The sequence below is a fragment of the Notechis scutatus genome, chromosome 1, assembly GCF_049901735.1.
Source record: "Notechis scutatus isolate UNSWTSFEM ecotype Mainland chromosome 1, rNotScu1.2, whole genome shotgun sequence".
Taxonomy (NCBI): Eukaryota; Metazoa; Chordata; class Lepidosauria; order Squamata; family Elapidae; genus Notechis; species Notechis scutatus.
The window spans coordinates 187,330,427-187,402,515 of record NC_142009.1 but is presented as its reverse complement, the minus strand read 5'-3'; the positions used below and the strand labels follow the sequence as shown (position 1 = coordinate 187,402,515).

The 72,089-nt window shown below is 36.4% G+C and overlaps 1 protein-coding gene across 3 annotated transcripts; it reads left to right on the top strand.

Moving 5' to 3' along the window:
• Positions 1–14,872: 14,872 nt before the first annotated feature.
• On the top strand, positions 14,873–59,364 carry MTX2 (metaxin 2). Of its 3 annotated transcripts, none has more exons than XM_026677667.2 (10): positions 14,873–15,032; positions 36,103–36,150; positions 37,143–37,189; positions 49,535–49,607; positions 53,164–53,240; positions 55,797–55,889; positions 56,253–56,291; positions 56,674–56,799; positions 57,704–57,780; positions 58,876–59,364. In XM_026677667.2, the coding sequence occupies exons 1-10, from the start codon at positions 14,993–14,995 to the stop codon at positions 59,033–59,035; spliced, it is 780 nt and encodes a 259-aa protein (XP_026533452.1). In that variant the 5' UTR covers positions 14,873–14,992; the 3' UTR covers positions 59,036–59,364. The 3 variants fall into 3 exon arrangements, with proteins under 3 accessions (XP_026533452.1, XP_087805805.1, XP_087805803.1); XM_087949677.1 differs by lacking the exon at positions 14,873–15,032 and adding an exon at positions 15,033–15,327; XM_087949679.1 differs by lacking the exons at positions 36,103–36,150; positions 37,143–37,189 and having other exon boundaries at positions 14,901–15,032.
• Positions 59,365–72,089: the final 12,725 nt, after the last annotated feature.

Genomic DNA, 72,089 nt, shown 5'->3' with positions numbered 1-72,089 from the left:
CATCTCTATTATCCCCATGTTATAGTTTGGAGAGCTAGAGAACAATCGTCTGTCCAGGGCCTCCTAATGAACAGAAGCTGAGCCTTGTGGCATACTTATCTTTACTAAGACCCTAAGTTTTCCAGAATAAACAGATATACATGCTGACTTTGTAGGATACTGCTCAGTATCTATCAAAATGGCGAAGTCCCATAGTTGAGACTTATTTGCAATTGAAAACCAAGCCCTGAAACTTTTCACTCTGAGAAGAGATAAGGGAAGAGACACATTTTTTTTATGATGAACATTTCTTATTCAGGGCAATTTTCTTCCCATGTGAAAGAGGCAATTAAATGAGGCCTTATTTCCTGAGGAACAACTTGAAGAGTGTAAGTGTTAGCTACTGCTCCTTTGCATTATTCTGTCAGCAAGGGGGCCCAGAGGAATGAGATAATGCAACTCATATGCCAATTCCTGAATAATTAAATAAAAATGTCTGTAATATATATGGGCATACACATGAGACAAATAAATGATAGATAAGGTCTAGCATCTATTCATACAACATTACGCACAGCAGTTGGGTGCCACATATGTTCAGTGGATGCCAAACAATTGGAAACAGGTTGTAGGTTACACTGAAAGGAATTAAGGCATGGCTCAGTATTCTCCCTGGAATTAGGACAGAGGGAAAAAGATTTTCACCTTCATTCTTCACACTCGCTTTAATGCCCATGGCTATTCATCTGTAATATTTAATTGTTTGATGTTATCACTCTTGCCCCCAATATTATTCTTGGAAGCTCTCTAAATCTTAAGATATATTTTATTTGAGTATTTCAAAATTATATAGAATCATAGATACTTCAGAGAAGAACACGCACAATGTGATCACTGGGGATGTTTACAGCTGCTAGACAATTTAGTAAAAACAATTTAGCAATTAGATTAAGGGCAGCATTGTATAAATAATAAGCACTTTCATAAGTGTATTCCATTAATTGTGATAGAATAAGCCAAGCACTGCTTTCTCCCCCCCCCCACTTTTTATTAGCAATCTCATTGCTTAACATTTTAAATAAGGCCACCTCAAAAGAAAACTGTGCTTTCTTATACATTCAAGATGCAACAACATGAACCTCTTCTCCCAACCAATGGAATTGACCGCAAAATACCCTGCAAGAACTGTAGACAAATTATTCTTTTCACTTTGATAGAAGAGGTAAATTATTACATGACTATTATACACACACACACACACACACACACACACACGGGGCATACAGAACTGCTCCCCAGGCAACTCTCAGGTCAGGTTTGGCCCTCGGCCCTCAAAGAGACTGTATCTGTGTTCTATAGCAGGGCTCCCTAACCCCTGGGCTCCAGTCCACTACTGGACTGTGGCCTATTTGGAATTGGGCCATGCGAGTGGCTGGCTGGAATGTGCGTGCACGCACGAATGTGCAGCTCAATTTGTGCAAGTGGCAGGCTGGCTGGCACTCACGTATGTGCGTCCTGGCCTGCTGTTCATGCCAGTTGAGCTGCACGTGTGGGTGCTGGCCTGACTCTTGCATGGGCCAATTCCCCTCTCCCCACCCCACAACCAGGCCACCAAGCCACAATGGTTGGGGACCGCTGTTCTACAGTACATATTAAACACCTAAATACCTAAACATTCAAAGCTATTTGTGGATTAAAAGAACATGAATATTTAGTTCTCTCAAAAGAATATAATGGAGTGAGTTTCCAAAAGTTGGAAAAATATTGATACTAATAGAAGCAATCAAAGTGAGATATCTAGAATAAAATCCCTTTTCTCTAGGGAAATAACTTTTAAATGAATGCAAAGAACTGAAATTAATCATTTTGCTGTTACCTTAGAGAGGCAAGTGGGTAAATGGGAGGATATATACTATCAGACAGTCACAATTTAGCTAGTAGGCTGGATTTCTCCACTATTTTATTGTGGCACATCTCACCTCTCCAAGGATTGGAATAGAAAATGTCAGACATGCCAACACAAACTGATCTACTTTTCTGTTAAAGTGACCACATTAACTGATTATCATGCAGGAAAAAATATGTTTATTGATTCCAGCAAAGCATTTGACACCTACTAAAAATGATGGTAACATATGAGTTGGACTACTGAACAATCATACTCAGTGTCAAGCCTGAAGAAAGAGTGCAATGGAGTACCATAAGGCTCAGTTCTAGGCCCTCTGCTGTTCTACATATTTATAAATGACTTGGATGAAGGGCTAAAATCTTTGATTATCAGCTTTGCTAACAATATAAAGATAGAGTGATAACAAACTTCTGAGAGGACAACTTCAAGATTCAGGAGGATCTCGGCAAGCTGGAACAACGGGCAGAAACCAACAAAATGATATTCAAATTTGGAATATCAAATGAGTATACAGATAGCAATGGCACTGATGACATTACCTACTTGGGTGTTAAAATGTCTGCAAGCAAACAAACAACCTCAGAGGGCACCAAGGACTTCATAGTTCAACCCTAAGCTACAGATATTCTTCTCTATTGGAATATGAGTATAAGATAAGGGAGATTACATGAGTCAGCAGCATGTGTAAAAATGCTGTGATTGATTGTTGAAATCCAATAGAAACATGACTTTGCATTTTCTTACATATAATTTTTGATGTTAATGTTTACATTTGGGGTTGTTATTTTTGTGGGGTCTATTTTTTATTTGATGATTTTGATTGTTTGCTACTCAAAGCTTTGGGGAATCTGGGTGTCCTGGTGGATCTCAATATAGACATGAAACATTGATGGGATACAGCTGCAGATGTTCTAACGTAAAAATTAAGAGAAGTCATAATGCTTTTCTAATCTGCATTGGTCAGATATACCTAGAATATTGTATTTCATTCTGGGCACTGCGTTTTAGGAGGAATATTGATGAATAGGAACATGTCCAAAGGAGAACAATCATGACTATAAGGGGTCTGAAAGGGAAAGCTATGAAAAATGGTAGAAGATGATGTGTAAATTTAGCCTCAAAAGAGAATCCTGCAGAGAGACCCAACTGCTGCCTTTAAATATTTGAAATTTTTCATGGAGAAGATGTGGCAGAATTAGCTAGAGCTGTTAGTTTATTTAATTTATACAATTGCTCAAATTACAAAACAACTCTGGATGGTTTACAACTGCAGTAGCTATAAGCATAAAGAGAAAGGGAGTAAAAATAAAATGCGATAAACACCCAGAACAGAAAAACAGGAAAAGCAGAATAACTGAGACCAGTCATTACATATTCCATTCAAGACCTTTCTGTCCGAATGGGCTCATCTTAAGCTCTGGCCCAATGCTTGGGGGGAAAACCAGGTTATAAAAGGTCATCTGAAGACTGGGAAATATGTTGTTCCATAGGGTAAGCACTGCAACAGAGAAGGCATGTTTCATGGGTCATACATGGTAGATGACATTGCTTTCTACAAAGAACGTGAAGTATGCCCAGCATGGAATTACAGTAATACATGGGTGACCATATTCACAGCAGCGGTCTTGACAAACACGTTTAAGGTCTGTCCAGATAAATATGCTAGATTATATATTAATCAATTCTAAGTTTAATAAATTAAAACAGATGCCTAAAATATTCTTCAGAGCACCCTTGGGAATGTTCCTTCAGTCTCTCCTTTCCTGAGATTGGGTTACCCAAAACAAAATCTCTGAATAGCTATCTAGACTGGAAAAAATGCTATTTTTTCTGTTCCTATCATTTCACATAATCCTAACAAAGGCCTATGTATGATCTATGTATGATCAGCTGCATTTTTTTGCCTTCCTACAGTAGCGTTCAAACTATCTGTTCTATTGCTTCATATCTTGTTGCTAAAAAAAAGTGCTTCAGAATTTATGGATAGATACAACCCCACTCCTTCATTTCAATTGGCAACACATTTCTTGATTAAACCATGGTTTAGAGCATGCTGACTGTGGAACACTGGGTGTTGAAGTCCACAAGTTTCAAAGTTGCCAAGTTTGGAGAACACTGGACTATAGCCCCAAGAACTATTCTTTGTAACCCAACACGGCACACCATGCACGTGGATTAAACCAATTAAATATGTCCTCCCTCCCTGTGTGAAGGGTGGTTACAGAAAACTCCAGAGCTAACAAAAATGGTCTGACCAAAGCAGGGGACTCATAATTTCCTTCAATTCCAGGTCACGTCAACGCTGCCTGAAGATCAAAAACAGGTGTACAGGGTGATAAATTTAGGCTGTAACTAGCTGAGTCAGGTCCAAGTTGCCATACAGGTCATAAACTCCAAAATTGTCTCTAATTGGCCCTTTCTGAACAGAGTTTTGGAGGCGGCTCAAGAGTTTGTGGACTCCAGTGTCATTAGTTTGGAGAACTCAAGAGTTGTTGCAGAAGATCAGACAAAAGACAATGAGCTTTGAAAAAGATGGAAGTAGATTTCAGTTTGGTATCAGGAAAAATGTCCTAATGATAAGAACTTTCAACGGGTTCAGAAGTGGCGGATTCTCCTTTATGAGATATACTTAAACAGAGGCTGGATGGCCATCTGTCAGGGATGCTGTAGCATTTCTGCACTAGACAGGAAGTTGAACCCCACTGTCCATTCCAACCCTCAGAGTGCATGTATGCTTCAGTATGTGGTTCTGCAAATTGAGTCTTCATGAGATGAGTTGAAATTTGGAATTTGCGATTTCAGATGAAAAATGGGTAAAATCAAGTCCTTAACAGTCAAGGGTAAATATTTGCAGGAAAGACATTAGGGTTGGGAAGTTGGAAGCTGGAAACCGAACCCAACCCAACCCACCAACCCAACTCAAACCAACTCGAACCAAGCCAAGCCAAGCCAAGCACAGCCAAGCCAAGCACAGCCAAACCAAACCAAACCAAACCAAACCAAACCAAACCAAACCAAACCAAACCAAACCAAACCAAACCAAACAAACCCAACCTAACCCAACCCAACCTAACCCAACCAAGCCTGATAAAAAGAAGAAGGCAAGTTTACTTCTTATTATTGTCTGGGCTGCACTAAAATGAAGCCCTCTACAATTAATCTGCATCCAGATAGAGGACCTGGACCCATTGCCAGCCAATCTCAAAAATGTCTTTTCTTTCCCTAGGAGTAAAAATTCAAAATAAACAAATACAATCCTTTCTTGACACTCAAACCTTGCCGCTTGAGATAACTGCTCCACTCTGCCCAGTGATAGGTCTGTTGAAAAGGAAAAGGTATTTTTGACATCTTTTACATTTCTTCCCAGCTACAATAAGCCCCCTTTTGTTCCAAGTTGGTGGCAACACACAAGATAATTCTCTTAGAGGGAGGAAGGTATAATGCAAGGTCTATAAATGTATTAAAGTCTCTCTCCCTCATTCTCTCTGCGTGATAGAAAGATAATTTAACATTTGACTGCTGATATATGGAAAACTGCTTATTTTCCCCATTATATCACAGAACTTAATATCTATGGAGATTCTCAGTCAACCAGGTCAAAGGGGCTTTTTCAAGAGGCAACTGGACTTTCTTGTTTTTCTTTGAAGATCTTTCAATTTTCACCCAGGAAGCTTCTTCATTCTTCATTCTGAAGAAGCTTCTTGGATGAGAAGCAAAAAGTCTTCGAAGAAAGTCCAGTTGCCTCTTGAAAAAGCACCTTTGAGACCCAGGAGTTTTACACAACAAGATGAAGCAGGCCATAGTCTTCTCCCAAAACTACTAAGGATGCAGTGTTGGATTAGAAACTTTGTTACTATTTTGGACATAAGGTCTGTATCCTGAAATCCTCTCATTTACAAAAATAAGTTTCTGCCAACGTTTGTACTGGTAGACCAGAGCTAGAGATAACAATCAAAAAGTAAGAGTCATCCTGATACATAAGATGGAGGATAGGAAGTAGCAGAGATAATGATATAACAAGGGGTGGGGGGTGGGGTGGCTAGAAGCCCTAGTCTCTTTTGATACATGCTTTAATTTCTCCAGGGTAGTCTAGCACACAAATCACAAACCTCTACTTAGCATTATGCCTGAGTACTCTATAATGTAACATTGATTACAGAAATATCATTGCCTTAAAGATGCTTAAGTAATAAAATGGCAAAAGGATCTTTGTAGGGAGAAATAATTGCAAGATGATTGACATGTTTTCTTTTAATGCAGTCTATTACTTGAGTCCATCTCCTCCTCTGGTGAAAATTGGTGTCTGCTTCCAAGGAAGGAAGCCAACTGACCCGAGAGGAGAGTGCTCCGTTATAACCCTTTTCAGAAATGATTGTCCTATGAATGAATCTTCCTCATAGAATTTGCTACGATGACAATTTGGCTCTAATCTTCCCTTCCATTCTTATAAATGTTGGATGCTATCTTTATCTCAATCTACCTTCTCCAATCTGGTATCCATCAAGTATGCTGTGAAGCAATGGATGGAAACGAATCAAGGAGAGAAGCAACCTTGAGCTAAGGAGAAATTTCCTGACAGTTAGAACAATTAATCTGTGGAACAACTTGCCTCCAGAAGTTGTAAATGCTCCAACACTGGAAGTTTTTAAACAGATGTTGGATAACCATTTGTCTGAAGTGGTATAGGGTTTCCTGCCTAAGGAGGGGGTTGGACTAGAAGACCTCCAAGGTTCCTTCCAACTCTGTTATTCTTTTCTATTCCATTCTCATAGTTATGGTGCCTACATATTATCAAGCACACCAAACTGGGGAAAGCTGAGCTAAAACATGAACCTGATGTCAGCTTTACTTTATTTTAGAAATTTAGAATTTTATAGATCATTTTCTGATCCGAAAAAAAGAAATCTTAAACAAACCTCTTAATCATTATAAGACATGAATCTTCCAATCTCTTTCAAGGCTTTTTATTTGAAAATGAGAATTCATCCAATTTTTAACCTGTGCTACATAACTCATTTTCTTGTTATGTCTACCAGAATTCCCAGAAAATATCTTGACTAAAGATTATTGGAGTTGTTTACAAATAGATGTAAATATATCTAAAGTACTAGCATAACTACTTGTAATGCTAGGCAATAAGCACTCTGGAGCAGGGGTCTCCAACCTTGGCAACTTTAAGCCTAGCGGATTTCAACTCCCAGAATTCTGGGAGTTGAAGTCCTTCAGGCATAAAGTTGCCAAGGTTGGAGACCCCCTGCTCTGGAGACCCCTGTCCTTGTGCCAAAGATTATGTCTCCCATTTCTTATTATGTTTGTGGAAAGGACACATTGCATCTTCTCATCATTAGAAACTGATAACAACTTCCTAAATCAACTGCTCTCTTACTTTTCTCTCTTCCTCCTCCTTCCTCTCTGCACTATGGAATTAGCATGTGTCTATGTTTGCAACCTCTGTCACACTGTAATCTAACACCACTGTATTATGGTTAGATAGGGCTGCTATATTTCCATGTTCACTTTTTAAACAGCTTATCTGCTGGGAGAGGCAGGATTTATACTTGGTGAGGCCCTAAATTATATAAATCTTGGAGGCCCCTTGTTAAAAAGTTACACCAAATAGTCTCACTAAGGTGTATACCAAAACAGGGCCTTGGGTCACCATAAAAAAACCTGAAGACATAAATATGCCTTTTGATGATTTAATAGGAAGATCTTTAAAGTGAAAAAATACAAATTACTTTCAAATGCATTTTCTGATTACATATTTATCATTTGGCTGGCTTCATGTCTCTTATAGATTATAATATAGCATTATATTATAATAAAATATAGCATATCCTGGAAACAATACTTAATGCAATTTTTAAAATAATTTTAAGATTCAGTAATATATATAGAAAACGCTGACAAAATAAGATCACTTGTAATAATCAAACTTGTTGGCAAATTCAGAAAACTGGTATCAGATACAACTTAAAATATTTTCTTTATGAGTTGACACAAGAAAAAATAAAAGCTAAAAGTTGGGGGGAAAAATCTTTCTGAGGCTCTGCGGTTAAGGCCCTAAAACTGTAGCTTCTTTAGTTTATGCTTAAATTTGGCACTGGGAAGATGCAGCCATGAAGATCTGAGAAGGAAAATTCAATTACCTTCTTCTCTCTTCCTCTGTGCAAAGAAAGCACTAGTTCATATAATGAGATATGCACATAGCCATACATTTGTTATAAACATGGATAATTAAAATATAGCATATTTATTGGTTTCTTAAAAAACAAGGAAGCTAAGGATTACTAGCAAGCAAATGGCATATACAGTATATGAACAAAAATGAACCTGTGGAAGAGGCAAGGTCTGATATGACTCAAGGAGAAGAGGAAGAGGAAGACAGACCAAACCTTTGGAAAAAAGCAAGCAGTGGTTTCATATAGATGTTAAATAGTATAAGATAAGCATAAACGACCCAAAGTATCTCATAAGACAAAAACTGTTGTGTAAAACAAATTCCTCAAGCCATGAGTGGAATATGGTAGAGGGAGAGTGTGTCCACCACTTATACAATTGTGTGTGATATTATGAGAGAAATCCAAAAGTATGAAAGGGTGGAAATTGTGTTATAATGTCGTGAAGTCCATTGATCGTTTTGGCATTATTATGGTTAGAGGTGGATGCCTATCTTGGCTACTCCTTCTATTGAAGTGTTTGGTCAGAAAGAATAAGAGCTACTGCAAAACATTGTCCATGAAGCTGCATTGAGCAAGATGATTTAGAAGGATGCTATGTTGGAAGTTATTAAAACTCGTTAATAATTCAAATGAACCAACAAGGTTGTCCATCCCCATTCAGTTCCCAGCATAAAACATCTACCAGGCTGACCTTGACTGGTTCTCTTTCAAAGCCAGACAAAAATCTGAACTGGAATGAATCCAAAAAATCAATATTCTCCAATGTCACCTGTGTACATTCTATGACCTTTAAAAAAAAAAAAGATGTGCTGTATTAACCACAGAAAAGTTATATGATGGCTCCTCCCCTACATATTCCTTGTATGTCAGGCTATAATTCCCACCAACCTCAACTAACATTTCATTGGTTGTGGTAGCTGAGGGTAATGGCAGATGTAGTTCAATATTTCTAGAGAGTACCAGTTGTATTGGAAAAGATAATTCTGAAGATCCAATAATCATTTATACACATTGATCCAGTCAATCTTTTTATCTATTACTATTATTAATTGTAAACCCGATGCAAGATAGGTAAAAATAATATTTCAATATAACATTTTAAAGATGTGTATCAACTAGGTGCACATGTAAACATGCAATTTGGGGAAGCTGGAGTTGTATGTTCACAAAATTGTTTGCAAAAGGAAATATATTTAAATATATTGTATTTAAACAGCAAGAATATTGGGTAGTATTCAATAAGGCTGAGGAGGAAAATCTATGGCTGTTGAGCTTCTGTCTAGCTTCAACAGTCATACATAGACAACTTGTCTTATTACTAATGATTGGGGACCTGTAATTCAAATATCATCTAATAAATTCATAGTTCACTATCTATGTTTTATGACATACAGATGGATATATTAAATGCTCTTCATAATGGAGTTTGGAAGCCATTTTTATTTAACTTTGCTTATGATTGAAAGGCTCTGTCAACAGATATAAAGATTGAGATATTATACCCCAACTCTCTCTTTTTAAAAACAACTTTATACCCCTTCAAAAGGATTCATTCAGTAATTAGTTAATAATATTTAAATTTATTTTTCTGTTGTTCAATACTACCTACTACGCTTGCTGTTAGATTGATAGGTATAAAAGACTAGTTCAAATAACTTCAAATGAGATACACACAAATGCATATATCTTTTCTAATCTGCTTCTTGTGGTTTCTAGGGAATTTCAGCATATGGAATGAATTGTTTGTGCAAAAACTCCATTGATTAAAACCCCCAGAACCAGATTTTGATTTATGTGATAAGTTATTTATCTTTTTTTCTTGCTATGTATATTCATTTAATTCTTTTCCGCAGTAAAATATGACAATAAAATATTTGTTTCCTTCCTTTTGAACCATTTTAATGTACATTTGCTTTACAGAACTGAACATTTGTTTTGTTTTTCTATGGGAATCCTGGAAAAACCTATTTTTTAATGAAGTAAACAAGTCTGGTGCCTTCTGGGTGTGTGTGGAATTTCAGTTCTTGAGATTTTACAGATTTGGATGTCATCAGTTTGAAGAGGACTTTGCCAAACATTTTAAGTTTTTTGGGGTTTATGACAACATAAAAATCAGGGAACATGTATATGCACAGACATGTTTACTTACACACACTAAACAGGATCACTGGCTTAAAAACCCGATTAAACCAAACCGTTTTAAATGTCTATCCAAATATTGTGTTGTTACAATTCACAGGCTTCGTCATAGTTAAATATTCAGACCCCAAAGATGATTTGCCAAATTACTTTCAAGTATGTGTGTAGTGTTAGATAGTCCATGAAACTAACTAGTAATATGTCAAAATCCTAGTGAAACCTTTCTCCCTCAAAGCAGATTTAGAATAGATTGCAAGTTTTCTGGATGTTTAATTCCCTTATATCAAACTTAAAGCAAAACAGTGAAGATGCTTCCGTTTTCTATACTGGACCCAATCTCAACAATCATATGACTCATTGAGTCATTAGCTTCGTCCACTTCTTCAATCTCATCATTTTGGGCAATACGGAGAATCAGACTTAATTGTTATACAGTAACCTGCACTAATTTATCAGACATATCTATCTAGCTTCTTTTTCATGATAATGTTTAGTAGTAGTGTATCCATGAACTTTATAGAATTGAAAATACATTAGGGTATAATACCGTAATTCTGTTTGCCATATCTACATAATCCCTGATATAAAACAATTCAGTGTTGCCAAAAATGCCTGAGACTGAAATAAGGTGATACGTCACATTAATTAGGTATCTGCAATATCAACTCCATCTACAATTTGCAAGAAGCTGTTGCAGCTATAGAGCTCCATTCCCAGCTGATTCTTATCAAAGATTTAAATGACAAGAGCATTGAGCAGAAAAGACGCTGACAATCCTGATACAAGGTTTCTGTCACATGGAAAATGCGAATTATTTTCTTATGCCTTTGTCCATTATTGCAGAGTCAGTCGTAAGACATTATCAATGGAAGAAATGTCCTTTCTTTTTGTGGCTGATCTCAAAGGGCAAACATTTAATTCATGGGCCTGAAATCTTGAGAATTAGTTGGGAACTAAAGATTGGCCTTCAGGCTACAGACTATATAAATAGCAAATAGGCAGAAATTGCACTGGATGAAGTTAGTGCTATCTACAGAAAAGATTGTGAACAACAGAGCCTGCAGGGGCTCTGAAGGGGGAATAGGAACAGTTGAACTACAGGGCTGCTGTAAAGGATGTCTTATCACCCATAGCTTATAAAAAATCCTGCCAAAATACTGGTGGATGAGATTTGCCCCTTATTTTTCTAGAAGACAGACAGGGTATTTTTAACAGTCACTTGGAAACCAAACTAAAGTCCATTTATCCACTGGTATCTACAGTATAACCCATAGTCTTTCTTTGTAATACAGTACTTAGCTAAGAGAATACACTAGTTTGGAAACATCATCAGAATCAGTGCACACAATTCATTTTCTAATATCAGAAAGATTATGGATACCGATGGTGACTGAGGATATACTGGCATGTGATCAGCAACCCTAGTTGTGCAGGAAGTGTTGAATCAGTACATGATACAGCACACGATCCAGGTTTGAGTACAGTTATGGTAATATCTAATACCTAGAAATATTAAGAATTTTTTTTAAAGAGTACACAGACTAATTTTCTTGTCAAATTAAGCTTTCACTGGAGATTATGCATAAGGCTCAGAATGTCATGCTTGTACCATAACTGTATAATTAGCATGTTCAATATATGTTTTCTAACAAGGGTGGTCAACAGTCACTCATAAGTAATTTATTTCCCCCTTTCTAAAACGACTTCAAAAAAATGACATCTTGCGATGGGGAAATTTAAAAATTATTCTCATTCTGGGCAAAAGTTCATTTTGGGACCACTATATTTTGCAACCACAAGTTTCCAGCTATGTCACAATTATGAGATTGAATTTAGCTGCACAAGGCCAAAAATATTTGCTGGGACGAACTTTAGCAGTTGGCTTCAACCACAAAATCCAGTATTACATTTGTTTCTGGATGCTGAGTGAACTTTCAGGGTTTTTTTTGCTTGCATAGCTTGTTGTATGAATATTTTGTCAAATGTGTTTGCATATGCTGGACATCTTAATGAACAACAGAGCTAACAGATAAAAGGCTGAAGACAAGTGTAATAAAGTATATAGCTTACTTTATTCCAATTCTTGTTTTTTTTTTTAAAAAAAACACAGCTCAAAAAACAGTAACAAAAGGAGAAAATCTTTTATTTTATATATAATAAACAGCTATTATTTTCAAGGTCAAACACCATTCTTCATGGAGTCTACACAACCTGATGTGAAAACCCAATAACCTTTCATTAGACTGCTCTTCCCTCCCTGCTTCATTGAGAATTGCAAGATTAGGCCAGAGATAATGAGTAGCTCACTGTGGAAATACAGTAAGAAAGAGCCACACTGAAATTAGATCTAGACAATGCAGTAATGAAAAGCATTGACCAATATTGCAGTATTATAACTGATGGGGATATTTATCATAATTTTGTTCATTATGATGGATTGTTGGTTTGAGGATTAGCCACATAACTATCCAGCAAATGGAGGCAAGGCATATGTTTGAAGGTGATGACATTTACTATGTAAGTCATGACGGATGTAAAACTGTTAGTAACATGAACAGTGTTTGCTTCTCAAATATTGCTGACAGTTTAATTCTGCTTCTGCTACTAAAATGAAATATGAAGTAAGAAAACAAAAAGCCTGGAGACATTGAAATTGTTCAAATATATACTGTCAGCTTTGCTGTTAGTGCTGTTTAAAGTCATATCTATGAGAGAACTTGTATCTGGGTGAAATGTGCGTAATATGCACTGAAACCAAAATCATAGATCTCCAGTATTGCAGCTGCCTAATAATAAGGTAAAAAACAAACATATAATTCCAAAGTACATATTTTCATAAATATTCAGAACTTTGAAATTCAAATATATCAATGTTGGTCAATATTTTGGGCTGGTGAGCACATTTGTAATTTTGAGAGTATAACATAGAGACTTCCACAAATGGCTACCATGAAGTAGCTTTATTATTCACAAAATGGCTGCAAGAACAGGTGTGACCATTCACAAAACATTCCTTTACCAGGTGGCATTTAAGGCAGTTGCATTGTACCAGCAGTTCCAGCTTCCAAAGATGTTCCTGTCATTTGAGTTTTGTGGTTTTGGTTTTTTCCCCTCGAGTCGGTAGACACATTCCCCCCACTCCAAAAAAACCCTTTGACTATAACTGTTTATCTTTTGCAGGAATGCCCGAAAAACATATGAAGGGCCAAAAGACATTCTTGTAAATCAATGACAGTGGAGCCAATTACTTTGCTTTGCAGCATGCGGCATTTCTAATCAGTTTTGAATTAGAACCATCTTTAAAAATATGAAGTCAGATGAGGGCAGCCTGATGAGATCCCAAGGGAGGCAGTCACTGCTCAGTGTCATGGGTACCACTTACAACTTCCTTGAGCAGCACGTCTATGGTGGTTTGCAAGAAAACACCAATGAACAACAAAACCTTGTTACCAAAGATCCAAATATTGTAAATTCCATTTTTTCTCCATTGAAAATAATGGTCAAGTTAGAACATAAAATATAAGGGGCAAATCAAGCAATAAATCATAAATTATAAGGGGAAAATCAAGCAGGAAACAGCAAAAGGTCACAGCTTCCTTCAGTGGTAATCGGGGTCGCCCCACTTTCTGCTTTACCTCCCGGGGAGTGCGGATGGTATCAATCTTCTGCTTCTTGGCCCAAATTCTTTTACAGGGCTGTGTCACTGCTCCTTCCATTTTCTAAGGCCAGTCTTAGACCTGCCTCTGCCAACTGGCATGATATGCAACTATGTGGGTGGTTGGGGGCTTGAGGGCACTCTCTCCCCAGCCCCTTTACATTCTTAACCTATTTCTAGCCTCTGATTTCATATCGGTTTTAATTCTATTTTTAACTGTTTGTTTTTTTTACATTGTTATATGCTTTTTTATTTGTAAACCACTGGGTGTCAGGTGAGGTGGGCAGTGTAGAAATTTGATAAAAGAAATAATGTCCTATTGAAACCCTAGAAAAACAACTGTTCTCACAAACCAAATTGAACTAAGTACTGCTACGTAATTCTCTGGCTAATCACAAATTGTTTTTATTTCCTTGAAAAAAACAAACCATAAAGCTTTTATTTCATATTTTTTCTTTTCTTTTTTATTTTTCTTATATGTACCTATGTATTCATATCTATGTTTTTATTCATACCTATTATCTTGTAAGCAATTGACAAAAATAAATATATATACTGAGCCATAATTTGTCAGGGACTGCGTTCATACGTGGCCCCTAAGCATTGCGGGGCCTCCCTCAGACTCTATGTGCACATCACTACCATAAATGCTGGTGCCCGAATGGATCTTTGGGGCAATCAGGTTTGCGGGAATTTTTATTTCGGGATATTTCAGTGGGCCGGTACTCACTCCCCCCATCCTTAGCCCTTTGTCAAAAATGCCCAGGGGGGAAAAATGGCAAAACCAAATCCGCGCATTTTTGCGACTAGCGAGCCCATCTGAATCTACTTCTCCCAACCACGAATCTAACACACCCAGGTGCGGGTAATGAGAGAACCGGGACCGCAACCTTTTTCTGGCCCAGACCCGCAGCGGCCCTTGAGAGAGCAGGCGGCAATTGCCGCACGACTCTCCCTCCGCTCTTGCAAGCAGGCGCTTTCTCCTCCGAGGGGCGGAGCAGGCCCCGGATGCACTTTTCCCCGCAGGTTGGTCGGCGCAGCCGCTGTGCTCTCCTCCCTTGGTGTCCTTAACCTTCGGCCGCTTACGACGCGGCCTGGGGACGGGCGTTATCTCCTGTCTTCGGAAGCATGTCCCTGGTGGCGGAAGCCTTCGTGACTCAGATAGCAGGTGAGGGGGAAAGCAGCGGCGGGAATGGGAGCGGAAGGGAAGCAGAGGCAAACGTCCCCCCTCCTTGCAAGCCGCGGAGTTTGGCCCGGGCTGCGTTTCCGAAGGAGAGGCGCCCGACCTTTGGAGAGTTGCCTAGACTACAGTGGGCGGCGGTGAGGCTGGAGTTGCCCAGGGAAACTGGAATATTCCCTTCTGGGCAGGAAAAGGTCGCCTTCTTCAGCCCGGCCGGGCTTTCTGTCCCGTTCGCTTTTGCATTTTGGACACACCACCACCACCACCTTCCGGATGGAGGCCTGTCAGTATTATTAGCGGAAGAGCCTTTTCTGCTTCCTTACCCTGTTAGCCCTTGAAGTGTTGGAGCTCAGTACCTAGATGTCTTGGTCAGCCTGGTGTAGAGGTGAAGGTGCTGCTGGCCTACAAAGCGGCAGACTGAATTGTAGGCACCCCTTTTGGTCAGGAAAGCTGGATGGGTGACTTTAGGCCATTCATTCATTCATTCATTCATTCATTCATTCTCTCCCTCCCTCCCCCAACCCACCTTACAAGGTTGTTGTTGGGAAAATGGAAGGAGCGAGGAGCATTATGTAAGTTCACCATCTTATTTAAAAAATATGGGAACACAAGCACACACACACACAATGGCCTGCAGTTTGGAAAGCCCCAACTTTGTCATGAAGTTGCCCTGTTGTCACTGCTTGCCTTGGTTCTACTCCCTTTCTTACTAATTGCTCTAACCTAACCTAACCTAACCTAACCTAACCTAACCCAGCCACACAAATAAAGGCAGGCGTAATGGCTTATCCTGAGTGTTTTTGCTGCCATGCATTTTGTGGAGGTTCTCATGACTTAGTAATAATCATGTCGGTATCATGAACATGCAACGTGAAGAGTTATCTTCATTGTTACGTTTCAATGACCCACTTCAGTTTTGTGTGTATTTCAGACTTGTGAGATTCCCTCTATTCTTTGTTAGATCCACCAACCCTAGCCATGTGCAAAAAAAGGTAGGGAGGCAAATGCAAAATGATGTTTTCCAGGGTGGAGCCAGTGATTTTGTAAATTCTCTGAGTTATATTTTTGAGATTATCTACATATTGAGACTTGTAAACTCTTGCTTATCTGTTTCAAGGGGATGCCAGTAGATCAAGATCTCTCTTCTGTGCATTTTTTAAACAGATGAGCTTGAATAGGGAATGGAGCATTACTTAAAATGAAACATGACAGAACGTAGAGATAATCCTTGGGTTGTAACAGCTATTGCCATTGGTAAGTGACATTGGTAAGTGATGTCACATGATCACCTTGCTTAGTGATAGCAATCCAGGCAGTTTAGGTTGCTGTTGTAATCCGAAAGTGTGCAATCGAGTGGGAAGTGGTGAGAGTCCCAGGTAAGGAGCACAAAGATGCCACAGGTGAAGGGAGATGCCCAGTGCAGGTGACATATGAATTGGGGGAGGGGAGCACAGGAAAGTCATGGGAAGGAGGGTGTGGATTGATATGAGCACAAGGAGGCCAAGGGAAGGAGAATGTGGGTCAGTGTGAGTACAAGGGAAGGTAAGTGCAGCATAGTACACAGGAAGGCGGGAGGGATATTCACCATAGCAACTTGTGACATTTCCTGCCAACTTCCCCATTGACTTGTGAGAAGCTGGCAGGGAAGGTCACAAATGGCAATCATGTGACTGCAGGATGCTACAGTGATTGGAATGTAGAGGACCAGTCATAAGTAGGAGTCATTCAGTGCTATCACAGTTTCTAACAGTTGTTGAACAAGTAGTTGGTAACATAGAGCACCTAGCAAGAGCAGTCCTGGTTGCTATTATTAAGTGAGGACCAAATAAGTTGTTAAGCAAGGACTTTCGACTTTGTGCTGGCTTGAAAATCTTGTGTTCCTCTAGTAAATAAGAGAGAGTGCTGAGGTTTTATTTTCTTTTTAAAGAGAGAATTGACCATTTCATATTTTTATGATCAGTAATATACACGTGGGACTGTTAACATTATATGTGTGCTATGATATAGCTTATACATTTGTTCATTTTCTTTTTATACTTTCTTTTTATATTCTTAGCTTCTCAAATTTCCCATAGTGCTTATGATCTGAAGAATGATCTAAGATGTTTTAAGTGTAACAACCAAATAGTAACCCTAGATTCATAGATACACTCTACACGCTGAATACATACGAAAATTAAAATGTCTTATATATTATGAAATTTATCTTCCTGGATTATAATACAAAAGTAGGATGTACCCTTTAACTGCCAAGATTACTCTGTAATTTAGGAATGTGGTAGCAACCAAGTGTTCTTCAGATTTTTATTGCAATTCACAAATATTTTAACTACTTACCTGAGATAGGCAGTGTCGAAATTAAATAAATTTTTTAACTATGACTATGTTGGTAGGAAGTCATGGGAACTGAAATCAACAGTACTTAGTACGCACCGGTTTAGTTACCCCTGATCTATTATTTTGAAATTAATACCTTTAAAGTAAAGAAGTTTGCAATATTATGCCTGGGATAAAGTCATGGTAGCTGAAGCCCTCAGCTGTAAATCTTATGGGGTAGCATTGGGTTAATTAACTGCCTCTTATTATAATCTACCTCATAATTTGATGTAGGAAGTGGTGGCAAAGATTAGTTGATTCTGTATATGTTATCCTATAGAAAGATAAGATGCATATATGAAATATTTGGATATCTAGTAATCCTGCACTTATACTGCATAGGTTATAGTAGAATAGAACAGAATAGAACACAACAACAGAATTGGAAGGGACCTTGGTGGTCTTCTAGTCCAACCCCCTGTCTAGGCAGGAAACCGTACACCACTTCAGACAAATGGTTATCCAATCTCTTCTTAAAAACTTCCAGTGTTAGAGCATTTACAACTTCTGGAGGCAATGTTCTAACTGTCAGGAAATTTCTCCTTAGTTCTAAGTTGCTTCTCTCCTTAATTAGTATATAAGTAGTCCTTGCTTAGTGGCCATAATGCAACAGTTGCTAAGTGAAAAATCATGTGATCATTATGGACTTATGACATTACTTCCCATTCAATTGTGTTTTTTTTTTAAAACAATTTTATTGATTTTCTACAAACAAACAAGACAAACAAAACATTAAAACATCAACTCTCTTATGTACGTACAGTGTGTCGGTTGGTTCATCGGTTTTGTGCATTCATTTCGTAGTCTCAATTGCAGTTATATTACATAACAACTCATATTGTCAATCCAAACTTATATATCCTAATATCGCTATTAATAAATCATTTGACTATACTTTTAATCATTCATGCTTTATGAGAGAACAATACTTTAAACAGTTTATTCTATAACAAATCATATAATCATACCAAATCTATCCTAAAAACACTTTATAGATATAATGTCAAATAACATAGGCAAAAGAAAAAATAAAAGTATTCCTTGCTATCTAACTTTCTAAATATTCTATTATCGTATTTTGTCATCTAGCCACTGATAAAAAAGATCCCAAATTTCATAAAATTGTTTATCCTCTTGCTCTCTAATTTCAAATGTCAATCTACTCAGCACATTCCAATATTTTCTTAATAATTTCTTCCTGTGATGGTATTTTCTCATTCTTCCAGTTTTTAGCAAATACAATCCTAGCTGCTGTTAACACATTTACAATCAGGTATTTCAAATCTTTACTATATGTATCTGGTAAGATTCCCAATAAAAAGAACTCCGGTTTCAAATCTACACGTTTTTTTGTCATTTTTTCCAACCACATGCGAATTTTAGTCCAATATTTTTTAGCGTCCTCACAAGTCCACCACATATGGTAATATGAGCCAGGTATCTGATGACATTTCCAGCATTTTTCAGATTTGTTCTTGAACATTCTTGCTATTCTTGTCGGGGGAAAGTGCCACCTGTAAAACATCTTATACAAATTTTCCTTATATGCTGTTGACATTGTCATTTTATAATTTTGAGACCACAATTTTTGCCATTTCTCTAAATCAATCCCATATCCAAAATTCTTCCCCCAAACAATCATAGTTTCTTTAACTTGTTCTTCTAATTTAATTCCCAGTAAATAACCATATAATTTTTTAATCACCTTCTCATCAGTACCCATCAAAATCTTATCTAGATCAGTCTGTTTATCATAGAATCCCTCTGTTTTAGAATCTTCCCATTCAATTGTTAAAGGAGTCACCACAGTCATTAAGCAAAACGTCACATGGCTGTGACTTTTTATTTTACTTTCATGTTCTCCATTAACTCTGCTTGTTGCAGGCTGGTTGGGAATATGTAAATGGTGATCATCTATCTGTCAAATGAGACAATCTTAATTGTTGATCATATTTTTTTATTTTTATTTGGTTTGTCAATTGCTTACAACAGGGATCCCCAACCTTTTCGACGCCGCGGCCCGGTTCCGGCGTCAGCTGGGCGCGCGGCCCGGTTCAGCGTCAGCTGGGCGCCGCCATCTTTTTGACGAAAATCACTTCCGGTGGCGTCACGGAGTGATTTTTCGTCAAAAATGAGCGCGCCAGCGCTTTCTGGTGAGCTTTTTCGGGTAGAAATGGCTTTCTACCCGGAAAAGCTCACCAGCGCTGGCGCCGCCATCTTTTTGACGAAAAATTGCTTTTTTACCAAAAGATGGCGGCGCCAGCAACCAGCGGCCCGGTAAGGCTTGTTCGCGGCCCGGTGCACGGTCCGCGGACCGGCGGTTGGGACCCCTGGCTTACAAGATAATAGGTATAAGTAAAAACATAGTTATAAATACATGGATACATATAAGAAAAATAAAAGAAACAATAGGACAGGGACGGTAGGCACGTTGGTGCGCTTATGCATGCCCCCTACAGACCTCTAAGGAAAGGGGTGAGGTCAATAGTAGAAAGTCTAAGGTTAAAGTTTTTGGAGTTTGGGGAAGAAACCACAGAGTCACGTAGAGTATTCCAGACATTGACCACTCTGTTGCTGAAGTCATATTTCTTACAATCAAGTTTGGTGCGATTAACCTTGAGTTTGTATCTATTGTTTGATCTTGTATTGTTATGGTTGAAGCTGAAGTATTCATTGACAGGTAGGACATTGCAATGTATGCTTTTATATACTATACTTAGATCAGACCGAAGGCGGCGTAGTTCTAGGTTTTCTAGGTCTAGAATTTCAAGTCTGGTGGCATAAGGTATTCTGCAACGAGTAGAGGAGTGGAGAACTCTTCTTGTGAAATATTTCTGGACTTTCTCAACTGTGTTAATATCAGATACGTAATGTGGGTTCCAGACTGATGAGCTGTATTCGAGTATTGGTCTAGCAAATGTTTTGTATGTTCTAGTTAGTAGTGTAATATTACCAGAGAAAAAACTATGTAAGATTAGGTTAACAACTCTTAACGCCTTTTTGGCTATGTAGTTACAGTGGGATCTAGCACTTAGATCATTAGAGATGAGTATTCCAAGGTCCTTTACAGAGCTTGGATCATCAACAAGGTCTTGACTATTCAGCCTGTATTTTATTTTCTGATATTTTTTTTTGCCAATATGTAGGACAGAGCATTTATTTGTTGAGATTTGAAGTTGCCATTTGTTTGACCATTCTGATACATAGTCAAGGTCTTTTTGAAGGGTAGAGTATTGTCTGTGGTGTTGAATAGCTTTACATCGTCAGCGAAGAGAACGCAGTTGCTCTTAATATGATCACAGTGGTCATTTATGTAGAGTATGAAGAGAGTTGGTCCTAGAACACTGCCTTAGGGGACACCACTGTTGACAGGTACAGAATTTGAAAGGACACTCGCAATTTTGACCATTTGTTATCTGTTTGACAGGAATGCTTCTATCCAGTTATGCAGGTGTCCCGAGATACCATAAGATTTTAGTTTTAGGAGTAGTTTGTTGTGTACCACTGAATCAAAGGCTTTACAGAAGTCTATGTAGATTGCGTCTGTTGCTTTGCCGTGATGGAGTTGTGTAGTCCATATGTTTTTGCAGTGTAAAAGTTGCAGATTACATGATAGAATTTTCCTAAAACCAAATTGTTTATTAGAGAGTAGGTTGTTTGTCTCTAAGTGGAGGATAATGGATTGGTTAATAATTGATTCCATGACTTTACAGGTGACGCAGGATAAAGAGATTGGCCTGTAATTTTCAACTAGGCTGTGGTTTCCCTTTTTGAAGATGGGGATGACTGTGGCTTGTGATCATAGTTTTGGCAAGGAGCTGGTCCTGAAAGATTTTTCGAAGATTATGCTTAGAGGTTCTGCTATGGCAGTGGATAGCTTTTTTAAGAAGTAGGCACATATTCAGTCCGGTCCAATAGATAGAGATGGTTTTAGATTGCATAGTGCTTTTTCAACATTGTCTTCTGTAAAATCGATATGTATTAGATCATTGTAGTTGTCTGTGGTTCGACTAGGAAATACTGGGCACGATCCATTGCTGTTTACAAATACTGAGCCAAAGAACGTATTAAAGAGGTTGGCTTTAATAGTGTCGTCGTTGCAGTCTTTACCGTTAGGTCCTTTCAGGGGTGGGATGGACCTTGAGTCTTTTAGTTTGTTGTTTACAAAATTGTAGAAAGTGCGGATGGAATTGGTGCGTAGAAGGTTTTCCTCTTGTTTAATGTGATAATTGGTGCATTCAGTCTTTATCTGGTAGCATAAATTTTTGTATCAGCTTTTGTAGTTGGCAACATGACCAGATTTGTTTTTCCAATTCTGATATGATTATAGGATACTGTGATGGCTATAAAGGCAAGGACTGATTGCATATATGCCTGTTGCAGTACACTGTTTTTTTACACTGTTACAATTTCAAACAATTATTGAACTCAGTTCATAAGTAAGGACTACCTGTATATGAAGTTCATGCATTCATCACGCTAACCCAGTGAGGTATCCTCTCCACACATTCACCTTTTAAAATAATGTATTTTCTATCTCTGTTTTCTTTATTATCATTCTCTCTACCTTAGATGTATAGTAGCATAGTGTGGTCATAAATGTGAAACATTTAATATCAAAAAATAAAAATGAAATTTGACTGACTACTAGTAAAAGACCCTGTTCATGAAAACAATCACTTCATTATCCAGTTCCAGTTAACTGTAACTGCTGTGGTGAGGTGGCAGCAATAAAATATAGATCTTCATTGCATATGCAGTTAAATTGCTTAGCGTTATTATATTTTTTTTAAAAAAGAAAATATTTTTCTTGGCGCCAAAGTGGTTGTGACTTTAGTTGTGATGTCAACTCTTTAAAAATGACTTTTCTTTCTAGAGAAAGGATATAGTCTGTGCCAGGCATAATTGCTTTTTTTTGCTTTCTATCCTTGTTTATCTGTTGTACAGTAAATGTTGATTTTCTAAAATGTTGCCCCTTTCACTTGGTAAGTTGCATTTGTTTGAACATGCTGAGCATAGTCTGTTGCTCTAATGCACTAATGATTAAATATAAAATGATGACCAAATCATTTATGAAGCGTTAAGAGGTTTTTCATGATGATGTTGGCTAGATAATGAAGAAGTCATTTTGCTTGCATTTTACTCTGCAAAATCTCACTGATTTAAGTTGTGGTGGATCTGCTTGACATGGCTTCTTATGCTAAGAAAATATATTTTTTCCTTTAATGCTATAAATGGTAACCATATTTCAAACTGGTTTTCATATACTGCAATACTCAAAATCTATTTTAGGTAGATATCCAGTACAACCTGTTCTTCCATAGACAAATATGAGGATTTATTGAGATTTATCATATACATATCACATATCACAAATGAAACCTCAGGCTATGGAAATAAATTTGCTATACTGCTTGAGAGTTAACATCTTGGTTTTCAGATGGTATCAAGGTTTAATCTTTCTTATTACAGGAACTTAAATATCGTCTGATAATGTTGGAAAAGAAAAGTGGTTGCAAGAATGATACATTAGTGAATCTTAAGAAAGAATTTTCCTAAGCTGAATGAAAGATTCGTTCTATGGATATTGAGTGGAAAATATTTATTTACCAAAATTGAGAGTTGATACTGGAAGAAAAGGCTACTCTGAGAAGCAGACTTTTACCATTTGCTCATTAAGATTTAGAAAATTTTTATGACATAAAACAGTACCCTGAAGTTCATCTTCAGTAAGTCCAAAAATGTGCATTTTGATCTAGTAGGTTGAGCCACAACTGTTCCATATAATAAATATACAGAATGCAGCACAAACCTAAACTTTCTAAGAGTGCTCTTCTAATGAACAAGGAAAACAGGATAACAAATACCTGAATATGTTAAAGTAGTATACTGGTATATTGCAAAAGCACAATGAAAGAATTTAGATGTAGAATACATAGATAGGCTTTTTTTCCCCTTAAAAAACATTGAATGTGTAAGAAAGAGAGAGTAGACAGCAACATATCCCAGATTGTAATATGTGTGATCAGTAATATATTTCTTCCGATCTAGTTCAATAGCCCAACTTTAAGTAGAAGTTAACAAAATTTAGGAATGGGAACACTGTATGTGCTAGGATTCATGTCCAGAATGTAAGAGTACCTTGTTACTGTGTACTTCAGTGTGTGTGTGTCTGACCAATATACTAGTTATTTTGGTGAGTGGAACAAAAAATAGTTCTGTTGAAATCATCTTAAGAATGATTTGCCACTGCATTTTTGTCAAATAGATAACAGACACCTGGCTTAGCATCCCCTAGCAGATTTGGGATTGGTACTTCTACTACTGTCAACTATTATGTCAAAATCTATACTTGAAGGACTATAGTTCCAACCTGTTTCTAGATTTTTCCTTCACTACGTTCATAACAATATTGTTTAGCTAGATGGAGTTATTTCTTATGGTTAGCCATTTCATGAGAATACTTGTTCATAACACATTTTAAAGAAACAAGAAATGTCCTATTTGTAATTAATTAATTTTTTTTCCTATTTCTTCATTTTCACACATATCTATTTTGTAGCATCATGATGTGGAATTCCAAAAGAGTTCCCAGTACCCCTCTCATCTGTATGATAGAATGTATATCAGCGTATATAACCACACATTTTTTGGAGTATCAAAATACAAAGTCTTGTAAGAGTTTGTGGAACTTGTCCATGATTTGGGAGGCTAAGTGTTCCAGAAGTTATAGATGATAATCCCTGTCAGCCTTAAGTATAAGCACTGGGAGGGTACCATCCTGCCCACTTCTCATACAGATACACATATCTGTTTCAGTGAAGAGCAGATTTTGGCATATTCTTTGAAGCATATTTTTCAGGAAGACAATATTCAGTTTGATTTCCTCTTGGAATCATTTCCTAAACATGAATGCACTTATAACCTAACAACCATTCCACAAATGTAAGCTTCATTCTATCCCTGGAACAGTCATTTGGGGTTTTAACTAGACTTTGTAATTAGATTTGTACCTATGTAGTCCAAAGCAAGTAAATTTAAAATTTATTTGCTTCAGTTTATTGCTTCAGAGCCATGGTAGCACAGTGGTTAGAATGCAGTACTGCAGGGTACTTCTGCTGACTGCCGGCTGCCTGCAATTTGGCAATTCAAATCTCACCAGGCTCAAGGTTGACTCAGCCTTCCATCCTTCTGAGGTCGGTAAAATGAGGGCCCAGATTGTTTGGGCAGTAGCAATATGCTGACTCTGTAAACTGCTTAAAGAGGGCTGTAAAGCCCTGTGAAGCAGTATATAAGTTTAAGTGCTATTGCTGTTTCTTAGCAAGTATGCATTGGATTGCAATTTTAATTAATATAAAGAAAGAGTATGAATGTATATATAATTTTGTACTCTAAAATGATTTAAAATAAGTACTTGGGATTCTTTTTCTTTTTTATTGTTGCTTCTCTCAAAATTCTTCAAAACGTTAACAGATTTCTTTCGTAAGTCCAATATAGGAAAATTATCCAAGTCACTTTTCTGGTTTGTTATGCAATGAATTTGTTTTCCTGACCCTTTTTATGAGGTTTTTATAAGGTCAGTTTTATGAAAGGGCCTAAGTACATTTTGAAATTGATTATATCTTCATATAGGTATTTATATTGGATGAAAGTGAGCAGCTAATTTATAAAGGGAAGTATTTGTGCATTCTTTATTGATCAATCCTAATGGATGAGAGATTATTTTAAACTGAAGCATCAGACTGGTTGCAGGTTTGTTGAAGTAATAAAGGCTTTATATATAGTTATTTTAAAACAAGAAAAATTCAAACTATCAGCAGAGTCCTGTATCTTTATGCCATTGGAAGTACATTTTAAAAATTATTTATGATGTATTACTGATTAGTTTTGTTTAGAGAATTAAATTTTTATTTTCCAAATGGGTTTGAGAATTTTCTAGAATTTCCCCCCTATAATTTTCGTTGCTATTATACAAGATTGATGAGTAAATCAGATTTTTATTTTTCAAATATTTTTCATAATTGTCTAGAAATATAGTATTCTATAGAACGTTTTGTACAATTTTCATTACTGTTATACAGGATAAGTTGTAAGTGCAATCATCTCTAATTTTTATTTGTTTTATTACAGAGCATGAACCCATTGATGTGCTAAACAGTTTTCAGTGAGCACATTTATAGTCCTTTTGGCACAAACCACGAATTGTACAGTGATAAGATTCATCACAGAGTCAAACCATATTTCATATAACTAGTTATCCATAAAGGTTCTCCTAGGCACAAGGAGCTGGGGTTTGGCTGCACATCCTTTGAGTTGAGTTGGAGGGCAGGGAAATGTAAGAAAGGTAGGGCCCATTTGAAAATTCTTATTCACACTTCTTCTAACAGTATGCTTTAAGCATACTAAGTACCGTTACTCTATTAATGCTTGCTACCTCATCTGAAAATGAGCTTTTGAACTTTAGATAGCACTTTATTATCTATGTCAACAGAGGGAGAGGAAATTAACCCAAGAATATATTTACTTGATTTATGCAATGCTCAGCCTATAGGTTGATTTGCTTTTAAAATCAGAGGACATTTTCTTAATTGAGAAAATTATAGAGATGAAAAGAGGACAGACTCTTGAATTGTTCTGTGAGGTATTTATCATCCTTAATAATGGCACTGGTTAAGAATGATTGGTTGTGGGAATTGATACAGAAAGTATTTTGATTGCTCCTGCAATAACATTATCCTTTTTAAAGCAATTTCTTTCAAAGAATTATTAACAGTTAGAATAAATATGATTGATCAGATTTTAGGATAGCTAAAGATAGTTTAGGATAGATTTGTATAACTTCCATCTTTCATCACATCAGGTTGTATATTTTTTTTAACAATTCAAGTTGACACTATTTATTATTCCTCCTGAGAGCTGTATTCCTATCTGTCTGTTCTGTGGTTTGACATAAGATATTTCATTGGGTTAGGATGACAGGCTAATGTTCTTTAATGGGCAGTAGCCAAGTGAGACAACCACATCTTTTATTAGGTTAGCTACAGGTAAATGATCTGGACTGTGAAGACATACTAGGAAACTACTCTTAATGTTTTGAGAAGATGACTAATACTTGTCTTTCACCATATTTTAACTGAATAGAAAAGAATTCTTTATTGGCCAAGTATGATTGGACACACAAGGAATTTGTCTTTGGTGCATATGATTTCAGTATACATAAAGAAAAAATAAAATACATCCATCAAGAATACGGACTTCCAGTTTGAGTTTCTTCAGCGATGAAATGAAATCCGCGATCGTGTGTGGTTTCGATCCGTGCTCGCTGCCGGAGCGCCCCGAGCCGGCTGGATTCGGGGCTAAGCCATCCCGTAGAGGTGGTGAAGAGGGGGGAGACTGCCAGCAGGGTCGAGAAGAGCCGCATCTTTCCTCCTCAGCTGGCCATTATTCCCTTTCCTGAAGGCGGTTGCAGCGGTAGTCAGAAATGGCCACCTCAAAGAAGAACTCGACCGGAAAAGAATGTGAAGGAAGAAGATAAGAAGAGAAAGTTTTGGTTGACCGGGTTAAACTGAAAAAGCAACAACGTAAGGTACCCTGGAATTTGAACTATAAAAAATAACATTGTTCCCAAAGAAGACTTTGAAGCAGCGAAGGAGAGAGGGAAGGGAAAGGATTTGGCTTTTTTTTCTTCCCTTCCTTATACTGACAGCTAAGAGATTTAAGTAAGAAATTGACAAAAATCCACTTTGACATCAATAGGCATTTAAGCCAAAAATAAAATGTCAAAGGGATAATAAAGACTTTTGGATACTCAAAAACCTTTCAAGCAGGAAAGGAGAGAAAGGGAAAGAATAAAAGGGCGGGATCTGGAAAAATGGAGGAGACTGCCTGGAACTAAAAGGAACTTACAGTGAAACCTTAACAAGATTCCTAAAAGATATATTCTAACTGAAACTTTGTAACAAAATAATAGAACCCCAGGAAGAGAAAGTGGAAAAAAGAAGCAAGAAGAAACAGCTTTGGATTATTTGGATTACTTGGTGATTCTTGGATTTTTGGCTATTGGATTTAAATGACTAAAATCAATCGGGTGGTTGTTTAAAAGTGTTTAAAATGGCATCACTTTTAGAAGAACTGAAAATGGAACTTAAAAAACAGAAAGAAGATGCACAAGAAGGAAGAGGTTCTTTTGGCTTCATATTTCAATTTTTAGAAATGGAGATCTGGAACTATGAGAAACAACAAGAAACGCTTGTAGAACAAGAAGGTTGGGACAAAGAAGAAGCCATCTTTAATGATCAAGTAATTTTATGTGGGGGGAAAAAAGAAAGGAGGGAAAGAGAGTGAAAAGTTTAAGATTTGAAAAACAACCAAAAAAAAAAAAAGAATAGTTTGAAAAATAATTACAATATTAGGAAGCAACAGAAGAGAGGATCACAGAAGAGAGAATTAGAAGTAGAGAGACAAGGGGGCAAAAAGGGGAGGGAGAAGAAGAGGGGGAAGAAGGAAAGGAAAAGAAGTTATAAAAGACAGAAACAAGATACAGAGAAACAGGGAAAATGTATAAGGATTGAAAGTATAAGCCTATTTAGAAATAATGGGTGAAAATTTAATTGAAAAAGGGATTCTGCAAAGGTGCATAAGATAGTATTGTTATATTAGAAATAGAAATAATTTTAGAATATATGAAACAATGTATGACTAAAATGATAGATAAAATACTTATTGTAATGCAGTGGAATGTTTGTTAATAAATAAATGAAATAAAGTGAATGAGAATGAAATTAGGAAAGGATGGGAACATTTTAATAATGATTTATAAAAATATAAGTGAAGACAAATATGGAAAAAAAAGAATTATGGAAAGTTTATAAGTGTTCACAAGGAAGTATGATATTCAATTGAAAAGAAATGTTAAAGATGTTAAGATTCTAATTAATATTAATGATAGAATTGAATTGGAATGGAATGAGTGCTTTATTTACTATTGTTATATATATATATAACACATTCTTTGGCTCAGTATTTGTAAACAGCAATGGATCATGCCCAATATTTCCTAGTCGAACCACAGACAACTACAATGATCTAATACGTATCGATTTTTCAGAAGACAATATTGAAAAAGCACTACGCAATCTAAAACCAACTTTATCTATTGGACCGGATGGAGTTTGTGCCTACTTCTTAAAAAAGCTATCCACTGCCATAGCTGAACCTCTAAGCATAATCTTTGAAAAATCTTTCAGGACCAGCTCCTTGCCAAATCTATGGTCACTAGCCACAGTCATCCCCATCTTCAAAAAGGGAGACCCCAGCCTAGTTGAAAATTACAGACCAATCTCTTTATGCTATGTCACCTGTAAAGTCATGGAATCAATTATTAACCAATCCATTATCCTCCACTTAGAGACAAACAACCTACTCTCTAATAAACAGTTTGGTTTCAGAAGGAAACTGTCTTGTAACCTGCAACTCTTGCACTGTAAAAACATATATGGACTACACAACTTGAACAGGGCAAAGCAATTGACGCAATTTACATAGACTTCTGTAAAGCCTTTGATTCAGTGGTAAACGTCAAACTACTCCTAAAACTAAAATCTTATGGTATCTCTGGATACCTGCATAACTGGATTGAAGCATTCCTGTCAAACAGGCAACAAATGGTCAAAATTGGGAGCGTCCTATCAAATCCTGTACCTGTCAACAGTGGTGTCCCCCAAGGCAGTGTTCTAGGACCAACTCTCTTCATACTCTACATAAATGACCTCTGTGATCATATTAAGAGCAGCTGCATTCTTTTCACTGACAATGTAAAGCTATTCAACACCACTGACAATGCTGCTACTCTTCAAAAAGACCTCGACTATGTGTCAGAATGGTCAAACAAATGGCAACTTCAAATCTCAACAAATAAATGCTCTATCTTACATATTGGCAAAAAAAATATCAAAAAATAAAATACAAGCTGAATAGTCAAGACCTTGTTGATGACAAAAACTTTGTCAAGGACTTTGGAGTACTCATCTCAAATGATCTAAGTGCTAGAGCCCACTGTAACTACATAGCCAGAAAGGCATTAAAAGTTGAAACTCGAAAAATTAGAATATTGTGCAAAAGTTCATTTATTTCAGGAATACAACTTAAAAGGTGAAATTAGTATATGAGATAGACTCATTACATGCAAAGCAAGATAGTTCAAGCCGTGACGTGTCATAATTGTGTTGATTATGGCTTACAGCTCATGAAAACCCCAAATCCACAGTCTCAGAAAATTAGAATATTACATGCAATCAATAAAGAAAGGATTGTACATAGAACAATATCGGACCTCTGAAAAGTATAAGCATGCATATGTACTCAGTGCTGGGTTTGGGCCCCTTTAGCAATTACTGCCTCAATGCGGCGTGGCATGGAAGCTATCAGCCTGTGGCACTGCTGAGGTGTTATGGAAGACCAGGATGCATCAATAGCGGCCTTCAGCTCTTCTGCATTGTTTGGTCTCATGTCTCTCATCTTTCTCTTGGCAATGCCCTGTAGATTCTCTATGGGGTTCAGGTCAGATGAGTTTGCTGGCCAATCAAGCACAGTAATCCCACGGTCATTGAACCAGGTTTTGGTGCGTTTGGCAGTGTGGGCAGGTGCCAAGTCCTGCTGGAAAATGAAGTCAGCATCCCCATAAAGCTCGTCTGTGGAAGGAAGCATAAAGTGCTCCAAAATCTTCTGGTAGACGGTTGCGTTGACCCTGGACTTAATGAAGCACAGTGGACCAACACCAGCAGATGACATGGCTCGCCAAATCAACACAGACTGTGGAAACTTCACACTGGACATCAAGCATCTTGCAGTGTGCCTCTCCATTCTTCCTCCAGACTCTGGGTCCTTGGTTTCCAAATGAGATGCAAAAGTTGCTCTCATCAGAAAAGAGGACTTTGGACCACTGAGCAACAGACCAGTTCTGTTTTTCTTTAGCCCAGGTAAGACGCTTCTGATGTTGTTTGTATTTTAAGAATGTACCAAGCAGAATTCGATTGGAAGTTATGTATTATATTGAATGTTATAATTTTAAAGGCATAAATTGAAGTTTAAGAGTTGAATGGATAAAATTAAAAGATATAAAGGTGTCATACTCCAATTAGTAACTACAGGGGAAAATTTGTTTAATTATAAAAGATAATATGAAATTGAAACAGGACAGACAAAAGTATAATTACAATGATTGGAAAGACATTGAAACTTAGAAAAAGATATATAATTGAATTTATGAGATAATTAAAAATAAAGTTGAGAAACCAAGGGAGGAGAAAATTATGGAGAAAATATTAAAATAGTAATAAGATATGGAATAGAACACAAAGATGAATATGAAATTGAGTTTGTGTCTGTATGAAGAAGTGATAACCCGGGATCATGCTATTCTCAAAAAAAGATGTTTTATTTGTATTATGTTTTTGTGAAAACCCAAATAAAATTTATATTTAAAAAAAAAGAATCATAAGATACAACACTTAGTGATAGTCATAGGTGGAAAGAGAATTTTTTGCAGAGAAACAAGACACGAAGAGAGCTAAATGGAAAATATATTAAGATACTTTTGTATATTCTTAGATGGGGGACTTCTGCTTGTTAAATAAGCTTAGAACTATAAAATAGTGTGATTCTTTGCAGTGATTTGTCCTGTGGGATTCAAACTCGAGATTTCGTTTATGGACCTTATGCTTGATTTTATCCCTACCCTCTTTTAATGTAGCTTAAGCATTATGGACAAGCATCACTTACAGATCAAAGCATCTAGCAACCAAATAATAAATTTGGCTTGATTTCATTATTGAACAAATTATACCTTTTTCAGTTATACCCTGTTGTGTGATTTTATTTGGGCTTGGAAGCTAAGCCAAATTGGGCTTGATAAAGGCCTGTGGAAAAATCGCCAGAAAATTCCATGGCTATATACTACATACTAATCTGGAAAGTCAACAAAAACATTATTGGAGAATGTAAGAACTATTTGGATGTGTCCATGAAGTCACTAGGAATCAAGGTTGACTTGAAGGAGACTTAAACATTAATCAACTTGATGGATTGGAAACATGACAGAGCTAAAGGAGCGTGTAATATTAGTGCCTATTATTCTACAAATTATGCCTTCACCTATTGTTCTCAAGGCAAGAGACATGCTGTACATTAAATATGTGTTTATTTTTCTGCTCTCTTGTTGAGAAACCTGATCCTTCGTAGTTCCCTCATTCTTTTGGTTTTACTGATTTGAAGTTACGGTTTAGTTCAGAAATATACGAATAATTCTTTTTCTATGCTGGTGAATTTTATATGTATATGACTTGTTTACATTTATAGCAACAGCGTTCCCAAAACTCAGTAGGAACAACAAAGTAGTATTTCTTTCAAAAATTAATGCAGTTCATTGATATTTATCTAGCTGAATCTTCATTTTCAGACATCCAAAACTGTTCATAAGAGTATTCTAAAATCATAACTTTTATCGTAGGAACATAGGCAACTGTATTATATTGCCTCAGATTATTGCCCATTTAGTGCTGTATTGTCTGTAACCAATCTTTCCCAACATGTCATACTTGCCTTGCTTTGATTCTTATTTTGTATTTTTTTATTGATCACCTTGTATATCATTCAATGGAAAGGTCTGTCAGCGGTTCCCAACTTTTTTGGCACCAGGGACCAGTTTTGTGGAAGACAGTTTTTCCACAGATAAGGGAGATGGTTTAGATTTCACTTGCTCACCCGCTTCTCATCTCCAGCTGTGCAGTGGCTCAGTTCTGAAGGTTGGGGACTCTTGTCCACACTGTTTGAACAGTTTAATTATTAATGTTATAATGAAAAAAGTATTCCATTATGACACTTGGATATACAGTAGTTAGCTTCTCTGTGTACTTTAGACTTTCTAGACAAAACGTTAATGCGGAGATCACACATGCAATAGAAGTACATATTTTGAAGGCTGTGGTTTTCCACTTATTAATGAAAGCGGGCCCAGTAGAATTTAATTGTGGTCCTGAAGAAGATTCTTGAATTGCAAGAAAAATAATTCAGTACTGTGTAAAGTAAATATAGTCTGTTCACAAGAAACACTAATAACAAAGCTGAAGCTTAAATATTTTGGACACACAATTCAAAGGCAAGAGTCACTGGAGAGGACTGTGATGTTTGAAAGGATCAAAGGCAATCAACAAACAGACAGATGGTTAGGTGCTATCACTGATGATCCAAGTTTGAGCTTATGAAAACTCAAAACATTAACAGGCATGTACTACACACATTTATATGACTGTCCATCTTAATTAAATAACACCAATCAATGAAAAAGCATAAAAACATAAACATATAAAAGTAGAAATAGCAATAGAAGTTGCCAAATAAAAACATTTTAAAAAGTAAACATAATCAACACAAGATGGAAAATTCCAACTGGGCTCCGGTGATATCCTGATCCTGATGCCTGGCATCCAAATGACGTGACACTGAATAGGTCACAAAGAATTGGAAATGACAGAACAACAACGTATCATTTACATATCTTACAGCCCCATCTAGCTCCTGTGCAAACATAATTTTAGTTCACTGGAAAAGTGGCATACAATTACAAAGCTGTCAAGCATTTTTGTTACTGTGGTTCCAAGGTCATGCAGAGAAACAGCATTCTTAATTTTTACTGATGGAATTGTTGCAAAAAGCACCAGCTGTGGTAAATAGGTTTAGCAAATCATTTACATTTTATCAATTACAATAATTTTATATCTCTCCTGTCTGTAACTAGTGTAAGCTGAATGGTATTTTGATTTATCTTTAGGCACAGATTCTTTCTGTGGGCAAGTCAATTAACATTGTCATGCCAAACTGCAAGAACGCTATGCCTGGTAGCATTGGCATGTCAGTACTACTGATACCCTGTATATTCATACTTTGAATAATAAAATAGACACATTCTCATCAGGAAAATCTTGTTCCCCACGTTTCCTCTTTAAATTTGCAGATAGCAACATTCTCTCTTGATATTGTCCAGATGTTTGGGATGGGATTACTGGAGATGATGGGAACTGTCAAAATTCTGCAAGTTTGGAAAGGCACAGCATAAGAAGGCCGATAGATAGTAAAAACAAAGTTGTTTGCAATGGTTTATAAGGAGGACTCCGTTTTTTTCATCAAAAGTATCTTCACCATTCTCCCTTTCCAGCAACTTTTGGTTATAGACCGTATAACCCCAATAGCTTTCTTTTGTAGTGGAATATAAATAAACAAAACCTTTGGTACCTGTTTGCTTACATAAGCATCCTAGGTTGCTGAATTTCTCCTTGTCTGTATAAATTGCAGAATGGATCCTACAAAAACTTTCCTTTTACCTCCACGATTCTTTAGATAATCTTAAAGTATTACTTTTCCATTCCCCTTTTTCTTTCACACACTATAGACCAGGGGTGCCCAACCTTGGCAACTTTAAGACTTGTGGACTTCAAATCCTAGAATTCCTCAGCCAGCTTTGCTGGCTGAGGAATTCTGGGAGTTGAAGTCCACAAGTCTTAAAGTTGCCAAGGTTGGACACCCCTGCTATAGACTATTCCACAAAGAAGCGAATTACACTTTACAGATGTCACAAGTGTGCAACGTAAAAAAGCTTTATTGTGGTAAAATGTTAGGGAAAATTTAGAGCAGGAGTATGGCAGCTAAGATATATGGCAGTTTCTGGGATTTTTTTTTAACAAGCAGGCTTGTTGACTGGCTCTCAATTGCTATATTGGGTTTTTCTTTCCATCTATCTCCTTAGTGGGTTTTGGGTTTTTTTTTGGCAAAGAAAAATATCCCTTTTTGAAAAAAGATACTGTTGCTTTAACATTTGTGGGGAATTTGTTACCCTTAGCATAGGTATAAAAATTTGAATGTTTTTCTTTCACAGTTTTTCCTTGCTTATTTTTGAGTCATTCTTTCAAAATGACATTAATATACACATTATATTTTTTATTTACTGAAACATGTAGTAGCTTGGTTTATTTTTTTAAAATAAGCTTAGCTGTGCCAGTGCTTGTCTCATTGACTCTCCATATGTATTCAATTACAACTCCATCATTCTTAGTTATAATAGTGTGAATTGTACATTGAAGGCACTAGGTTGGACGTGGGAAAGATTATGCAATCTAAAAACTGATATATATATATTATTTATTCTTGCAGTTTCTAACATTCTTGCCTCTACTTAGCAGCCTCTCTTTTTCTTCTTTTTCCATTGTTTGACTAGCCTCTTTTTCTGCTTGTTAATTTAAAAAGTGTTTCTTCTAAATATTTGTGCTTTATTACACTTGATTTAACTTGCTTGTATCTTTATGCTCATTCTAGAGCTCTGCAGGTTTTTGATTCAAATCTCTTGGTTAGCGTAAAGATTGCATCTATTGTCTCATACCTTCATTTTCTTTGGCAGCACCTTATCTTTGAAGCTTTTCTCCTCCAGTTATTTGTATAGTTCAGTCCATCCTATCCTAAAAAACATCATAACGTCTTTATTTACCAATTCAGATTTAAACTTAGGGCAGCATTTAAGCTGCTGTTTTTTGCAAAAAGAAATTGCATGTGCCTGTAATAATTATAAGCATTGCAGCCATTTGAAGAGAGAATTTAACCCTTCCCTTTGTAGTAGTTTCCTGAGCAAAGTCTCTTTTCTGATGCTGTTCTGTACTTTGGGAAGGGAATCATTCATTGATATCAACTTTAAGTTTTGTTGGTATTTGTCATTGGAAAAAAATGTTTAAATGTAAACATGCTTCAAATTTTTACTGGAAATATGAACAAGAGGGGACTTTTTTTATCATGCTTAGTGGACATATAAAAACTTTAAAAAAAGGTTCAAATGCATGCATTAATTCAGAGGATTTTAAAGATTAGTATGCAAATGAAGCCAAGTTTTTTCTTTTGGAACTGATTGACAAAAAGTTGGAAAAAACTCATAGAACTTTGTTTTTATTTATGGTAACAGCAGTGAGGCTTTTATATGTACAATGATGGAAAAATTTGGAAGAATTGATATTGTTGAGATAGCAAAATTAACAGCTTTAATTAGAGAAAACACACTGGTTAATATTAATACCAACTGGAAACCCTTTTTTGACTTTTGAAAGAAATTAAATTGTAATATATCAGTTTGATGATTAGAAAATAATAGATCGTAGAAAAATGCAAATTATGTTGCAACAGAGTAATAGAGATGTCAAACTCAAAGCCCAGGGGCCGAATCTGCCCACGGGGTGCTTAAATCTGGCCCACAGGGCTGGCCTGGAAATAGCAAAGGACCGGCCCACAGTGCCTCTGGTAGCCAGCCTGTGGGGGAGAAGCACAATGCTGATCTATCCCGCAAAGAAATCCAGTTTGACACCCCTGGAGTAAGAGGTCAATTTAAATTTATGTTTATAATTGTAAGAGAAAAATCAAATCGTTTTTATTATTTTTTTCATCCCCCCCCCCCGTACTTTTTGTTTTTTCTTCTTTTTCCAAACTTACATGTTACTTTCTGTTTTCGTCTTTCTTTAAAAACTAATAAATTAGGGTAAAGCTATGAAGTAGAGGAAACTGCCTCATCAATCTAAATTGAGCGAAAATCTGGTGTAAAAGCAGTAACAAATGCTTACCTTATAAATTGTGTTTTTTTTCACCCTTCCTATAGCTGCTGAACCTTGGCCTCAGAATGCTGTGCTCTATCAGCCTTTGAAAGGTGTGTATTTTATTTTCCTCAATTAGCTAAATTTTCTTCATTAAATATGCATCCTTATAATTAAGTGACCCCTTATGGGGTTGAAAGGCAGGAGAGGCCTTGTTGAAAAGGGAATCCTTTACTATGCTTATCTGGTCAGAGGATTGTGCTAAACTTGTATTTGCCAATATAAACCCGCTATTCATGGCCTGTAAGGTCCTTGGTTTATTATTGACTCATTATATTGGCTGCTGTAGGCAGTGTAAAATGATGTGGTTTGCAGGCCCAGTTGGCAGATTTACTGCACCAATAGCTGAGGCAGCAGATTTTTGAAGTCTTGTGGTAAAGTGGGCTCTCGATAAAAAGGAACTGTTAAAATGTATAGGCTAGGATGGTTCAGGCTCCCTTTAGCAGCTCTTCATATATCATCAGATCACATTATGGCCCCCATTTGGGGCTCAGCAGCCTGCTACAGTTGTCAGAAGACTGCAAAGTAATGAAGACTAATAGGTAGCAGCCCTAGTCTTCTAAGCATGGAATTTTTATTGCTGTGTACTTGTCATCTTTCTTTTGTGTGACAGACCTAGACACAGTCTGCAATATTAACTGCAAGCTGGTTTTTTTTTTATAGGTTTATGAATGCTTTTACTTTTTAGCAAGAAGAATTATGAAGTTGTGGATTTTATTTCTATTAGGAAATGAGTGATTATTATTATTTTTTGCCTATAATAAAACAAACAAAAAAAAACCTTAGGATATATCTTTTGTTAGGGATTCTTTAACTGTTGGGGCAATAGGACAAATTATAGGACACATCAGGAGAAATGTTTATGGGACTTCTGGCCTCAGGTTTTGTAAAGTGGCATTAATGTAATGGGGCATGTGATTTGTGCTAAAATAGTTTGTCTCTCTGTGTTTGTATACCATTTATTTTTGCACTCATAATGTTGTGCAATTATCAGTAGAGGAAAGAACCATTATTTTAAATAATTATACTGCATTTTATTTTATAGAGGAACAGATTTTGCTTTCTGATAATGCTGCCTGTCTTGCTGTTCAGGTAACTATAATTATTTTCTTATTTTGTGGTAGCTAGTATTTCCTGGAAGAACTGGGCCCCCATCCTCCAACAGCTTTATTAACCCATGCTTTGTTGATCAAATTAAATTTTGCACTTTTTTGTTGCTCTTGAGTTTCTGTCATTCCTGTTTGATAGACACCAGTATTTCTGTTCCAAATTGGCTCTGGTATATTATTTTCTAGTAAGGTAATAGAAATATAATTTTTTTTTCAAGATCGTTTCTACCCCCTAGTCTTGTCAATTTCTTTCAGATTTTAATAATGCACAATATTATATATTAGTTTTATTCTAATGCCAGATGCAAGACAGTCCAGTGCAATATTATGCCTGATGTATTGCAGGTTATATCTTCCATCCGTTAGAATGTGAGAAGAGTAGGTCTGTCACCCTTCGATAAAGATTCAGGAGTGTTTTGGACTTCATATGAGAACAGCTCCTCTCTCCTGTTCATTAAAGCATAAAAAACTTTCTATCTAAGCCTGAGAAAGGATATATTGTTAGTTTAAAAGGTGCATTAAAGGATGTCTTGCTTTAATTATTTGATTCAGATGATTTATCAAACCATGGTATCCTTCTTTAGACATATACTGTACCTTGAAAAAAGTCATGCATACATCAAAAATATGTCTCATACTTTTTTTGAATAATTTTAAAATGATTTCACCTCTAAAGCAGAGTTCTCTGGAATTGGAGTCTGATCCAAATTTCCTTCCATAACTGTCCATGTCAAATCAGATGCCAAACCAGAAGCCTTCCTACTGGCTTTGTTAATGTTTTAGAAGATCTGTCTATCTTGAAACTCATGTAGAATCATCTAGTCTAATAGCTGTCATTAGCTTTATTTTCTATTAATTTTAAAGCTGTTGGAGTTGGTGGGCATTACTATATTGTTTTGTAATGTCTTTCGGAGAATTGCTTACATGCTGTATGCAGAAATATGTATGCAGAACTTTTAACAGAAGAAACGTTTCATTTTTCATTTCCATTTTCTACCATGAGTACTGTGATTAGAAGTTACTTCAAAAGAAGGGTTAACTTCTTTTGAGGTAGTTTCTAATCACAGTACTCAAAATGGTAGCAAATTTGGCTGCCATCATTTATTTTAAAATTGATCTTAAAGTGAGAATCGTTTAAATAAAACCAGGAGACTTGAGTGTCTTCTTATATTTATGAATTTGGGCTTCTTTTTGTCCCCCTGTATCACACCTGTGGTTTAGTATTTTAAGAAGAAAGAAAAATTTCCAATAAATGTTTTATATGCTGTTATTATGCATACTTTTCTAAATTTCTATTATCTTTTTCTATTTCTGTTTACATATAAAACATAACACACAAAAAGCTACACATATTATTCTTTCATACAAAGTACTATTTCTCTTTTATCATTTTCATTGTTCTTTCTCTGTCTTTTGCTATACCCTATTTGTGATGTTATGACCAAAATTGAACGTAGTACGTAGTATGCAAATATAACAATATTTGCAGAAGAGCATTTTTGCAATTGAGTTTTGCATTCCTTTTTTAAACCTCTTTATCATGTTTACCTTTGTCACTGCAGGTGCATTCTGAGTTGGTTCTTTATCACTGCAACATAGATGTTTTATTCAGCACCATTGTATCGTCATTGAATAAATGGTCAACAAGTGAAGACCATAGCAGCTAAAGAGAGGTCATATTTAGAAAAATGGAGAATTAGAAGCCTAGAACTTGAAACCTCATACATGGGAAGTTGGGATCTTCTTTTCTCAATGTGCAATGCTTTGCATTTATATTAAGATAGCGGGCATTACATTAATTAAGAAATTTAAAATCATACTAATTGAAGTAAGTAGTTTGCTTGAAAGGTCATTAAAATCCAATGTTGTGTTCTACTTTTTAAGGGATACCTATAATAATTCCAATATTGCATTATTTATAAGAATATGTGATGTCATGCATCAAAAGCAAATTGCCTGTTCTAAGGACTAAGGACTAAAGAATGGTGGATGTCATTTTCTTGTGAATAAATGAAGTATGCTTGCTTGAAGTACAGGTAGTCTTCACAGATAGTATTTAGGACCAGCAACTCCATCCTTAAGTGACATAGTTGAAAATAAAAATAAATAATCATGTGACTGCCTGACTTACAACGTCAGTCAGTTCTGGCTGCATTTGTTAAGTGAGCCACAGTGGGTACAATGTCGCATGACTGCAACTTGTGACTTCCTGCTGGCTTTCCTATTGACTTTGCTTGTTAGAAGCTGGCTTGAAGGTCACACTGTGGGAATATGATGGTGATCACTGTGGGATACTGTGTCAAGTTTGGTCTAGTGGTTAAAGCACAAGTCTAAAAATCAGGAGAATGTGAGTTCTAGTTCTGCTTGAAAGCTAACTGTACTTTTGGGCCAGTCATTCTCTTTCAGCCCAATTCATCTGACAGGGTTGTTGTGGGGAAGAATTTTGTGAGGAAAGTATATTAGGTATGCTGGTTGTAAGTTTTTTTATTCAGCACCATTGTATAGTCATTGAATAAATGGTCAGCAAGTGGCTGAGGAATTCTGAGAGTTGAACGCCATAAGTCTTAAAGTTGCAAATGTTGGAGACTCCTGGCCTATAGAACTTGAATCCTCCAGCTTCTTGGATGTTTCTGAGAGAACTTCAACTGTGTACTTAAGGGCTACTGAAACAAATTTTCTGTACATTAGAGTGACAGAACTTTATTTTGCTGGTACAAGAAAAAAGATATGAACAGTATCCAATAGTATCAGTGAGAAGTTAGGATTTTTTTTGAATAATCTTTAGCGTGTTAAATCCCTTTTCCTATTTATTAAGAAGGGAAGATATTGTAGGATTAAATGATACTGAAAACCAATATCCATAAGTATTTTCAGGATGCGTACAAATTTGACAGGAGCAACTTGGAATTAAAAACTGATTTATTGGACTGTCTAAGAAAACCAACTAAGTCTTCAAAGTTGTGCACAACCATTATAAAGGAGCTTAGGATGCAGTCCTATACTATACACTGGGAAAAAGTTTAATTTAATTCCAGTGGGATTTACCATTGAATAAATATGGGTAGGCTTACATTAAAACAATAATTAAAGCTTTCATGGAATAATATTTCAGGATAGAAAAAATACTTTCAAGTTATCATTTTATTCTTGTTTTTGAAAGTTTGCATTTGCTATATTAATAAAGGATGAAATATATTTAAGAAACCAAATAAAAACTGAAAAGTCCAAAAGAGTGTTATAAAACAGTGATCCCCAACCTTTTTACGCGCGGCCTGGTACCGGCATCAGCTGGGCGCCGCGGCCAGTGCCGGCATCAACTGGGCGCCGCCATCTTATTTTTGTGAAAAAGATGGCGGGCGCCATGCTTTCGGTGAGCTTTTCGGGTAGAAATGGCTTTCTACCGGAAAAGCTCACGGGCGCTAAGCGCCATCTTTTTATGAAAAAGTGCTTCCGGTGAGCTTTCTACCGGAAAAGCTCACGGAAGCACTTTTTATCAAAAGATGGCGGCGCAGCAACCAGCGCCCGGTAAGACTTGTTCCCGCGGACCGGTATCGGTCCATGGACCAGCGTTGGGGACCCCTGTTATAAAAGATAAATTTATAACTGTAGCACTCTAATCCTATTCAGAAGCTACTTTGGATACAGTGGGGCTCATTTTGCCTACAAGATTGTAACAGATTGCACTATAAATAATATACATAGCACTAATTTAAATAATGCCTGTAATCCATGATGTTGCCCCATCATTAGAAATAATGTTCTTTCTGCATCTGAAGAAAGTATTATGTAATGAACAATAATAATTCAGTTTCCTATCTTGATAGTCCCATATTTCTGAGCAACAATCCCTGGAAATTCCTAATTTTGGGGGACAATTTCTCAGTGGATAGTAGGAAAGGGGTAAATGGGGATATACCAGAGCAGATGAGAAGAAGTAGCCCCATGTGAGTCCATGTGTATTTTGTTATAGAATAGTTTTTTAAAAAATCCTTGATAAAGAACTGATAGTACTAATATATTTCAAATGATATTCCTGCATTTCAACCAAGAACCTTTAATCATCAAAATCACAAATAGTTAAAATCAAAGTTCCTTTCAGAGAAGAATTTTTTTAGGTATTTCAATTCTGTTTTACACATGACACTTAAATGATAAATTAACCATAATATATTAAAATCTTCTTTTTTCAATATTCTTTGTGTGACAGCAGATAGTGGCCATGACTATAAATATGACTTCAAAAGATATCTGATTTTAAACTTTATGGAACAATTTTCTTTGATGTAGGCTGATGTTATCAGTTTAGAATAATCTGTAATAAGGAATATAGAAGTTATGCTTACTTGTACCTACTAGCTATTAAACAGTACTTAATAATACTTACGTTATCTTATGATTATGAATTCCTTGGTTTTTTGTAATTTTGGAAGTGGTTCTCTGCTTTACATAGATTTTGTTTGTATAGTACACTATTTTGTTTATATGGTTGAAACCATTATTTAAAGATAGTTTAGCAACAGTAATTGGATAAAAATAACCAACAGGTTTCTGATTGAGGTTCTATCTATCTTAACAGGTTTCTAATTGAGATAGATAACGGGAAACTTCTTTCTGCAAATTGGGGAGACTTTCACCAGTTACCAGTTTATTCCCAACCCCTGTTTATGTCTAAACAATGGTTTAGACATTCACAGACTTTCATGGCTTGTAATTCTTAAGAACATCAAACACCTGCATCTATTGTAATGTCAGCATCCACTGAGTGCCTCAGCCATTAGGGATCCATTATAACATGGGGAGCTAGAATTGAGAGAAACATATATTTTTTTGCTCCCTAAATCTGAAATATCTTCCACTTCAAATTTTGCTTGGTAACTACTTACAGATCTTTTATGTTAATTGTTCTCTTAGGCATTTAAAGTTACTGTCTTATATGCCCTGGATTGTTAGGAATCTTTTCTGTTTCAATTTCTGTATTATATTGTTTTACAATGATATTGTAAGCCATTGTGGTTTAAGATGGTTAAATCAGCAGCAATCATTATCAAGTTGGAAGGCTGTATGAATTAATTATCTATAGAAATATAGAATCAATAAAGATTCTAATCTTTAATCCAACAAATCTAGAGAATAATGCAATGGCCAACAGATTGGAAGAGTTAAGTCTACATACCAATGCCAAAGACAGGAGACGGAACAGGCATGCAAGCTGTTGTATGATAGCTTTAATTTCACACATTTTTGGCAAAATATTGCAGATATGAAAAGGGAAATGTCACTGTTCAAGCTGGCTTTGGGAAAGGCTGAGAAATGAGAGATTATTGTTGATGCATACTGGATAATTGAGAAAATGAAATAATACCAAATGTAAATTATCATGAACAGTACTTCATTTATTATAGAAAGATCTTCATTGTATCGACTATATTAGTCTGTGGAATGTCCTTAGGAAAATGGAAACCCCAAAATGTCTCATTGTCCACATGTGAAACATACACATAGGAAAAGAAGCTATAAGTCTAGGTAGAACTTGGTTGAAAAACTGACTCTAGATCAGCAAACCAATAAGACAAGACTGTATGCTCTTATTCATTTGTTCAAGTTTATATGCTGAATATATATTGAAGGAAGCTGGATTGGAAAAAAAATAGTGTGATTTTAAAACTGGAGAAAGAAACCGAACTGTTGACATTGTTCTGATAGCTGAAAATGCAAATGATGTGCAAGCTCCAGGAATGAAAGTCAAAGGGCACAATGAAAAAAAAACTACTCTATAATTCAACGCAGAGAAGACCAAACTAATGTCAGCTGCAGTACAAACCTTAGAACTGACAAGACATTGAAAGGGCGGATAGCTTCTGTATTTTGTAATTGACTACCAACAGTAAAGGAACTGACAGTCAAGAAGTAAGTTGCAGACTAGTATTTGGTAGACTATCAGTGAAATCCTTGGAAAAATGTTTAGATGTATCGAAACCCACAAAGTTTAGAATTGTATAGGAAATGACTTTGCTTGTGATACCATGTGGAAGTAAAAACTGGACTTTGTAGAAACCAGGGAGAAGCAGTAACAGTGCTTTTGAACTTTGATTATTGGAGAAAGCTCTTGCAAATAACATGGATACCCAAATGGATCTTAAATCAGTTCAGAGCTCTCATCCAACGCACAAATGATCAGGTTCAAATTATCATATTGACATTATGTGAAGACCTAGTTCTCTGGAGAATTCTACATTGCTGGATAACGCAAGGGAATGGAAAAAAAGAGGATTGTCAGCAGCAAAATGGGTGGATTTTATTGCAGAGGTATAGTTGTTCTGAAGTGCCATTAGGGAAACCTGAAGGGCCAGATTGGAACTGATGAAGAAGGCCTATCTATGTGGTTGCTAAGATTTGATGCTGGCCTGATAGCATACAATCAAAACATGATTTACAGTTCTTTCCAGCAATGATTCTTTCTTTTTGTATTCTAAATTCAGAACACTGATAGTAATCTTGCCTTCATTAAGGTTGAAGCTGAATAAGATACTGTTACTGCATATTGTGTTTTAGAACATTTGCAACATTAGCCTGGGAAATCTGTACTGTCCATGATATAGATGCCTTCTGTTAACGAACTTATAGTAACTGTATACTCCATTTACTTCTATTTATATCACAAAAACAAATGCTTCAATCCATCGTGTGTTTTTTTGCAATGATTGACTTTCTGTCAATAATAAATATAGACAGGCTCAGTATAGTAAGAATCACATTACCAAAGAATATGTATTATTTCTTTAATTGTCTAATGTAAGTAAATTAAAACAGCATTTCTCACACTGATTAGTTACAATCTTTTATGTTCTTACCTGAAATCTTTCTTTCAGTTAGAACTTTATGAGATTGCAATGTTAATGGTTTTGAAGATAAGTAAGTGGAGTTGAACTTGCAAATTATTTCTCCTTTAGTCCCTTGTGTGCCTATCTCCCCCCTCCCCCCAATTCAGATAATATTCATCTCTCTAGAGGACATTTATTGTTATATAGAGGTGCAGGTGGAAAGAAAATATTTTCTGCCATATGTTACTAGTTGGCAGAAAGACAGTGTTGGATATAATTGTATCTTTTTAGATAGGTTGAAGGAGAGAGTTCTGAAAATTAACAATTTTAGGCCTTATCCTTATTCTTGGTATGTTCTTCTGCAAATTAACAGTGTGCCTTCTTTCTCCTTAGTTTCTGTGAGACACAGAGGTAAATTATAATGTAATGAATAATGTATAATGTAATGAACTCTTGAATAATAGTTTTTCTCTGAAAGAGTAAGCATTTTGAATTTTTTTACAAATAATATAAAAGTTATTACAACATAAATTATCTGAGTATATTTTTTGTGCAGTTTTTCACTTTATACTGGAGGACATTACATTTTTATGTCATTTGATTTTTGTTCAGTGTAGTCTTTCTTTACAAGTGTGTAGTCACATTACATGAATAATGACATCTAATCTTCTAATAATTAAATAATGTAGGTTTCTAAAGTTGTCTTGAAGATGACCTAGATGAAAGCTAGTTTAGAAAAGACATCAACTTGGAAGAAGGCATACCAATATGGAGTGTCTTTGGTCTCGGCACTAGAAAGTTACTTGCACACTTACTACCAGACAATGTTTGTCTTGGAACACTTCAGATGGCGAAGTCTGAAAAATATGAGGCTGAGGGCCTAGTACCTCTCTGTTTTTCTGTTGGCTGGTGTTCCAAATTCATGATTAGATGCATACTTTGTTTGAGACAGTGAAATAAAGTTTCTCAAGGGCTACCCAAAATTCTCGAAGAAAAAATTGTTTCCTTTGAAAAAAAAATATCTTAAATAACTTTAAGCATTATGCGTACAAACTTGGTGATATTAGAAATATGGATAAAATTGAGGCAGTTCAATTACAATTGACAAGTATTGGTTAAAAAAAAACCCAATTTTAATTAAATCATTGGGAAATCAAAAGAATCATTTTACTGTGATTCATGTTTAACAAGTGGAACTAAGATCTATCCAGATACTATTATGAAGTGAAAAAAGCTCTCAAAGCCCCCCATGTGTGTGAGAGAGAGTGAGAATGAATGCGTGTTCCCATGGAAAACGTTGGACAAGTATGGTACAAGACACTGGCTTGAGGCAGTTTGGGACAAATGGCTTGGTCCTGCTTTCACAAAGAGACCTTCCTTTCTCATCTGGAACATGTTTTAGAATACATATTACAGACAATATTTGGCACACACAAGTTAAAGAAAAGGTACGTTTTAAAGAACCAAATATAGAGGTGATAGAAAAATGGATGAATGATACATGGGAAAATATTTCTTTGGATATGGTTTGAAGTGTGGCATCAACAATGCCATGGATCAGGGGTGTCAAACTCAAGGCCCGTGGGGTGCTTAGATCTGGCCCATGGGGCCACCCTGGAAATGGTGAAGGATTGGCCTGTGGTGCCTCTGCCAGTGAAAATGGAGCTTGGGAAGGCCACATGCAGCCCTCCCAAGCTCCGTTTTTGCTGGCAGAGAGTTACAAGAGGCCATCACAGCCCAAAATAGAGCTTGGTAGCCCGTTTTCACTTGCAGAGCACTTGAGCCACCACTGGCGCCCCCAACACAACTGATGTCAAGCTGGCCATGACCCCTGGCCATGCCCCCCCAGGTCAAGCACAACCCTGAAGCAGCCCTCAATGAAATCGAGTTTGACATCCCTGCCATGGATGGAATAGAAGATGATGCAATGCCAGAGCAGATGCCAGTGACAAAGATGAAGGTGAGGAAAATAGAGATGATGCTGTATTACAATATCTGAATATCTTTTTGAATTATTAGATGATAAAGATGGAGATTTTTAAACATTTTGATAATTTTTGTATGTTGTTTTCAGTAAATTTTAAAGGACTTCATTTGTTTTTATATTTTTTATCAACTAAGTTTGTTTTCTAAAACAGATTCCATTTTAAATATGGGTTGTTCTGGATGACATATTTTTCATGGTAGATATATTTTGGTTGCAATTTTGAGGGTCAGCTTATCCTCAGATAGATTTATCTGTGATGTATATGGTATGAAAAAAAACCAAAGATTTTTTTGGGCAACAATGTGTACATTCTGAAATGAGGATTTTAACAGAGATTTTACAAATTGCTGCAGAAATATAATTGAAGAAACTTAAGGCAGAACTAGTGAGACAGAAATCTGTTACATTAAATTCTCTCTGAACCAATCCAGAAAGAAGATTAATAAGAGTCAGTGAGATGGTCAACATGGTTCTCTGGTTCCTGTTTTTCGAATATGCTCTGTAGATTCTTTCTTCACTCCATTTTTTATAAGATTGTTAATATTTTACCCTTCCTTCTGTTTGTGTACTTTCTGCCGAGAAATAAAGGGGGAAAAATACTGTAAAGTAATTCCTAATATTTTTCTAGTCAGGATATGCAGGTATAGGTTTCAAACATTTGGAATTTTATGATTTGTTGTTTGATATCTTCTATTTCCTATTTTGGGACTGGAATGGTAATTTTCTGTGATAAATATTCTTAGGATTGTAGAGATTATAAAGACATGCTGATTGCTTTACTATGAATCTGACTCAGATCACTATTCGGGCAGAAATTATTTTCTCCCCTTTAGATAAATTCTTTTGTGCAATACACCTGTATTTCTCTCTCTCTCATATCTGATCTCTATATATGTATACCTATTTAAAATTGATTTGTGTATATATATATATGTGTAAAAAGACAAACTCACATTTAACCCTGCTTTGTTCTTCTAAGTTATATATTAGTAACTATATTTACTTGTTTTATCTCAGCTGCTTTGCTTTCCAGCTTTCAGTGAAATGCATATTCAGAAAGAAGCTTCGCTGCTTCATCTTTGGAAAGAATGGAAAAGTAATACAATGTACATAGGAAGTAACAATGTCAGTTGCTTTGTAAACTTAGTGTTTTAATGGAAGGATGCTAAACTTTTTGGGGAGTTAAGGATGTAACATCCTTTGTATGATGTGCCTGCACTGCATGTAAAAGCATCAGCATGAACAAGACCAAACTAAATTTGATTTAAATCAATATATTGAAATGTATTTAAGTGCAGTATGATATCATACAGTCCTGGGATGTCTGAATCTGTACCCTTGTTAAAATTGAATAGGGAGCATCACATAGTCTTCCTTCATGGCTTGGTGATGTAAATATAGTAATTAAATGATACGGTAATATATCCCATATAGCTTTCCAAGTTATATTGTGTATGTATATGAAGAAAGATGATGGAGTTTGGTCACCAAGCATAAGCATAACATAGAAACATAAACACAATTAAAGTAAAACCTGAAAGAAACTTTCATGATGCATTGGAAGCTCATTAGTTTTTTATAGTGAGAAGAAGGATCATTTTTCTCTAAATGATTAGTGTGTGTGTGTTTTTTTAAACAGGCTGCTGCAGACTATCTGATTTTCATTTTACTGAGTTGTGTTTCTTTTAGTGCGAATTTATAATTTCAGTTTGTGATTTGAAACTGTAATTGTGTTGTAAACTGGAAAGAGACCGAACATTATAATGCAAGTCTGACAATCCATTCTTTAAGTAGAATAATAGCTGAAATTCTTCATGATTAGAAATACAGTATCAACATAATCGATTTAACAACATTACACCGGAGCTGAAAATAGACTGAAATCCCAAGCCAGGCATCTACCGTGGCTGAGTGAAACATCTTTCATATGGTTCTAAGATGAAATTACTCCTGAATGAATAGCATCTTCATTTATCTTCAAAGCCTCCTCTGTGGTACCAGTGAACGTACTCTTCACACATTCTGCAGCAGGAATTACATTACAGCAGCATTCCAGGGTAGTATAAAACTGATTGTTCTGGAAAATGAACCTGGCTTTGCAATAAATTACATTTGCAGGTACAAAAGAACGTGTTACTTTGTTTCAAGTAGTCACAAATATAATTAAACTCTTAATTTATGTTAAACTACAAATGCGACCATTATCATAACTGCATTAGGCATATACTCTATCATTCCAAGAATGATATTGAACCATTTTCATTTATAATTTTAGACAGACGTTGCAATTTACAGCATCTGCCACTGCTTGATAGGAAAACTGGAATATTTTGTGCATTAGTTCATGTTGTATAATTTCCACTTTTTTCCACTTGTCATTTTTTTAATGAAAGAAAATGCAGATTCCCCTTCAGTGTCTGCATATTGACATTCTCTACAGCCGTATTTTAAATATTAATCATTACAGTACTACTAGGACTGCCTTTGATTTATTTATAAGATAAATATAATAATATGCAATTCCAGAAAAGCTTTGGTGTTACTCAAAATATCTGAGCTTGGAATCTTTCTTCATAGTTTATGGAAATCTCCCCTCTTCGTGTTGTTTTGTGGGAATAGGTTTATGGAAATTTTGCTTGTCTGGAATGTGTATTCTGTTGTGGAAGAATCTGAGAATCAAAGCAAAAGGTTTATTAGGGAGCAATACTTTTGCCATTGCTGCCCACTGTTTCTCATTTTCAGGTATAGCCACAAAAAGTCTGTTTGATTGGTCTAGCTTTGATATGTTTTAGAAGTTAACCACTCTTGTCTGTTTACAGAGCTGACCTGTTGAAGGCTCAAATATCTTAAGACTTTTGCTGTTTTAGGAGTGAGAAATTTCTAAATAGAGATGTCTCCTAGGGGATCCTTACCCACAGTTAAAGCTCCTAAGCTTCTAGTCCATTAGGAGAGCCAGGATTTATTTTTCAGTCAGCTCGGGTTTGTTTAATGCAAGGTACATATATGGCAGCTTTACATGATGTAGATTGGGCACCTTTAATAGTTGATTACAGTTAACAGAAGGACAACAGAATGGCATCTTTTTAAAAATGTGAATTGGGCTACACTTTAATTGTGGGCTAAGTTCCATGAAAAATCGGTATTATAGCAGAAGGTTTCATCAATTCATTTTAAACCAACAGTAATCATTATTGCCAAAACGGAATGTAAAGTTTTTTTTGTGTGTAGTTTTTTCTAAGAGAGAGGTTATCACAGTAAAGTACAAGAAAATGGAGATGCTGTATATTTCAGATTGCTGTAATTCTCTCTTCATTTATAGTTGCATCCAGAGTGGTGACTTTGTGATAAGTGCAGTGTTAAACGCCAGTACCTAGAAGTATGGTTCTCCTACTTATCTGCTTTGGAAAATAATGATAAATAAAGGAATATTTCTTGTGGCTTAAAATTACAAATGCTAAAAAAAAATTGTTTTGCTTTCTTATAATGTGGAAAATTTTAATTTACTCTTCTTTATTTTCAGGCTTTTTTACAAATGTGCAATCTGCCAGTCCAGGTGGTTTGTAGGGCAAATGCAGAATATATGTCCCCATCTGGTAAGTGTACCAATCATTTACACTACACCTGTGCTTGGAAACTATGGCAACAGTATCTCATCTTGGAGATCGGTTGGAGTTACCGTGTGCTGCACTATGCAGTAGCTTGTTTCTTGTTATGCTACAGATTTTTTTTCTTGCAAGAAACAGAAATAATACCTTTTCATCATTAAACTGTATTAAACGGCAGTATTGTAAGGCAAAGGTAAACATACTGCTAACAGTTCTATGTGTTTAAATGTGAACTGCCTTAGTCAAGATGGAAGTAGATGGAAGAGTCTGGTTTTAACATTAGATGATATGACCTGTCTCCTTTCTTACATTCTACCTTTGAGCAGCTTTTTATTTTAATACCCTAACAAAGATTACTTTACAGAATTGAGCTCTCAGAATGATTGAAGAGAGAGGGCACAGATGGAGGTAATGGATTATTATATACATCCTTATGTACCCATTTCAGGTTTTATAAGCAGGTCCCCTTTTAACATCCTCTTCTAATTTGGGGCAATTCTATATTCAAATATACAGGCTGCTTCTATGCTCATTTGGTCTCATAAACAAAAGTAGCATTTTTTTTTGGTAATTCATACATTTGAGGCTTATTATCTATTAAAGGGGGTATGTTCAGAAAGGAGTTTCCCACACTTCATTGTAGGTGAAGAATAGGACTATCATATCTGGCTTGCAAAATCCAGGCAACCACTAAATGTCAACAAAGAGATAATGAAAAATATAACTCTTTGCTTCCACCTAGAGGTCAGCCAGATCTTTGCAGAGTAAATACGGTAGCATACCTGCATATTCATATGCAGACATAACTTTCCTCATTGCAGGAAACAAGATGTGTGTGCAGTGGGCACAGCTGGGCTTCTTAACAGTGAAATCCATGCAGGCTAAAAGATGCTTCGACTGAGTATCGTGGGACTGAATTCACTGAGACGTATTCTCCTAAATTTCATCGTCTGGGCATGTCCCCTTATGGCCTAGAACTATTGGGAATATGTACACTGCTTTCTATGAAGATAGCCTGCTAATTAGCCAATAATGTGGCATGTTCTTATTCCCCATTAACTGTGGTAAACGGAAATAAAGCAAAATTCAATGTTAATGGGAATATTTTCCCCCCCAGTTTTTGAGTTGGCAGGTTGAAAGCATTTCCTGCTGCCTACCGCAAAAGCCTTTTTATCATGCATTATCATATGCATGCTTTCCTATAAATTAGTGCTTGGATAAACAGAGCTTCTGTGTACATAACATTGTGGCAGAAATTGTGGTCCTAATTCTACAAGTCCAAAATCTACAATTCAGAACCATTAATGAATTTTCCTCCTTTTTATGAGATTCCACATTTGAGGACAGCTTGCTTGGCGCTGCTCTCTTTCTCTCCATCTGTTAATAAGAGAGCATTTAACTCGCACCTTGTGAGAGCACTGATATGCTGACTCTTGCTGTAGGAACACCACAAGCTCATTCTGTATACAACATAGGAGTTCCGTAGAAGTAAAAGCTTGATTGATAGGAACATAAAGAGGTCTAGAAGTTCAAAAGGCCCTGCATTCCTTTTGCAGTATATGTCAGTGTGCAGAGGCTTGCTTGCAATTCTTTTTTTTTTTTTAGCCAGTGGAACTGTCCGTGACCAAGATTTTATTTTTCCCTTAATAAAAGTAAAAGCAAGAATATTCCAAATATCCGTTGGACAATATTTAACCTTCACAGTTATTTGTGTAGTCCTTCACGGAAGAGACTGACATTGCAGGTAGTTCTTGATTTACCACAGTTCATTTAGTGACTGTTCAAAGTTACAACGGCACTGAAAAAAGTGAATTACGACAGTTTTTCACATCCCCATGATCATGTGATCAAAATCCAGATGTTTGGCAGCTGGTTCATACTTATGACCATTGCAGTGTCCCGCAGTCATATGATTAGTTTTTGCAACTGAATTCACTTAACAACTAGGCTACTAACTTATCAACTGCAGTGATTCATTTAACAGCTGTGGTGAGAAATGTCATATAATGGGGCAAGTCACCTAACAAGTTCTCATTTAACGACATAAATTTTGAGGTCAATTGTGGTCGTAAGTTGAGGACTACCCATATTTCACAGCAAGAGGTTTTAGGATTATAGATTTTCAGTGTCAACAAAGGAACACCAGGCCACCTAAGTTCACTGCTTGCTCAATTTCTGATGAGGTTGTCACTAAGGTATGAGCACAGAGTTAGCACAGATAACTATTTTTATTAGAATTATAGTAGGGTGATAGCTTTATTATAGCTAGGTCAAATGTCATAAAAGAGTACGCAACCTTTTGAATTTTTCAGGACTTTTTATTGGGGTATAGGAAGAAGTAGAGGAAGGTAAAATTAGGTTAAAAATTAGGTTACCGTTGGTGCTTTAGTGACTGAAGTTTTCAGTGTCTCAAAATGAAAATTTTACATTTCATAGGAAAATCAGTAATTGATGTCAAATTATATCCAGTAGTTTTGAATAAAAAGTAATAGATACATGTCTTTCCCCCCTTTTTGAAAACACAAAGACTGGCTGGATCACCAATGCATCTCTTGCCAGAAGTTACCCTGAATGCTGTTCATGGGTATTATTTTTTTAAACTCTGTATGTTGTATATTTTACACAACTTCTGTGAAACTGACACAATACTATATTTTAAAGTCCAGCAACTTTAGTATTTGGAACAAATATGAAGTGGCGGGATTTTGAGACATTTGTTTCAACAGTCTTTGATTTGTTATTAATGTACTGTGTGGAGGCTAGTTGATTTTACAGTTGCATCTTCCTGCACCTCTGGAAGAAATATGATCTATTTTTCAGTCAATTGATGGTGCAGATTCATACCAAAACAAAATATGCATGCTTGTGCATATGTATGCATGTGTAGTAGCCTTTCTGCTAATAACTGATGCTCAGGGTAGTTATAGTCTCGATCATGAATCCTCCAACAGGAGAAAATTCTTGTCATTTGGGGGCTTTGGTTTACAAAAGAATCAGAAGTAACTGTGTAGAAGCTTTTACAAAGAAATGTGGCCTGACATAAACTGTCCATCCCCAATAACTCTTCTGTGTGAATAAGAAGCACTTGTGTGTTACCAGAATTCCCTGAATGCAGAAGGCCAGATTTTTAGGAAGAGCTGAGGTCTTGGTATCACTGAATGACAACCAAGTCTCACAACTCTGAATTTTTTTAAAAAATCATACGTGTTGTTTTATTGTTCCATTACTTCCCCCCCACCTCTAACAATTGTTGTATTAAACTGTTCTTTTGCTATAATTTTGATGATGATGATGATAGGTCAAAGATACTTGATTTTGTTTTTTATAACGATTGTAGCATTTCACAGAGATTCATAATCAGGAAAGGATCAACTACCTTTGCCTAGAACAAATGCTATAAACCTATATTTTCATACATCTTTCAAAACAGATACTCAAACACAAAACTGAAATCTGAGTTTCACTGGATATCTGTTAATAAATTCTGGTTCAGAATGCTATGTTGGTGAGGAATGTTGAAATATACTCTTCTTTTCACCCACAGGAAAAGTGCCCTTTATTCATGTAGGAAATCAAGTAGTTTCAGAACTTGGACCCATTGTCCAGTTTGTAAAAGCCAAGGTAATGTGTGTGTGTGTGTGTGTGTGTGCAGCGTGTATATATATATATATAGTGTATATATATATATATATATAGTGTGTGTGTGTGTGTGTGTGTGTGTGTGTGTGTGTGTGTGTGTGTATTGCTATATATATATATATATATATATATATATATATATATATATATGTGTATATGTATATATATATATATAGTGTGTGTGTGTGTGTGTGTGTGTTTGTGTGTGTGTATATATATATATTGATAAATACCTATTCAGCAGTTGTTTTAATTATTCATTTATGAAATTATCCTAGTGATTTGATAAAATCATAGCTTTGAAAATAAAATACTTTGTTCTTTCAGAAAATACTGCATTAACAACCTTCAGATGTTATCCAATTCAGTGGGTTACTTTTCTGCTGAGTGCTCCTGTGTAAAAAGACTTGTACATTTCTATCTATTATTATTGGGCTGAACTCTTTTTTTGTACAAACTATATTCTCTACAATATTTATCTTTCTCTCGATACATCTCCATATTGAACAAAAAAAACTGTTATTTATCCATTTAGCACACAAATCTGTATTACTCAAGAATTTCAGAAAGAGGTCCTACAGCCACGTTGCTCATCCTGATTTCTTCTAATTATATTTAGTTGCAGCTCCAAGATCTCCCCAGTTAGCACATATGAGATCATTAAACTGAAACAAGTTTAAATGATACTTATTGTAAAGTCTCCTTTGAATAGAATTCAACTGGTGAGGTAATGTGCTTGGCCGTGTAGTTTTCCTTGCAACAATACAGAACAAGCATAAAATTGTCTTGTGGATTTTTTTTTATACTTCCTAATGTAACCTATAGAATTGTTATTTCTTGGTTATTTCCCACCAAGGACTGACCAGATCCTATCCTCACTATTCAGGATAAGAAACTGGTGTTGCTGGGCCATCTTCTGAAGAGGAAATTTGTGTAATGTAGGTTTCTGGCTGCATACTTATTGCTGATTTTAGGTCTTCGCGTTGGTGGGAGAAAGAATGGAATATTCTCATTCTTTAGCTATTTGCATGCTCTGAAATTATCTTGGGAGTGTGATCAAGTTTCAAGAGAGTAAGAGAGATGGCAAGGTATCTGTGAGGAAGAGGGAGTGAAGATATGCTTCTTCCAGTAGGATCTTTTAGCCAAATCCATATTTCTCTTGGATACAGCATTAATTCCATTATGAATCAAATGATATGAACCCAAATATTCTGGGGTTCATACATGTGATATGCGTCATATGGATATCTAAATATTTTCTGTTGCTTAAATTTCTCATACATTTAGGATGTATATGTGTACGTATAATTTTGATTTTAGGTGAGCAACTTTTCCTTCCTTCTTTCCATCTTCCAAATTTACTAATTCTTGTGGCCTAAAAAGCTAATTCCATAACTGAACTGATGAATAAATAGACTTTTATTTTTACCTTTTTCTCAAGAGTTTTTAGTTTATTCTGTAATACAGGACCGTGATGCAATTTTATAATATCAACTTGTTTGTTGGTTTTTTTCAGTTGATACACAGTAGATAGAAATTTATAAACTAATTACATGGTAATTAAATGGGAGAAAGCTAAATTATATGTTGAATCTCAGCACTTGTCTAGTGTAAATAGATTTCTGATTATATATTCAAATACAACAAAGCTTCAACAGTAAATACCTGAAGAATTCTCAGTTGATTCAGCTGAGGGAAATACTTTTTAGATGAACTTTTTCTTTTAACCGGTTATAGTGGTTTAGGTGTCTCTTTGAAAGGGCTTCCATTTTTCAAATTGTTTCTCTGTATGTCTTGGCTCTATAGGATGAGGCCTGAGCTGTCCAAAAGCCCTTTGGATCCTGTCCTACATCTAAGATAGGGTAGGCATCACCCTGGTGCCCTCCAGAGGGTTTGGATTGTAACTTTGATCATTTTCAGAACCTTGGCCATGCCTGCTGTGGCTTTTGAAATTAAGTTTTTTTTTTTTTAAAGAAGAAATGCACCACTGAGTTGGCTATTCCCGATTGCTGCATGCTCTGTTTGCTATCTTGGCTGTTGCCAAGAAATAATGTTGCACTTAGTTCTTGGCTTCTGCAATCTACTGCATAGAGAACACTTTGTTTAAATCTTAAAAAATTCCAAATAATCAATATTTATGCTTACTCTTGCTTCTTTCTTTAGTCTTGTAAATCGATTCCCATGCATCGTATTTTAATAAGGTATTTACATCACCATAACTCACTTCAGTTTATTTACAAAGATGTTGTATTTATAAAAACCACTCAGCAGAAAAGCAAAAGGAAGGTCTGTAGCTGGAAAGTTCTGTTTACTGATCACTCTGTATTTTTCTATTTAAAAGATTTCAATTCAATATTTCCCCCCCCCTCCCCCGAGCCTTTAATAGTCTTTGAGGTCTACAAAGCTGCCTCTTGTGTGTAATGTTGCAAAGGATTGTTTTGAATGAGAGAAAGGCCCGGACTTCAATAAAGTTTGGAAAGGACCCAAATGGATAATTTTTGCTCTCCTTTCTCTTTCCTTCCTTCTCTCCTGCCTTAGGGCCATTCACTTAGTGATGGGTTGGATGAAGTCCAAAAAGCTGAGATGAAAGCCTACATGGAATTAGTCAATAATATGCTTTTGACAGCGGAGGTATGGCAAAACTCTGGTAATTTGTCAGTCTTGGGAAATGAATTATATCAAAGAGGGGGAGTGAAATGCTATTTTCTTTGTAACATTGCAAGCCACATTTGTATATAAAACAAAAAAGGTAGACTTATGATTAACAGTGCTTCTCAAAAAGCAATACACTTTTATGTACACTTCGCAATCCTTTTCAGCTTATTTTTGGTGCACTGAAATATTGTATTTGCTTCGTGATAGATCTACTAGCCGTATTTATGTGTTTTAAATGTTATTAATGGCTTGTTTGGTAGAGCTAGGAGAGAAAGCTGCAAGGAATAAATGACTGTGTAACCTTCTCCGTTATGAAGCTTAGTATTCTTTGGTTTCTAGCTGTATCTTCAGTGGTGTGATGATGCTACAGTCCAGGAGGTGAGTGATTCTGCAGCATACATCTTAATTAAATTTTAATGAGAAAACACTTTTGCTCACAATTGCAAGTCCCTACTCATAAATGAAACATAGAGGTTTATACCACTAATGATACCATTTTTTTTTTTTTTTGCTTTAATTTTGCTTGCATATACATTTCGGGTTACTCTATGTCATTATTGGATGTGCTGGTTTTAAAGTGAATTTTTTAAAATATAATTTTAAAGGCTTGCTTTTTAGCTGCAAGTTATAAATAATTGTACAGAATCAGGTTCTGAGGCAGAGCCATGGCAATAAAATCATAGTTAGCCTAGTCTTTTCTAAAACACAGCTTTCTCAGTTACATAAGAACACAAAAATCCTTTTTTTCTCTCCTTTAAAGATCACTCATCCAAGATATGGTTCTCCTTATCCTTGGCCTCTGAATCGTATTTTGGCCTATCAGAAGCAATGCGAGGTCCAGCGTAAAATGAAGGCTATTGGCTGGGGCAATAAGTCACTTGATCAGGTCAGTCATTATTTTCCAAGTCTAATTCCCCCAAAAAAAATGTAAAATGTAAGGTTTCAGGAGGGCACTGATTTCTTTGTATCTTCTTAGTAAGTTAAATAAAAATTAGCCTCTGCTGTCTGTGATCTGAGATAATGGTTTTACTGTGGGGTATATTTTGATTTGTTAGATATATATTTTTAATATTACAATATGTTTATAATGAAACAGGAGACTTAAATGACCAGAATATAAGCTGTTTAGAGCTTTAAAATTTAAGATCAATATGTTGAAAAAAATGGCACCCAGTGTAAACCTTTCAATATTTGAGTAATAGGATCATAGTATTGGGCATTAGATTGTTAGCTGTCAGTATAAGTTAGTATTAGGTGAAGTTCCCAAATGCTCTCAGGTATGTACATCATGGTTATTTTTTTTTAACAGCAACAGCTATCAGATGTTATTCTAGATGTCCTTTTAATCTTTGGATGAAGGCTTCTTGAAAGAAGCTCGGAGGAAAAAGCCCAAGTGTTCACAAAAATTATATATGAGGTTATTTGTATAGGTTTGTCTCTGGGTTGAATCTAAATACTTGGTCTGGAAACATGCTAAGGATAAATCCTGTTAGATTTTTAACAGGTGCAAATACATCATTGTTGCATTTAAAGCAGAGGTGTTAAACTTGCGGCCCATGGGTTGGATGCGCCACGGGCTGGCCATGCCTACCCCCATTTTAGTGAAGGGGAAAAAGTTGTGATATGTCACGTGACAATAACATGATGCCGCGAATTTGATACCTCTTTGTAGAACTTTGTAGGACAAATATGATTAAAAATCTTATCGTATTTTTAACTAAAGATTTTGTTGCTCTAGTACTTCATTAAAATTATTTTCTGCTCTTCTGTGATATCTGTGTTCTTTTTAGGTACTTGAAGAGGTAGATCAGTGTTGTGAAGCACTTTCTCAAAGACTTGGGACACAGCTATATTTCTTCAATAAGAAGTAAGTTATTTAATTTAAGAGTTCTGCCAAGAAGACATTCTTCAAATGATGGGGAGATGTTTCTGTCTTTCTTTTTTTAATAGATGAAATAAAAATCTCTTCTCTTTTCTAACTTTTGGTAAAAAGGGCATCATGGTAGCTGCCTATTCGTCCAGGAGCTAAGAAGCAGGAAACAACTTCTTTCTGTGTTTCTGGGTTTCTTAATTTATGAATCAAGGAATGACTAGATGACCTCTGGGCAACTTGAGAGAGCTACGGAAGGAGGCAAGGAGGAACATCTAGGAAGGTTAATAGGGTCAAATTAGAAAGCACTATGTGAAGAATTTCAATAAAATGGCGTTTCCAAAAAGTTTTTAAAAACTTGATTTTTGTCTACCTCTGTAACACACTCTAAAATCTAGGTTAGATTAAAGAAATGCTACCACTGCTAGTGTATTTCCATTCTAAGTTATTCTTTGATTATATCCCTAAATAATATGTTTAAAAATAGTATTTAATTCATATTTTAAATGCTTTGATCCTTTGAATTGATTACAATTCCATTCTCTCAGAATATCTCGTTTGATGGTGTGTGTGTGTGTGTGTGTGAGAGAGAGAGAGAGAGAGAGAGAGAGAGAGAGAGAGAAGGAGAGGATGAGACTTTTTATATTCACTTATATTAACATGAAGCTTGAATGCAGCCTACCTCTTGATCCTCAGATTAAAAGGACAGAACTCAGAAAACAAAAAGTCATTGCTGCTCTGCAGTGACAGGGTACTTGGGTGCCAAATACAGTTTTTTTTGGTTTTGCCTTCATTAACATCACTGCAGCCCGCCAATTTCTCCATGATTAAGGCAGGCATGGCTCTGACTTGGTGAAGCATTTACATGCTTCTTCATCACTGTTGTAGTTTTCAAGCCTTGAACTGGCAACCTTCTATCACCATTTTAAGAAGAAGAGGTGGAATAAAGCCAGTTTGATAGCATTTTCTCCTCAAAATGGAATGGTCAAGATAGTATGCCGTGGTCTGGATATACAACTGGCACTAATGCCTAATGTGACTACCAGTGGTTGTGTTCTCTCATCCAACATACTAATTTTCTTTTGTTCGTAGGCCAACTGAATTAGATGCTTTGGTATTTGGACATCTGTTCACAATCCTTACTACCCAGTTGATCAGCGATGAATTGTCGGTAAAAGTGAAAGGCTACAGTAACCTCACTGCATTTTGCAGAAGAATAGAACAACACTACTTTGAAGTTAAGATGGCCTAGTATTCCTTCTCCAAACTGTCTTTGATAAACAGAATGCTTGTGATGATAGTAATAATAAAATTAATATATTGACCATGCTTGTTTTATTTTAAACAGATAGTGGCACGGATTTGAAAATTGGGCTTAGTTCACAATCTGAGTCAGCTGCGCCAAAACTGTTGTAGCCCAAGAGAACCTATCTGTGACGAATTCAAGAAACCTATTGTATTTAAAACAAAATTGAGTTTTTCATTGTACATGTCTGTGTGCCATTTTAATATTCTTTTGAAGTGACCTTGAAACAATATTGTGTCAAGATGTAAAACAATAAAGTTTAGATGATTCTATAAGTATTTTTCTTAATATTTTTTTAACTGGCTATACATGCTACATTTTTACAATTATTTGCCTTACACCCATTAAACTACTAAATTGGGATTGGTTAAGGTATCGATGTAAAATGTTTACATAAATAAAATTTGCATTTTTATCCTACTATTAAGCAGAATTCTCTTATCTGGCTAAATGTTATTTAAAATATTAACAGTAAATAGCAAGAAAAACATAATGCAGAACCTTTAAAATGCATTAATTAAACATGTAAATATAATATATAAAACATGAAATTATTTTGTTTTTTAATCGTTCGTAATTCTGGAGATCAAGAAAGTCAGTCTGAATAAATCCCCTGTTTTTGAGTTGGTTATTTCTCTTTTTTAATTACATGTCTTGTGAGTATTTGCTCTGGTCATCTGAAAGTATTTGTCCCACCGTATCTTTTTATATTCTGTGAAGGCAGAAAATTGGTAATTTATTTTAAAAGCTATTAATTAGAACCTGTATTTAAATTATTTTTCAAATATAGCAAAGATGGAACCATCATATTGAATTCAACATTGACTACTCTCTAACTTTTTCCAACTCATTTGATCAGCCTTTTCAGTTGAAAACAAAGGCTATGAAAAAGGAATATTCTTGCTCTTTAAAATGCTTCCCATTCAGGGAATAAGTGGAAAACCAGTTCTTTGAAGATGGCTTGGCTGTTGCACATGTTTATCTAGGTTCCCATTTACAAAATGACTTTTATTCTGAATTATGGAAAAAAAGGATTATTGTTCTTCGTGATGTCAGTAGCCAAATTTGTTTCCTGCTTGAATCATTAGTAATCTAAATACCAATTTACAAGACAGAATGACTGCAAGTCTTGTTCAGCAGCATCCAGTCAACCTTTTAACTTCTTAAAGCCTGATACCATGCATTAACTCCATTTGAAAGTGTCTCTTGGACTATAAATCCCCACTATCTCGAAATGATGTTGCAAGAGATATGATCTATTATAAACAAATAAAGTGTGCATAAATCTATTTGAGCCACTTAGACTGCACTTAAGAATATGGAGATGAGTGAATTACATTGCAAACTCAATAAGTAAAGTAAGATGAGCTGCAGAGCTATTTCATATAAATATTTTTTGTAAACTTAGATATATTCTTTGTCAGTCCCCCAATCAACATTCCCTTTCTAATCATTTGAGTTATCAGAATTCCCTGTTTAAATTAGGTTAAGAACGAGAAATACTTGTTTGACTGACAAAGCTAAGAGGCTTCTGCACTTTTTCAAAGTATTCATTTGGATAAAGTGCCTTTTTAAAAACTAAAGCAATGCTGGGTTAAGTGTAGGATGAAAAAGGCTAGGTTTCTAAGATTTGGAAAATTTTAAAACAGTCCAGTAGCTAATATCAAGAGAAACTCATACTTACTGTCCATAATACAAATTGTAATTGTGAGTCAGAGTAACTTCCATCTTTTATTAATTACAGTGATTCACAGTTACAATTTGTATTATGGACAGTAAGTATGAGTTTTCTTACATGTTACACGTGTTTCTGTCTATATCATCTAATTTTAAAACAGCACATTTAATAATACCGACGAGAGTAAGAAATATTGCCCTTAAAATTGCCAAGAGGTTTTTGTTGAAAATTAGAAGTTCAAGTTTCTTTCCTTATGAAGGGAGACTCAGTTTGTATTGCAGTTTATATTTATATGATCTCTTCAGCCCATATATAGCTTTAAACAAGTATCATAAACTTTTAAAAATGTATATATTAATATATATTCTGATAGTCTTCTGAAAAGTTTTTTTGGACCTTATAACAGGACAAATTACACTGTAGCAAAATCTGTTACTGTTCCATGCTGTCTTCATTTAAAAATTATGTTGTTTTGATGACAGTGATGCAGAAACTGTTTAATTCCTGTTTTTCCTGATTACTTGCTGTAGTGATGAGTTAATGAAAGTTGGATTCTAACGCTGTCCAGGGACAGCAAATCTTCAGCCTGTGAAATGTATGTTTTTTACATTAAAATCAAATTGTCTTATATGTTTATTGCAACAGTGTACTGGAATTTTTATAGAGCAAATTAGAATGGAAATGAATTGAAATAGCTACATGGCACATCATGCTTTAATAAGTAGTCATCATTCACAATTGGAGCACAATGAAGACAACTGTGGATGTGGTTTTCTATACATTAAGAGAAAATGACTAGATTGTTCAAACTGAGGTTTGATCAAAGATGCAGTGGATAGTAAACTAACATCATGTAATGTTTATTTTTTCAATATTTTTTCAAAAAAAAAAAAAAAAAGAGAAAACCTTAAGTCATATCTATACATGTAAATATTCTTTTATCCAGATGAATTGAAATGATGGTACTTCAAAGTATTTCCTCCTATCATCTCTGCCTTTTAGCATTTTCACACCTGGGTTGGCTGCTGTCTTTATTTTTTTATTTTTTGGAATTCTTGTCACAATCATAAACTCATCTTTGCAGATTGTAGTGTGTGTTTTTGTAATATCAGCCATATTGGCTGCTATTTATTGCCTACCAGAGAAAAAGTTAGGGTTGTTACCAAGAAAGTGCAGTTTGTTATCTGATTTTACAAGAGAAGTTAAAATTAAAAATGAGGGTTTCTATAGATTCATGATACATTCCTCTCAATATTTTGCCATTGATGTCTGTTCCCAAGTACAATGAATCCAAAATGATGAAACATACGTTATGGCATCATAACACAGCTATATATAAATTTGCATTACAGAATCATAGCATGAATTTCACCACTAACATACTACCCCTTAATTTTTTTTCTCATGGATGCCTAGACATTTGCTATAGTTTTCTTCACTAGAGTGAATAAGACTGAGAATTTACAGTGGAACCACTACACTTTATTAAACAGTGCAAATTCAGTACAGTACATATATTTCTGTACTGAATGTGGACTATTTTCCCCCTCTGTGACTTGACATCACTGCATTGACCATTTCCAATCATGCATTGCTGGTATTTGTATTGAGTAACTTCAAAAACACACTTGGGTGTACCGCTATTTCTCCGAGGCTGTGTAGATAACCATATTCTTTTTCCAACAGGGCCAATCTTAACAGAAAAGCTGCCAGACCTGAAAAGATATATAATCCTCATGCATATTCTTGTATATATAACAAGAATGGGTCTTATTTACTTTATTACAGGTCATAACTGTCCTGTGTTGAAGTAGGATCATTTGTTTATTTATATCCTGCCTTTATTATTTTTATGAATAATTCAAGGTGGGAAACATACATAATACTCCTTCCTCCTATTTTCCCCACAACTCCTCTGAGGTGAGTTAGGCTGAGAAGAGAGAGTGACTGGCCTACAGTCACCCAGCTGGTTTTTATGCCTAAGGCAGGACTATAACTCACAGTCTCCTGGCTTCTAATTTGGTGCCTTAACCATTAGACCAAACTGGCATTATGTATTTGCTAAAATAGCACTAATTGTAAACAAACAATGGCAGTGTGAATATAAACCTAACAGGGTCCACAGTGGTTCCAAAATATACTGAGAGAGACTTAAACAATTTTCTGCTAAAATTTCAAAGCACTAGTTCTGGCCATCTGAGGAGGAGGAGGAAGGTTTTGCATATTATGACCCTATTTGGACAATTGTTAGCCACTGATCTAAAGCTTGAATTGCTTTGAAATTACCAGCATTTGGTTAGCATTCATCAGAAGTGTGTGTGTGTGTGTGTGTGTGTGTGTGTGTGTGTGTGATGTTTTGCATATGGCAGCTCGCTCTCACACATAGTTTGCTAAAATAATTCCATATAGAACAAGTCACAGATTTTTTATATGAATCTGTAACCATATGGCATCCACACCTTTTCCATCCACCATTTCCATTTTGCTACTTATTGTAATTCACAGGTGTAAATTAGACAATGGTTGGTACTGAAAAAAATTTCTTCACTGCAGACTGTTTTCATAAAAGAGAATTTAAACTAAACAGGAATGCAGATTATACTAAGGGTTTTCACAAAAGACAGCCCTGAAAAATAATGATTTGTGTTTTCTATTTCTGACAAATTTTATTTTAGTGTTTTCTTAAAGAGCAATCCCACACATCTCTTTTAAAAAGTTTCAACAGTTACCCCCCCCAAAAAAAAAGAAGCCTAAGGAACTCTTGATTGGAGAGAAACAGCTGAAGAAAAGCACAGAAGGCAGGGATAGGAGTACAATCCATGGGAAGAAATGTTCCCTTTCTTACCTATCTCCTGTACTTCACAGGATTTTGGCCTGAGATATGGCTCCATCTTGTCTACTTTGCCCTGTAAACACCACCAGAAGGAAACACTTGTGTGGGTAGAAATTCCCTTGGTAGCAAACCACATAATGATTAATAGTTAATTAAGGGGCATCTGAGCAACTGTCTTGAATAAATGGATGGTGTCTAAAAGCAACGAATGGGTCTCTGTAAGAATGTAATTAAATATTTTCATATTATTCCAAAGGACTTCATAAAGCTTTGTACCCGTTTGGGAGCCTAAATCTGAGGCTGTGTTTGCCCCTTAAGTCATCTTTTGCTGTGGTTTTTCATTCCTCTTTTATTATCCAGGCACCAGTTCCCACAGTTTTATACCGTAGTTAGGTACAGACAAAGGGAGGTAGCAGGCATTGTCACGCTTGCTCAAGTGAATACACTTATATGGCAGCAAGTCATTTCTTGGAAAATGCTGACACCTGGCAGAACAGCAATAGTGATGTTTTAATGTGCCTACTTATGAGAAACCAGTTGACAGGAAGAAGAGTGCTTTGAATGTAATGGCATGGTGGTGGGATTCTTTTTTTTTTTTTACTACCAGTTCTGTGGGTACGGTTTGATGGGCATGGTGTGGCTTGGTGGGCGTGGCAGGGGAATGATACTGTAATATCTCCATCCACTCCAGGGGAAGGATACTGTAAAATCGCCATTCTCTTCCTACTCCTGGGGGAAGGTTACTGCAAAATCCCATTCCCTCCCCACCCCACTAACCTGCTTTTCAGCTCTGTTCTCCTGTGTAGGGCAATAAAAGAAGACCCAGCCGATCAGAGGCTGGGACTCTGGAGGCAGAGAATAGATGGGGGCGGGGCCAGTCAGAGGTGGTATTTGCTGATTTTCTGAACTACTCAAAATTTCTGCTACCGGTTCTCCAGAACTGGTCAGAACCTACTGAATACCACCTCTGATGGTAATGCTTTGGATATAGGTTTCTAGTCAGGTTTGGAAAGATGTGTGGGTGTTTATACCTCTTCACCTGGTGGTCCAATGGGCTGCATTCAATACTTAACTGTCAGTACAACAGAACCTGCTGGACCAACAGACTTTTTTTTCTTTCTTTCCCTCCATAGGGTACAGAGCAAAGAGTAAAAGATTAGGCATACAAATTCATAGCAGCTCCTGGATTTTAGACTCATTGGCATTTGGTTGGATTTTCAGTTTAATCTACAGCAGGGGCGTTAAACTCGATTTCATTGAGGGCCATATCAGGGTTGTGTTTGACCTTGGGGGGGGGGATAGAGTGGACATGGCCAGGGTGGGCGTGGCCACCTTGACATCACTTGTGTCGGGGGCGCCTATGGTGGCCCAAGCGCTCTGCCAGACAAAACGGGCTCCCAAGCTCCATTTTTGGCTGTGATGGCCTCCTGCAACCCTCTGCCAGTGAAAACAGAGCTTGCAGCCCTCCTGAGCTCCGTTTTCACTGGCAGAGGCACCGTGGGCCAGTCCTTCCCTGTTTCCAGGGTGGCCCTGTGGGCCAGATCTGGCCCCTAGGCCTTGAGTTTGACACCCCTGATCTACAATATGGATCTGCAATATCTACACAACCCCAAAGCTGTTTTGCTACAGGTAGAATGATTGCTTTTTCCAGCATTTGCATCACCATATAGCCGGGGTCTTGACTGTGGTCGCTATGCTGCTGAAAATGTCTTATTTTGCAAGCAGGCTGGACCTTTCATTTAATTATTTATTAAACTGATATTCCTTAAGGAATATTCTAGGTGGCTTATGATCAATTAAAAGCAGCAGGATAAAACATTTATGAAATATGAAAAAAATAAATATTAACACTAAAATTGAGTTGCCATTGACAAAGATGGGAAGAAAAGGTGCAACATGCATAAGGGGAGGAGGTGGGGTTTTATCTTAGTCCATTAGCCACCTCCAGAACAACCTGCCCCACTGAGGCCCTAGACCAGCTGGCAGAGCCAGATCTTCAGGCTCTTTTGGGAGGCCAGAATTCAAAAATCACCTTCCATAAATTGCTTAAAATTCCTTTAGCTTTTTCTTCTGAATTTGTTCCTGACTTTTGAACAGGAGTTAATTGCACTGGTTACTGTTATTGGTTTTTTTATTCCTGCTAATTGTTTTATTCTCTGCAATAATGATATCTGACAACTAAAATATATATATATATATATATCATGAGCCCATAATGAAAAACTGGTGGGAATACAGAGTTGAAAAAAGTAATTGAAAATGAAGCAGGTTAAAATACTGTGGGATTTTTGAATACAGGCGGATAAAAGTATTGGCTTATAACACCCCAGATATAATAGTGATTGAACAGAAGAAACTGTGGATAATTGCTATGGAAATACCAGGAAATAGATAATAGAATACAAAGCATTGGAGAAAAATTATTAAGATCTGAAAATTGAATTATTAAGATTATAGTATAAACCAGTCATGATGGTCTCAGTGGTTATTGGCATATACCAAAACATCTTGGACAATGTTTGCAAAATCTTCACATTGACAAAGTTTCCAAATGTCAACTGCAAAAGGCCAGACTGCTTGGATCTGTATATATTCTATGCCAATACATTACAAAATCCTAGGTTCTTGGGAAAACCTCATTGCGTATGAAGGCCAACACCAGCTAAAGAACTGGCAGCTGTGACTTTACAATTAGTTGCTGCAAGATCACACAAGCTCACTATAAACAACGGCATGACAAAAAAGAAACAACACTGCATTGGAATATCTGGAAGAAAAATTATCTGCAAGAAAGAACTTGTGGACCTCAAAATAGACAAAGTAATAGAAAAGGAAGAAGCTAAAGAACTTTGGAACTTTAACTCCAAGCAGATAAGCATCTGCCACATACCGCCTCAGACTTACCTGATAACAAGAAAGACAAAAACACCCTGGATAGTGGACATTGCAAAACCTGGAGACAGCAGAACAGAATTGAAACAACTGAAGAAAAATAACAAAAAAGCAAGAGCACTTAGACTTATATACTGCTTCATAGGGCTTTACAGCCCTCTCGAAGCGGTTTACGACTATCGGCATTCTTAACTGGGTCCTTGGTATTTCTTGAAATATTGTAGATCTGCAGTGATTGACGCATGATTGAAATGTAGCGGTGACTCTTGTGTTGATTACACAATCCAACGTTATCACAGTGGGTTGTTTAAAATGTAGGCATAGGTATGGGTGCATGGGTGTATGTGGCCCAGTCTTCAGTACATGCCACAGAAGAATACAAAAAGCAAACAGATACAGATTGGTGTCAGCTCGTATCATTCAACATATGCTGTGATATTTTAAAAGTGCTTTGGGTTCAGAAGACCCAAATGAGAATCGCCTGATGGCAGCCGGGTTGATTCCTCCCCCCCTCTTTTCATACGTCCCTCTGCTTTTTAAAAGTTCTGTATCATTCTGGATTAATCTTCCTTTTCTCTTTATCACGTTAAAGGGCTTTTAAGAGGTGTCAGGCAACTCCTAATGCCCTCTGCTCTCCTTTCTTCCAAATAAATTCATTCTGGCTTTGGAGCCGCCATTTCTCCCCGTGCGCGCCCAGGCCCACACCTGCACCGGCACACACACTAATTTCAGCAGGTCAGACTCTGACCTCAGTTGGAAGAAAACGTGAAGTCATCTATTCCCAGCAGAATGCCTCTGCCTGGCTACATGTCAGAAGCCATCTTGCGGCAAATGCTTCACCCACCTTGGAGTGCAGCTTGTGGAACTGATGAGGTGAAGAGCAGCGCGCAGCTTCTCTGTGCTGGTAATCACAGGCCTGAAGAAACACATACATCATCTGCCACATGGGCTGGCGTCTCAAGTATTTTTATTTTTTTTAAAAAAAAACCTTCACATTGTGTAAAGTGCTGGACAAATGACAGCCATATGTATGTTTGTCTGTGCAGATGGCTCTGCAGACTTGGCCTGGTAGAAGAGGAGGGGAAAGAGAAGGAAAAGCTGAGCTAGGTTTCTGAAAGGAGTGGGGGTGTTTAATATTAGTGACACCTTTGATGTCCTCTGAAAAACAGTAATGCTTTGTGGGGGGGGAGATGACATACATTATTTTGCAAAATAGTTGACATATCCAGGGCCTGTTGTCCTGGCAATAATCCACATCATCCTGTCAGTTGAAGAGATGAACCATGCCACTGCCATTTTCTTTCATCGCTAAGAGGGGGTGGATAGGTGTATTTATTCATTGGCGAGTGCGTGGAACACCCATCAAAGCTGATTAAATTTAGTCATAACACTGCTTGGTGCATTGCCAAGACCAGGAGATGGTGAATGGGTGGTTGTCCTATGCACATCTCAGGTTTTCTGGTATAGTACAAATGCAAATTGGAACCACTTTCATAGTTACTTAATTATTATCACTCCCTACCGGGAGAAAATTGCAAGCTGTAATTTCAGACAGGGATTCCAGTTTTCTAAGAAAGACCTCTGCCAACCACACTAGATTGCAAGGAAGCCTGGGACAGTGAAACCAGTGGGAAATTAATTGGAAACCGGTTCCAGAGTAGGTTACATTTGTAGCATCAAGTTCATTCTCTTTTTGAGATTGGTTTGCAGGATAATCCCATTAAAAAAAACTTATGTAACTGCTTTTTTAGATATCATCAAAATTCTCACTTAAAGGTCATATTCATTTTGTTCAGGCCTCTCATTTTCTTCTCCTTAATGCTCATTTATCATGCATTTTGGCACTGATTAGTGAAACTTGGATTCTTTTGCAAGAAAGTTTTCAAGCCACTTGTCTTAGCAACCCATAAAAGCCCTACAGGCTTTTCACCCAGGATTACAGGATTTCTAGAGATCTGCCTGTCCAAAGCAAGTGATCTAATTCGGAGATATTTTTTTATTTAAGTTTTACAAATGTATTGACTTGAAAGTAAATACCATTAAGTTCTGTGGTACTTTTAGCCCCTGTAAGGGTCCCAAGGAATTACTGATTAATATGACATTCAGAGATTTTGAAGACTAGTTATTAATTCCTGCATTTGTCATGCATTTGTAAGACAGCACAACTTAAAAAATAAAAAATAAAACCATATAACTCTACAGGTTATTGAGAAGAATGCCATAACAATATTCACTGGCTTATTATGCTTGTGATTCAAGCTGGATTGCTATCCCATCAACAATGCATAGCCCATTTTTCTGAGGACTGGTTTGTATTTTTAGTATGCTAAAAATGGCTAGCATGACTTTAGGCCAAGGCATATAGAACCGCTGAGAGGGCAAAAGTGAAATAGCTTTGGGTTATCCATCCCTTCCAAAGAATAAGCACAATATGATGTGAGATTAATCAATGAATTGTTCTGTGTTGTTAAGACATATATACAAGGCCTGCTTTCTTTTGTGTGATGAGCATGTCTAGGAATCCCTGTCTAGTCAGATATCCTTGAACTTGCCACAAATAAGTCACTTACTGTTTAAACCAGGCAGAGGCATCTGATTCAGTACAGACGGACACATGGTAAGTCTCCTGAATCTTGGGCAAAATTTAAGAAGCTTTAACTTGAGGATCCTTTTGTATCGGGGATGATATTTATGGTGTTCTTAATCACTTCTTGCATAACTTTTGATAGCTACTTTTATACTATATGAATTGATTCAGGGATAAGTAAGTAACATTGTATTTTAAATTTGTAATTAGCTATTTTCTGAAGAATTATAGTGCACTATGTTGTCCCTAAGTCATTAATAGTAGCCAATATACCATTCTCTTTCTCTCTTCTCTCTTGCTACAATAGCATCTATTTTTCTTTCTTTTTTGGTATTAAATTTACTGCATCCTTGGGTTCAATGAACTGAAATAAATTAACCCACATTTTCTTTTGCATAGGTGACATTAAGCAGAGCACTGTGTTCTATCCCAAGTTATAAAAGTAAAGGTTTCCCCTGTCCAGTCGAGTCCAACTCTATTGGGCGATGCTCATCTCTGTTTCTTAGCTGAAGGAGCCAGTGTTTTCTGAAGACATTTCCATGGCTAGCATGACTATAGGCTAAGGCACATAGAACTACTGTTACCTTCCCATTGAAGTGGTACCTATTTATCTACTCGCATTTGCATGCTTTCAAAATGCTAGGTGGGGAAAGTAACAAGAGTTCACCCCGTCATGTGGCACTCAGGTCTTGAACCCAGACTGTTGGCTGGGTTCTCGCTGACAAGCTCATCACCTTTAACAGCTGAGCCATCATGCCCCCCCTCCCCATGTTATAGCTTATACAAAAATATAAGAATGAGTCATAACTTTTACCTCTGGACTACAGTTCTTCCCCAAATGTGCACATCAGAGTGAACATTTTTGCCTCAGATGGGGCAGTGCTGCCTGCAGTAGCAATAGCAATAGCACTTAAGACTTATATACCACTTTACAGTGCTTTACACCCTCTCTCTAATTGGTTTATAGTGACAGTATATTGCCCTCAATAATCTGGGTTCTCATTTTACTGAGCTCGGAAGGATTGAAGGCTGAGTCAACCTTGAGCGAGTGAGAACCGAATTGCCAAACTGCTGGCAGTTGACATCAGAATTAGCCTGCAATACTGCATTCTAATCACTGCATCACCACAGCTTGGTGTTATCAGTAAGGATACAGCCCTTCAGTTGTCTGCTTGCACACAAATCACCCAAGATTGCATCTCTGGACATATTTGCTACACCGACAGTAAGCAAAGGAGAGCCAGTTTGGCTGGGCTTGAAGCCAACTGGATGACTTTGGGCTAGTCATTCTTGCTCAGCCTTAGAAAGAAGGCAAGGACAAACTATTTACAAAATATCTTGTTAAGAAAACAGCATGGACGTATCCAGGCAGTCAACAGAAGTCAAAGCTTACTTAAAAGCAGACACATACACACACACACATACACACCAAAGGCCACATCTTCCTGAAATCCAACACGCCTTGCCCACTTGAGCAATAACATTGCTCCCTCTCTCCAGTATCACCAAAGGATGGTCTGACCAGATTGAACATAACAGGATTCAAGGTAAAGTCTCTGGCAATAAAAATAAATATCCTTACAAACCTGGCTGAAGGAGTTAATGACCCGATTGTCTGAATCAGGCACTAATTAACATTTGTGAATTCCGGTAACTGAAATGCAATGAGAGGTTTGGCAATTTTCAAAGCTTTTCCTTCCCCAGAAATGTTGCTTATTAAGCCTGACAGCGATAAGTTGGCCAAGTTTCATAGGTAGTTGGCCAATATCAAAGCAGTTAAGAGGTGTCTAAAACTAAAATAAAACAATGATATCTGAAGTGTGTGTTTTAATGAACAAAGAGAACATTGTCATTTGGAAACCCAAGTGCTTCTGCTTCAGGCTTTCTTACCTGCAATGTTTCTTTTCCAATAACAGCAGTTTTAGCTGCACTCTTCCCTGAGCGTTACTGTAACTTTTAGGCTAAACGATTCAGTACAGTCTTGTTTTCTTTTCTCCACAAAGATATATATCCTTTATCCGGAACTTTTAGCAATCTGGCAAGAAAAATTCCTCCCTGGACTGAGTGATTTATAAAGAGTACACACTGATCTGACAACACAGGATGGATTATTAAATGTAATTCACTGTAGCTTTAGTGTCCTTTCTGCAGTGCTTCATCCCTAGATGCTGAAAAATATCTTTGCTCAGGTTAGATGGTCTCTTCCTTTTAATATCTCTCAGCACACCAAAGCCCCCTGCTTGAATAGGAATATATATATATATACACGTTGGATTCCAAAGCCAGGATTCTTATTAATAGCTTTGAATGCAAAGGCTGCCACCTGCACGCTTGCAAAATTACAATGCTGGGCAACAAGTCAAACCTTAGCGCTGTGGTGGGATTTGGTTAACTCGTTTTATCCTTGACAAATGGTTATCCAAATTCTAATAATCACATGGAAATAGTTTCCACACATTCTTTAGAGATCGGAAGTTTTCCCTTTATTTAAATGGCGGGGCCATCCTTCTTCTTTCAGAAGCTTGGTGGTGGTGGTGGTGGTTTTATAGCAGTAGATGAAAGCACCAAGCTGACCTCGGCTGGGTTTAGGGACTAAGCATAGGCAGACCTGGGCTTGGAAGGAGGCCCTCCAGTGAATATGAAGGCAGTAGTTTAGACTGGGAAGTTGAAGAACAACTTGGGAAAAATGAAGGGCTAACCTTGTCTGTGCTGCGGTCAAGAAAACTGCATGGTCCATGAAAACATCAAGAGCTGAGCAACTTGTAAACTTTAAATTTACAATCCTATGCATATCTATCAGTAGTAATTCAATGAGATTTCAAGGCAATTGATACAGTGCCATCAATTTAAATGCTAAGTATATTTAAAACTCTAGTCTAGAACCTTTTCCCATCAAGATTATCCTTCAAATTTACTTTGAGTTTGTTTAAAAGAATACAATCAGACACATTCCAAAATCCACATAATAATAAACAGGAGGGACACATGTAAGTGGGCACAACATATTAGT

What these genes read in the sequence shown, in the direction of transcription:
- MTX2 (XM_026677667.2), top strand. Translation starts at nt 14,993, where the DNA reads ATGTCCCTGGTGGCGGAAGCCTTCGTGACTCAGATAGCAG. An exon ending in GCTCTATCAGCCTTTGAAAG is followed by an intron (nt 36,151 to 37,142) that starts GTGTGTATTTTA and finishes TTTATTTTATAG; the next exon opens with AGGAACAGATTTTGCTTTCT. An exon ending in TCCAGTTTGTAAAAGCCAAG is followed by an intron (nt 53,241 to 55,796) that starts GTAATGTGTGTG and finishes CTCCTGCCTTAG; the next exon opens with GGCCATTCACTTAGTGATGG.